The sequence below is a fragment of the Gorilla gorilla genome, chromosome 8, assembly GCF_029281585.2.
Source record: "Gorilla gorilla gorilla isolate KB3781 chromosome 8, NHGRI_mGorGor1-v2.1_pri, whole genome shotgun sequence".
NCBI classification, from domain to species: domain Eukaryota; kingdom Metazoa; phylum Chordata; class Mammalia; order Primates; family Hominidae; genus Gorilla; species Gorilla gorilla.
This window is the reverse complement of record NC_073232.2, coordinates 75,421,741-75,493,829: the sequence shown is the minus strand read 5'-3', so window position 1 is coordinate 75,493,829 and position 72,089 is coordinate 75,421,741.

Below are 72,089 nucleotides of genomic sequence, written 5' to 3'. Positions count from 1 at the left end.
GCGGGATTTCTTCATCTAATGCTAGAAGGAAGAATTCTCAGAAACTTCTTTGATTTGTGTGTGTTCAACTCACAGAGTTGAACCTTCCTTTAGACAGAGCAGATTGGAAACCCTCTTTTTGAGGAATTTGCATGTGGAGATTTCAAGCGTTTTTGGGCCATCGGTAGAAAAGGAAATATCCTTGTATAAAAACTAGAGAGAATCATTCTCAGAAACCAGTTTGTGATGTGTGCGATCCACTCACAGAGTTTAACCTTTCTTTTCATAGAGCAGTTTGGAAACACTCTGTTTGTGAAGTCTGCAAGTGGATATTTGGACCTCTTGGAGGATTTCGTTGGAAGCGGGATTCCTTCATCTAATGCTAGAAGGAAGAATTCTCAGAAAGTTCTTTGATTTGTGTGTGTTCAACTCACAGAGTTGAACCTTCCTTTAGACAGAGCAGATTGGAAACCCTCTTTTTGAGGAATATGCATGTGGAGATTTCAAGCATTTTGTGGCCAACGGTAGAAAAGGAAATCTCCTCGTATAAAAACAAGAGAGAATCATTCTCAGAAACCACTTTGTGATGTGTGCGATCCACTCACAGAGTTTAACCTTTCTTTTCATAGAGCAGTTTGGAAACACTCTGTTTGTGAAGTCTGCAAGTGGATATTTGGACCTCTTGGAGGATTTCGTTGGAAGCGGGATTTCTTCATCTAATGCTACAAGGAAGAATTCTCAGAAACTTCTTTGATTTGTGTGTGTTCAACTCACAGAGTTGAACCTTCCTTTAGACAGAGCAGATTGGAAACCCTCTTTTTGAGGAATTTGCATGTGGAGATTTCAAGCGTTTTTGGGCCATCGGTAGAAAAGGAAATATCCTTGTATAAAAACTAGAGAGAATCATTCTCAGAAACCAGTTTGTGATGTGTGCGATCCACTCACAGAGTTTAACCTTTCTTTTCATAGAGCAGTTTGGAAACACTCTGTTTGTGAAGTCTGCAAGTGGATATTTGGACCTCTTGGAGGATTTCGTTGGAAGCGGGATTCCTTCATCTAATGCTAGAAGGAAGAATTCTCAGAAACTTCTTTGATTTGTGTGTGTTCAACTCACAGAGTTGAACCTTCCTTTAGACAGAGCAGATTGGAAACCCTCTTTTTGAGGAATATGCATGTGGAGATTTCAAGCATTTTGTGGCCAACGGTAGAAAAGGAAATATCCTCGTATAAAAACTAGAGAGAATCATTTTCAGAAACTACTTTGTGATGTGTGTGTTCCACTCACAGAGTTTAACCTTTCTTTTCATAGAGCAGTTTGGAAACACTCTGGTTTTGAAGTCTGCAAGGGGATATTTGGACCTCCTTGAAGATTTCATAGGAAGCGGGATTTCTTCATCTAATGCTAGAAGGAAGAATTCTCAGAAACTTCTTTGATTTGTGTGTGTTGAACTCACAGAGTTGAACCTTCCTTTAGACAGAGCAGATTGGAAACCCTCTTTTGGAGGAATTTGCACGTGGAGATTTCAAGCGTTTTGGGGCCATCGGTAGAAAAGGAAATATCCTCGTATAAAAACTAGAGAGAATCATTCTCAGCAACCACTTTGTGATGTGTGCGTTCCACTCACAGAGTTTAACCTTTCTTTTCATAGAGCAGTTTGTAAACACTCTGTTTGTAAAGTCTGCAGGTGGATATATGGACCTCTTTGTGGATTTCGTTGGAAGCGGTATTTCTTCATCTAATGCTACACAGAAGATTTCTCAGTAACTACGTTGATTTGTGTGTGTTCAACTAACAGAGTTGAACCTTCCTTTAGACAGAGCAGATTGGAAACCCTCTTTTTGAGGAATATGCATGTGGAGATTTCAAGCACTATGGGGCCAACGGTAGAAAAGGAAATCTCCTCGTATAAAAACAAGAGAGAATCATTCTCAGAAACTACTTTGTGATGTGTGCGTTCCACTCACAGAGTTTAACCTTTCTTTTCATAGGGCTGTTTGTAAACACTCTGTTTGTAAAGTCTGCAAGTGGATATGTGGACCTCTTTGTGGATTTCGTTGGAAGCGGGATTTCTTCATCTAATGCTACACAGAAGATTTCTCAGTAACTTCGTTGATTTGTGTGTGTTCAACTAACAGAGTTGAACCTTCCTTTAGACAGAGCAGATTGGAAACCCTCTTTTTGAGGAATATGCATGTGGAGATTTCAAGCACTTTGGGGCCAACGGTAGAAAAGGAAATCTCCTCGTATAAAAACAAGAGAGAATCATTCTCAGAAACTACTTTGTGATGTGTGCGTTCCACTCACAGAGTTTAACCTTTCTTTTGAAAGAGCAGTTTGTAAACACTCTGTTTGTAAAGTCTGCAATTGGATATTTGGACCTCTTTGAGGATTTCGTTGGAAGCGGGATTTCTTCATCTAATGCTAGAAGGAAGAATTCTCAGAAACTTCTTTGATTTTTGTGTGTTCAACTCACAGAGTTGAACCTTCCTTTAGACAGAGCCGATTGGAAACACTCTTTTTTAGGAATTTGCATGTGGAGATTTCAGGCGTTTTGGGGTCATCGGTAGAAAAGGAAATATCCTCGTATAAAAACTAGAGAGAATCATTCTCAGAAACCACTTTGTGATGTGTGCGTTCCACTCACAGAGTTTAACCTTTCTTTTCATAGAGCAATTTGTAAACACTCTGTTTGTAAAGTCTGCAAGTGGATATTTGGACCTCTTTGAGGATTTCGTTGGAAGCGGGATTTCTTCATCTAATGCTAGAAGGAAGAATTCTCAGAAACTTCTTTGATTTTTGTGTGTTCAACTCACAGAGTTGAACCTTCCTTTAGACAGAGCAGATTGGAAACACTCTTTTTGAGGAATTTGCATGTGGAGATTTCAAGGGTTTTGGGGCCATCGGTAGAAAAGGAAATATCCTCGTATAAAAACTAGAGAGAATCATTCTCAGAAACCACTTTGAGACGTGTGCGTTCCACTCACAGAGTTTAACCTTTCTTTTCATAGAGCAGTTTGTAAACACTCTGTTTGTAAAGTCTGCAAGTGGATATTTGGACCTCTTTGTGGATTTCGTTGGAAGCGGGATTTCTTCATCTAATGCTACACAGAAGATTTCTCAATAACTTCTTTGATTTGTGTGTGTTCAACTAACAGAGTTCAACCTTCCTTTAGACAGAGCAGATTGGAAACCCTCTTTTTGAGGAATATGCATGTGGAGATCTCAAGCACTTTGGGGCCAACGGTAGAAAAGGAAATCTCCTCGTATAAAAACTAGAGAGAATCATTCTCAGTAACCACTTTGTGATGTGTGCGTTCCACTCACAGAGTTTAACCTTTCTTTTCATAGAGCAGTTTGTAAACACTCTGTTTGTAAAGTCTGCAGGTGGATATATGGACCTCTTTGTGGATTTCGTTGGAAGCGGTATTTCTTCATCTAATGCTACACAGAAGATTTCTCAGTAACTTCGTTGATTTGTGTGTGTTCAACTAACATAGTTGAACCTTCCTTTAGACAGAGCAGATTGGAAACCCTCTTTTTGAGGAATATGCATGTGGAGATTTCAAGCACTTTGGGGCCAACGGTAGAAAAGGAAATCTCCTCGTATAAAAACAAGAGAGAATCATTCTCAGAAACTACTTTGTGATGTGTGCGTTCCACTCACAGAGTTTAACCTTTCTTTTGAAAGAGCAGTTTGTAAACACTCTGTTTGTAAAGTCTGCAAGTGGATATTTGGACCTCTTTGAGGATTTCGTTGGAAGCGGGATTTCTTCATCTAATGCTAGAAGGAAGAATTCTCAGAAACTTCTTTGATTTGTGTGTGTTTAACTCACAGAATTGAACCTTCCTTTAGACAGAGCAGATTGGAAACACTCTTTTTTAGGAATTTGCATGTGGAGATTTCAAGCGTTTTGGGGCCATCGGTAGAAAAGGAAATATCCTCGTATAAAAACTAGAGAGAATCATTCTCAGAAACCACTTTGTGATGTGTGCGTTCCACTCACAGAGTTTAACCTTTCTTTTCATAGAGCAGTCTGTAAACACTCTGATTGTAAAGTCTGCAAGTGGATATTTGGACCTCTTTGTGGATTTCGTTGGAAGCGGGATTTCTTCATCTAATGCTACACAGAAGATTTCTCAATAACTTCGTTGATTTGTGTGTGTTCAACTAACAGAGTTGAACCTTCCTTTAGACAGAGCAGATTGGAAACCCTCTTTTTGAGGAATTTGCATGTGGAGATTTCAAGCGTTTTTGGGCCATCGGTGGAAAAGGAAATATCCTCGTATAAAAACTAGAGAGAATCATTCTCAGAAACCACTTTGTGATGTGTGCGATCCACTCACAGAGTTTAACCTTTCTTTTCATAGAGCAGTTTGGAAACACTCTGTTTGTGAAGTCTGCAAGTGGATATTTGGACCTCTTGGAGGATTTCGTTGGAAGCGGGATTTCTTCATCTAATGCTAGAAGGAAGAATTCTCAGAAACTTCTTTGATTTGTGTGTGTTCAACTCACAGAGTTGAACCTTCCTTTAGACAGAGCAGATTGGAAACCCTCTTTTTGAGGAATTTGCATGTGGAGATTTCAAGCGTTTTGGGGCCATCGGTAGAAAAGGAAATATCGTCGTATAAAACGTAGAGAGAATCATTCTCAGAAACTACTTTGTGATGTGTGCGTTCCACTCACAGAGTTTAACCTTTCTTTTCATAGGGCTGTTTGTAAACACTCTGTTTGTAAAGTCTGCAAGTGGATATGTGGACCTCTTTGTGGATTTCGTTGGAAGCGGGATTTCTTCATCTAATGCTACACAGAAGATTTCTCAGTAACTTCGTTGATTTGTGTGTGTTCAACTAACAGAGTTGAACCTTCCTTTAGACAGAGCAGATTGGAAACCCTCTTTTTGAGGAATATGCATGTGGAGATTACAAGCACTTTGGGGCCAACGGTAGAAAAGGAAATCTCCTCGTATAAAAACAAGAGAGAATCATTCTCAGAAACCACTTTGTGATGTGTGCGATCCACTCACAGAGTTTAACCTTTCTTTTCATAGAGCAGTTTGGAAACACTCTGTTTGTGAAGTCTGCAAGTGGATATTTGGACCTCTTGGAGGATTTCGTTGGAAGCGGGATTTCTTCATCTAATGCTAGAAGGAAGAATTCTCAGAAACTTCTTTGATTTGTGTGTGTTCAACTCACAGAGTTGAACCTTCCTTTAGACAGAGCAGATTGGAAACCCTCTTTTTGAGGAATTTGCATGTGGAGATTTCAAGCGTTTTTGGGCCATCGGTAGAAAAGGAAATATCCTTGTATAAAAACTAGAGAGAATCATTCTCAGAAACCAGTTTGTGATGTGTGCGATCCACTCACAGAGTTTAACCTTTCTTTTCATAGAGCAGTTTGGAAACACTCTGTTTGTGAAGTCTGCAAGTGGATATTTGGACCTCTTGGAGGATTTCGTTGGAAGCGGGATTCCTTCATCTAATGCTAGAAGGAAGAATTCTCAGAAACTTCTTTGATTTGTGTGTGTTCAACTCACAGAGTTGAAACTTCCTTTAGACAGAGCAGATTGGAAACCCTCTTTTTGAGGAATTTGCATGTGGAGATTTCAAGCGTTTTTGGGCCATCGGTAGAAAAGGAAATATCCTTGTATAAAAACTAGAGAGAATCATTCTCAGAAACCAGTTTGTGATGTGTGCGATCCACTCACAGAGTTTAACCTTTCTTTTCATAGAGCAGTTTGGAAACACTCTGTTTGTGAAGTCTGCAAGTGGATATTTGGACCTCTTGGAGGATTTCGTTGGAAGCGGGATTCCTTCATCTAATGCTAGAAGGAAGAATTCTCAGAAACTTCTTTGATTTGTGTGTGTTCAACTCACAGAGTTGAACCTTCCTTTAGACAGAGCAGATTGGAAACCCTCTTTTTGAGGAATATGCATGTGGAGATTTCAAGCATTTTGTGGCCAACTGTAGAAAAGGAAATATCCTCGTATAAAAACTAGAGAGAATCATTTTCAGAAACTACTTTGTGATGTGTGTGTTCCACTCACAGAGTTTAACCTTTCTTTTCATAGAGCAGTTTGGAAACAGTCTGGTTTTGAAGTCTGCAAGGGGATATTTGGACCTCTTTGAGGATTTCATTGGAAGCGGGATTTCTTCATCTAATGCTAGAAGGAAGAATTCTCAGAAACTTCTTTGATTTGTGTGTGTTGAACTCACAGAGTTGAACCTTCCTTTAGACAGAGCAGATTGGAAACCCTCTTTTGGAGGAATTTGCACGTGGAGATTTCAAGCGTTTTGGGGCCATCGGTAGAAAAGGAAATATCCTCGTATAAAAACTAGAGAGAATCATTCTCAGAAACCACTTTGTGATGTGTGCGATCCACTCACAGAGTTTAACCTTTCTTTTCATAGGGCAGTTTGTAAACACTCTGTAAAGTCTGCAAGTGGATATATGGACCTCTTTGTGGATTTCGTTGGAAGCAGGATTTCTTCATCTAATGCTACACAGAAGATTTCTCAGTAAATTCGTTGATTTGTGTGTGTTCAACTAACAGAGTTGAACCTTCCTTTAGACAGAGCAGATTGGAAACCCTCTTTTTGAGGAATATGCATGTGGAGATTTCAAGCACTTAGGGGCCAACGGTAGAAAAGGAAATCTCCTCGTACAAAAACAAGAGCGAATCATTCTCAGAATCTACTTTGTGATGTGTGCGTTCCACTCACAGAGTTTAACTTTTCTTTTCATAGAGCAGTTTGGAAACACTCTGTTTGTAAAGTCTGCAAGTGGATATTTGGACCTCTTTGAGGATTTCGTTGGAAGCGGGATTTCTTCATCTAATGCTAGAAGGAAGAATTCTCAGAAACTTCTTTGATTTGTGAGTGTTCAACTCACAGAGTTGAACCTTCCTTTAGACAGAGCAGATTGGAAACCCTCTTTTTGAGGAATATGCATGTGGAGATTTCAAGCATTTTGTGGCCAACGGTAGAAAAGGAAATATCCTCGTATAAAAACTAGAGAGAATCATTTTCAGAAACTACTTTGTGATGTGTGTGTTCCACTCACAGAGTTTAACCTTTCTTTTCATAGAGCAGTTTGGAGACACTCTGGTTTTGAAGTCTGCAAGGGGATATTTGGACCTCTTTGAGGATTTCATTGGAAGCGGGATTTCTTCATCTAATGCTAGAAGGAAGAATTCTCAGAAACTTCTTTGATTTGTGTGTGTTGAACTCACAGAGTTGAACCTTCCTTTAGACAGAGCAGATTGGAAACCCTCTTTTTGTGGAATTTGTAAGTGGAGATTTCAAGCGTTTTGGGGCCATCGGTAGAAAAGGAAATATCCTCGTATAAAAACTAGAGAGAATCATTCTCAGAAACCACTTTGTGATGTGTGCGTTCCACTCACAGAGTTTAACCTTTCTTTTCATAGAGCAGTTTGTAAACACTCTGTTTGTAAAGTCTGCAGGTGGATATATGGACCTCTTTGTGGATTTCGTTGGAAGCGGTATTTCTTCATCTAATGCTACACAGAAGATTTCTCAGTAACTTCGTTGATTTGTGTGTGTTCAACTAACAGAGTTGAACCTTCCTTTAGACAGAGCAGATTGGAAACCCTCTTTTTGAGGAATATGCATGTGGAGATTTCAAGCACTATGGGGCCAACGGTAGAAAAGGAAATCTCCTCGTATAAAAACAAGAGAGAATCATTCTCAGAAACTACTTTGTGATGTGTGCGTTGCACTCACAGAGTTTAACCTTTCTTTTCATAGAGCAGTTTGGAAACACTCTGTTTGTAAAGTCTGCAAGTGGATATTTGGACCTCTTTGAGGATTTCGTTGGAAGCGGGATTTCTTCATCTAATGCTAGAAGGAAGAATTCTCAGAAACGTCTTTGATTTGTGTGTGTTCAACTCACAGAGTTGAACCTTCCTTTAGACAGAGCAGATTGGAAACACTCTTTTTTAGGAATTTGCATGTGGAGATTTCAAGCGTTTTGGGGTCTTCGGTAGAAAAGGAAATATCCTCGTATAAAAACTAGAGAGAATCATTCTCAGAAACCACTTTGTGATGTGTGTGTTCCACTCACAGAGTTTAACCTTTCTTTTCATAGAGCAGTTTGTAAACACTCTGTTTGTAAAGTCTGCAAGTGGATATTTGGACCTCTATGTGGATCTCGTTGGAAGCGGGATTTCTTCATCTAATGCTACACAGAAGATTTCTCAATAACTTCGTTGATTTGTGTGTGTTCAACTAACAGAGTTGAACCTTCCTTTAGACACAGCAGATTCGAAACCCTCCTTTTGAGGAATTTGCATGTGGAGATTTCAAGCGTTTTTGGGCCATCGGTAGAAAAGGAAATATCCTCGTATAAAAACTAGAGAGAATCATTCTCAGAAACCACTTTGTGATGTGTGCGATCCACTCACAGAGTTTAACCTTTCTTTTCATAGGGCAGTTTGTAAACACTCTGTTTGTAAAGTCTGCAAGTGGATATATGGACCTCTTTGTGGATTTCGTTGGAAGCGGGATTTCTTCATCTAATGCTACACAGAAGATTTCTCAGTAAATTCGTTGATTTGTGTGTCTTCAACTAACAGAGTTGAACCTTCCTTTAGACAGAGCAGATTGGAAACCCTCTTTTTGAGGAATATGCATGTGGAGATTTCAAGCACTTTGGGGCCAACGGTAGAAAAGGAAATCTCCTCGTATAAACACAAGAGCGAATCATTCTCAGAAACTACTTTGTGATGTGTGCGTTCCACTCACAGAGTTTAACCTTTCTTTTCATAGAGCAGTTTGGAAACACTCTGGTTGTAAAGTCTGCAAGTGGATATTTGGACCTCTTTGAGGATTTCGTTGGAAGCGGGAATTCTTCATCTAATGCTAGAAGGAAGAATTCTCAGTAACTTCTTTGATTTGTGTGTGTTGAACTCACAGAGTTGAACCTTCCTTTAGACAGAGCAGATTGGACACCCTCTTTTTGAGGAATATGCATGTGGAGATTTCAAGCATTTTGTGGCCAACGGTAGAAAAGGAAATATCCTCGTATAAAAACTAGAGAGAATCATTTTCAGAAACTACTTTGTGATGTGTGTGTTCCACTCACAGAGTTTAACCTTTCTTTTCATAGAGCAGTTTGGAAACACTCTGGTTTTGAAGTCTGCAAGGGGATATTTGGACCTCTTTGAGGATTTCATTGGAAGCGGGATTTCTTCATCTAATACTAGAAGGAAGAATTCTCAGAAACTTCTTTGATTTGTGTGTGTTGAACTCACAGAGTTGAACCTTCCTTTAGACAGAGCAGATTGGAAACCCTCTTTTTGAGGAATTTGCACGTGGAGATTTCAAGCGTTTTGGGGCCATCGGTAGAAAAGGAAATATCCTCGTATAAAAACTAGACAGAATCATTCTCAGAAACCACTTTGTGATGTGTGCGTTCCACTCACAGAGTTTAACCTTTCTTTTCATAGAGCAGTTTGTAAACACTCTGTTTGTAAAGTCTGCAGGTGGATATATGGACCTCTTTGTGGATTTCGTTGGAAGCGGTATTTCTTCATCTAATGCTACACAGAAGATTTCTCAGTAACTTCGTTGATTTGTGTGTGTTCAACTAACAGAGTTGAACCTTCCTTTAGACAGAGCAGATTGGAAACCCTCTTTTTGAGGAATATGCATGTGGAGATTTCAAGCACTATGGGGCCAACGGTAGAAAAGGAAATCTCCTCGTATAAAAACAAGAGAGAATCATTCTCAGAAACTACTTTGTGATGTGTGCGTTCCACTCACAGAGTTTAACCTTTCTTTTCATAGAGCAGTTTGGAAACACTCTGTTTGTAAAGTCTGCAAGTGGATATTTGGACCTCTTTGAGGATTTCGTTGGAAGCGGGATTTCTTCATCTAATGCTAGAAGGAAGAATTCTCAGAAACTTCTTTGATTTGTGTGTGTTCAACTCACAGAGTTGAACCTTCCTTTAGACAGAGCAGATTGGAAACACTCTTTTTTAGGAATTTGCATGTGGAGATTTCAAGCGTTTTGGGGTCTTCGGTAGAAAAGGAAATATCCTCGTATAAAAACTAGAGAGAATCATTCTCAGAAACCACTTTGTGATGTGTGCGTTCCACTCACAGAGTTTAACCTTTCTTTTCATAGAGCAGTTTGTAAACACTCTGTTTGTAAAGTCTGCAAGTGGATATTTGGACCTCTTTGAGGATTTCTTTGGAAGCGGGATTTCTTCATCTAATGCTAGAAGGAAGAATTCTCAGAAACTTCTTTGATTTGTGTGTGTTCAACTCACAGAGTTGAACCTTCCTTTAGACAGAGCAGATTGGAAACCCTCTTTTTGAGGAATATGCATGTGGAGATTTCAAGCATTTTGTGGCCAACGGTAGAAAAGGAAATATCCTCGTATAAAAACTAGAGAGAATCATTTTCAGAAACTACTTTGTGATGTGTGTGTTCCACTCACAGAGTTTAACCTTTCTTTTCATAGAGCAGTTTGGAAACACTCTGGTTTTGAAGTCTGCAAGGGGATATTTGGACCTCTTTGAGGATTTCATTGGAAGCGGGATTTCTTCATCTAATGCTAGAAGGAAGAATTCTCAGAAACTTCTTTGATTTGTGTGTGTTGAACTCACAGAGTTGAACCTTCCTTTAGACAGAGCAGATTGGAAACCCTCTTTTTGAGGAATTTGCACGTGGAGATTTCAAGCGTTTTGGGGCCATCGGTAGAAAAGGAAATATCCTCGTATAAAAACTAGACAGAATCATTCTCAGAAACCACTTTGTGATGTGTGCGTTCCACTCACAGAGTTTAACCTTTCTTTTCATAGAGCAGTTTGTAAACACTCTGTTTGTAAAGTCTGCAGGTGGATATATGGACCTCTTTGTGGATTTCGTTGGAAGCGGTATTTCTTCATCTAATGCTACACAGAAGATTTCTCAGTAACTTCGTTGATTTGTGTGTGTTCAACTAACAGAGTTGAACCTTCCTTTAGACAGAGCAGATTGGAAACCCTCTTTTTGAGGAATATGCATGTGGAGATTTCAAGCACTATGGGGCCAACGGTAGAAAAGGAAATCTCCTCGTATAAAAACAAGAGAGAATCATTCTCAGAAACTACTTTGTGATGTGTGCGTTCCACTCACAGAGTTTAACCTTTCTTTTCATAGAGCAGTTTGGAAACACTCTGTTTGTAAAGTCTGCAAGTGGATATTTGGACCTCTTTGAGGATTTCGTTGGAAGCGGGATTTCTTCATCTAATGCTAGAAGGAAGAATTCTCAGAAACTTCTTTGATTTGTGTGTGTTCAACTCACAGAGTTGAACCTTCCTTTAGACAGAGCAGATTGGAAACACTCTTTTTTAGGAATTTGCATGTGGAGATTTCAAGCGTTTTGGGGTCTTCGGTAGAAAAGGAAATATCCTCGTATAAAAACTAGAGAGAATCATTCTCAGAAACCACTTTGTGATTTGTCCGTTCCACTCACAGAGTTTAACCTTTCTTTTCATAGAGCAGTTTGGAAACACTCTGTTTGTAAAGTCTGCAAGTGGATATTTGGACCTCTTTGTGGATTTCGTTGGAAGCGGGATTTCTTCATCTAATGCTAGAAGGAAGAATTCTCAGAAACTTCTTTGATTTGTGTGTGTTCAACTCACGGAGTTGAACCTTCCTTTAGACAGAGCAGATTGGAAACCCTCTTTTTGAGGAATTTGCATGTGGAGATTTCAAGCGTTTTTGGGCCATCGGTAGAAAAGGAAATATCCTCGTATAAAAACTAGAGAGAATCATTCTCAGAAACCACTTTGTGATGTGTGCGATCCACTCACAGAGTTTAACCTTTCTTTTCATAGAGCAGTTTGGAAACACTCTGTTTGTTAAGTCTGCAAGTGGATATTTGGACCTATTGGAGGATTTCATTGGAAGCGGGATTTCTTCATCTAATGCTAGAAGGAAGAATTTTCAGAAACTTCTTTGATTTGTGTGTGTTCAACTCACAGAGTTGAACCTTCCTTTAGACAGAGCAGAATGGATACACTCTTTTTGAGGAATTTGCATGTGGAGATTTCAAGCGTTTTTGGGCCATCGGTAGAAAAGGAAATATCCTCGTATAAAAACTAGAGAGAATCATTCTCAGAAACCACTTTGTGATGTTTGTTTTCCACTCACAGAGTTTAACCTTTCTTTTCATAGAGCAGTTTGGAAACACTCTGTTTGTAAAGTCTGCAAGTGGATATTTGTACCTCTTTGAGGATTTCGTTGGAAGTGGGGTTTCTTCATCTAATGCTACACAGAAGATTTCTCAGTAACTTCGTTGATTTCTGTGTGTTCAACTAACAGAGTTGAACCTTCCTTTAGACAGAGCAGATTGGAAACCCTCTTTTTGAGGAATTTGCATGTGGAGATTTCAAGCGATGTGGGGCCAACGGTAGAAAAGGAAATATCCTCGTATAAAAACTAGAGAGAATCATTCTCAGAAACCACTTTGTGATGTGTGTGTTCCACTCACAGAGTTTAACCTTTCTTTTCATAGAGCAGTTTGGAAACACTCTGTTTGTAAAGTCTGCAAGTGGATATTTGGACCTCTTTGTGGATTTCGTTGGAAGCGGGATTTCTTCATCTAATGCTACACAGAAGATTTCTCAGTAACTTCTTTGATTTGTGTGTGTTCAACTAACAGAGTTGAACCTTCCTTTAGACAGAGCAGATTGGAAACCCTCTTTTTGAGGAATTTGCATGTGGAGATTTCAAGCGTTTTTGGGCCATCGGTAGAAAAGGAAATCTCCTCGTATAAAAACTAGAGAGAATCATTCTCAGAAACCACTTTGTGATGTGTGCGATCCACTCACAGAGTTTAACCTTTCTTTTCATAGAGCAGTTTGGAAACACTCTGTTTGTGAAGTCTGCAAGTGGATATTTGGACCTCTTGGAGGATTTCGTTGGAAGCGGGATTTCTTCATCTAATGCTAGAAGGAAGAATTCTCAGAAACTTCTTTGATTTGTGTGTGTTCAACTCACAGAGTTGAACCTTCCTTTAGACAGAGCAGATTGGAAACCCTCTTTTTGAGGAATATGCATGTGGAGATTTCAAGCATTTTGTGGCCAACGGTAGAAAAGGAAATATCCACGTATAAAAACTAGAGAGAATCATTTTCAGAAACTACTTTGTGATGTGTGTGTTCCACTCACAGAGTTTAACCTTTCTTTTCATAGAGCAGTTTGGAAACACTCTGGTTTTGAAGTCTGCAAGGGGATATTTGGACCTCTTTGAGGATTTCATTGGAAGCGGGATTTCTTCATCTAATGCTAGAAGGAAGAATTTTCAGAAACTTCTTTGATTTGTGTGTGTTCAACTCACAGAGTTGAACCTTCCTTTAGACAGAGCAGATTGGAAACCCTCTTTTTGAGGAATTTGCATGTGGAGATTTCAAGTGATTTGGGGCCTACGATAGAAAAGGAAATATCCTCATAGAAAAACTAGAGAGAATCATTATCAGAAACAACTTTGTTATGTGTGCGTTCCACTCACAGAGTTTAACCTTTCTTTTCATAGAGCAGTTTGGAAACACTCTGTTTGTAAAGTCTGCAAGTGGATATTTGTACCTCTTTGAGGATTTCGTTGGAAGTGGGGTTTCTTCATCTAATGCTACACAGAAGATTTCTCAGTAACTTCGTTGATTTCTGTGTGTTCAACTAACAGAGTTGAACCTTCCTTTACACAGAGCAGATTGGAAACCCTCTTTTTGAGGAATTTGCATGTGGAGATTTCAAGCGATTTGGGGCCAACGGTAGAAAAGGAAATATCCTCGTATAAAAACTAGAGAGAATCATTCTCAGAAACCACTTTGTGATGTGTGCGATCCACTCACAGAGTTTAACCTTTCTTTTCATAGAGCAGTTTGGAAACACTCTGTTTGTGAAGTCTGCAAGTGGATATTTGGACCTCTTGGAGGATTTCGTTGGAAGCGGGATTTCTTCATCTAATGCTAGAAGGAAGAATTCTCAGAAACTTCTTTGATTTGTGTGTGTTCAACTAACAGAGTTGAACCTTCCTTTAGACAGAGCAGATTGGAAACCCTCTTTTTGAGGAATTTGCATGTGGAGATTTCAAGCGTTTTGGGGCCATCGGTAGAAAAGGAAATAGCCTCGTATAAAAACTAGAGAGAATCATTCTCAGAAACCACTTTGTGATGTGTGCGTTCCACTCACAGAGTTTAACCTTTCTTTTCATAGAGCAGTTTGTAAACACTCTGTTTGAAAAGTCTGCAAGTGGATATATGGACTTCTTTGTGGATTTCGTTGGAAGCGGGATTTCTTCATCTAATGCTACACAGAAGATTTCTGAGTAACTTCGTTGATTTGTGTGTGTTCAACTAACAGAGTTGAACCTTCCTTTAGACAGAGCAGATTGGAAACCCTCTTTTTGAGGAATATGCATGTGGAGATTTCAAGCACTTTGGGGCCAACGGTAGAAAAGGAAATATCCTCGTATAAAAACTAGAGAGAATCATTCTCAGAAACCACTTTGTGATGTATGCGATCCACTCACAGAGTTTAACCTTTCTTTTCATAGATCAGTTTGGAAACACTCTGTTTGTGAAGTCTGCAAGTGGATATTTGGACCTCTTGGAGGATTTCGTTGGAAGCGGGATTTCTTCATCTAATGCTAGAAGGAAGAATTCTCAGAAACTTCTTTGATTTGTGTGTGTTCAACTCACAGAGTTGAACCTTCCTTTACACAGAGCAGATTGGAAACCCTCTTTTTGAGGAATTTGCATGTGGAGATTTCAAGCGATTTGGGGCCAACGGTAGAAAAGGAAATATCCTCGTATAAAAACTAGAGAGAATCATTCTCAGAAACCACTTTGTGATGTGTGCGATCCACTCACAGAGTTTAACCTTTCTTTTCATAGAGCAGTTTGGAAACACTCTGTTTGTGAAGTCTGCAAGTGGATATTTGGACCTCTTGGAGGATTTCGTTGGAAGCGGGATTTCTTCATCTAATGCTAGAAGGAAGAATTCTCAGAAACTTCTTTGATTTGTGTGTGTTGAACTCACAGAGTTGAACCTTCCTTTAGACAGAGCAGATTGGAAACCCTCTTTTTGAGGAATTTGCATGTGGAGATTTCAAGCGTTTTGGGGCCATCGGTAGAAAAGGAAATAGCCTCGTATAAAAACTAGAGAGAATCATTCTCAGAAACCACTTTGTGATGTGTGCGTTCCACTCACAGAGTTTAACCTTTCTTTTCATAGAGCAGTTTGTAAACACTCTGTTTGAAAAGTCTGCAAGTGGATATATGGACTTCTTTGTGGATTTCGTTGGAAGCGGGATTTCTTCATCTAATGCTACACAGAAGATTTCTGAGTAACTTCGTTGATTTGTGTGTGTTCAACTAACAGAGTTGAACCTTCCTTTAGACAGAGCAGATTGGAAACCCTCTTTTTGAGGAATATGCATGTGGAGATTTCAAGCACTTTGGGGCCAACGGTAGAAAAGGAAATATCCTCGTATAAAAACTAGAGAGAATCATTCTCAGAAACCACTTTGTGATGTATGCGATCCACTCACAGAGTTTAACCTTTCTTTTCATAGATCAGTTTGGAAACACTCTGTTTGTGAAGTCTGCAAGTGGATATTTGGACCTCTTGGAGGATTTTGTTGGAAGCGGGATTTCTTCATCTAATGCTAGAAGGAAGAATTCTCAGAAACTTCTTTGATTTGTGTGTGTTCAACTCACAGATTTGAACCTTCCTTTAGACAGAGCAGATTGGAAACCCTCTTTTTGAGGAATTTGCATGTGGAGATTTCAAGCGTTTCGGGGCCTTCGGTAGAAAAGGAAATATCCTCGTATAAAAACTAGAGAGAATTGGCCGGGCGCGGTGGCTCACGCCTGTAATCCCAGCACTTTGGGAGGCCGAGGCGGGCGGATCACGAGGTCAGGAGATCGAGACCATCCTGGCTAACATGGTGAAACCCCGTCTCTACTAAAAATACAAAAAATTAGCCGGGCGTGGTGGCGGGCGCCTGTAGTTCCAGCTACTCGGGAGGCTGAGGCAGGAGAATGGCGTGAACCCGGGAGGCGGAGCTTGCAGTGAGCTGAGATTGTGCCACTGCACTCCAGCCTGGGCGACAGAGCCAGACTCCGCATAAAAAAAAAAAAAAAAAAAAAAAAAAAAATTGAGAGAATCATTCTCAGAAACCACTTTGTGATGTGTGAGTTCCACTCACAGAGTTTAACCTTTCTTTTCACAGAGCAGTTTGTAAACCCTCTGTTTGTAAAGTCTGCAAGTGGATATTTGGACCTCTTTGAGGATTTCGTTGGAAGCGGGATTTCTTCATCTAATGCTAGAAGGAAGAATTCTCAGAAACTTCTTTGATTTGTGTGTGTTCAACTCACAGAGTTGAACCTTCCTTTAGACACAGCAGATTGGAAACACTCTTTTTTAGGAATTTGCATGTGGAGATTTCCAGCGTTTTGTGGACATCAGTAGAAAAGGAAATATCCTCGTATAAAAACTAGAGAGAATCATTCTCAGAAACCACTTTGTGATGTGTGCGTTCCACTCACAGAGTTTAACCTTTCTTTTCATAGAGCAGTTTGTAAACACTCTGTTTGTAAAGTCTGCAAGTGGATATTTGGACCCCTTTGTGGATTTCATTGGAAGCGGGATTTCTTCATCTAATGCTACCCAGAAGATTTCTCAATAACTTCGTTGATTTGTGTGTGTTCAACTAACAGAGTTGAACCTTCCTTTAGACAGAGCAGATTGGAAACCCTCTTTTTGAGGAATTTGCATGTGGAGATTTCAAGCGTTTTTGGGCCATCGGTAGAAAAGGAAATATCCTCGTATAAAAACTAGAGAGAATCATTCTCAGAAACTACTTTGTGATGTGTGCGATCCACTCACGGAGTTTAACCTTTCTTTTCATAGAGCAGTTTGGAAACACTCTGTTTGTGAAGTCTGCAAGTGGATATTTGGACCTCTTGGAGGATTTCGTTGGAAGTGGGATTTCTTCATCTAATGCTAGAAGGAAGAATTCTCAGAAACTTCTTTGATTTGTGTGTGTTGAACTCACAGAGTTGACCCTTCCTTTAGACATAGCAGATTGGAAACCCTCTGTTTGAGGAATTTGCATGTGGAGATTTCAACTGTTTTGGGGCTATCGGTAGAAAAGGAAATATCCTCGTATAAAAACTAGAGAGAATCATTCTCAGAAACCACTTTGTGATGTGTGCGTTCCACTCACAGAGTTTAACCTTTCTTTTCATAGAGCAGTTTGGAAACACTCTGTTTGTAAAGTCTGCAAGTGGATATATGGACCTCTTTGTGGATTTCGTTGGAAGCGGGATTTCTTCATCTAATGCTACACAGAAGATTTCTCAGTAACTTCGTTGATTTGTGTGTGTTCAACTAACAGAGTTGAACCTTCCTTTAGACAGAGCAGATTGGAAACCCTCTTTTTGAGGAATATGCTTGTGGAGATTTCAAGCACTTTGGGGCCAACGGTAGAAAAGGAAATCTCCTCGTATAAAAACAAGAGAGAATCATTCTCAGAAACTACTTTGTGATGTGTGCGTTCCACTCACAGAGTTTAACCTTTCTTTTCATAGAGCAGTTTGGAAACACTCTGTTTGTAAAGTCTGCAAGTGGATATTTGGACCTCTTTGAGGATTTCGTTGGAAGCGGGATTTCTTCATCTAATGCTAGAAGGAAGAATTCTCAGAAACTTCTTTGATTTGTGTGTGTTCAACTCACAGAGTTGAACCTTCCTTTAGACAGAGCAGATTGGAAACCCTCTTTTTAAGGAATTTGCATGTGGAGATTTCAAGCGTTTTTGGGCCATCGGTAGAAAAGGAAATATCCTCGTATAAAAACTAGAGAGAATCATTCTCAGAAGCCACTTTGTGATGTGTGCGATCCACTCACAGAGTTTAACCTTTCTTTTCATACAGCAGTTTGGAAACACTCTGTTTGTGAAGTCTGCAAGTGGATATTTGGACCTCTTGGAGGATTTCATTGGAAGCGGGATTTCTTCATCTAATGCTAGAAGGAAGAATTCTCAGAAACTTCTTTGATTTGTGTGTGTTCAACTCACAGAGTTGAACCTTCCTTTAGACAGAGCAGATAGGAAACCCTCTTTTTGAGGAATTTGCATGTGGAGATTTCAAGCGTTTTTGGGCCATCGGTAGAAAAGGAAATATCCTCGTATAAAAACTAGAGAGAATCGTTCTCAGAAACCACTTTGTGATGTGTGCGATCCACTCACAGAGTTTAACCTTTCTTTTCATAGAGCAGTTTGGAAACACTCTGTTTGTGAAGTCTGCAAGTGGATATATGGACCTCTTGGAGGATTTCATTGGAAGCGGGATTTCTTCATCTAATGCTAGAAGGAAGAATTCTCAGAAACTTCTTTGATTTGTGTGTGTTCAACTCACAGAGTTGAACCTTCCTTTAGACAGAGCAGATTGGATACACTGTTTTTGAGGAATTTGCATGTGGAGATTTCAAGCGATTTGGGGCCTACGTTAGAAAAGGAAATATCCTCATAGAAAAACTAGAGAGAATCATTCTCAGAAACCTCTTTGTTATGTGTGTGTTCCACTCACAGAGTTTAACCTTTCTTTTCATAGAGCAGTTTGGAAACACTCTGTTTGTAAAGTCTGCAAGTGGATATTTCTACCTCTTTGAGGATTTCGTTGGAAGTGGGCTTTCTTCATCTAATGCTACACAGAAGATTTCTCAGTAACTTCGTTGATTTCTGTGTGTTCAACTAACAGAGTTGAACCTTCCCTTAGACAGAGCAGATTGGAAACCCTCTTTTTGAGGAATTTGCATGTGGAGATTTCAAGCGATTTGGGGCCATCGGTAGAAAAGGAAATATCCTCGTATAAAAACTAGAGAGAATCATTCTCAGAAACCACTTTGTGATGTGTGCGATCCACTCACAGAGTTTAACCTTTCTTTTCATAGAGCAGTTTGGAAACACTCTGTTTGTGAAGTCTGCAAGTGGATATTTGGACCTCTTGGAGGATTTCGTTGGAAGCGGGATTTCTTCATCTAATGCTAGAAGGAAGAATTCTCAGAAACTTCTTTGATTTGTGTGTGTTGAACTCACAGAGTTGAACCTTCCTTTAGACAGAGCAGATTGGAAACCCTCTTTTTGAGGAATTTGCATGTGGAGATTTCAAGCGTTTTGGGGCCATCGGTAGAAAAGGAAATAGCCTCGTATAAAAACTAGAGAGAATCATTCTCAGAAACCACTTTGTGATGTGTGCGTTCCACTCACAGAGTTTAACCTTTCTTTTCATAGAGCAGTTTGTAAACACTCTGTTTGAAAAGTCTGCAAGTGGATATATGGACTTCTTTGTGGATTTCGTTGGAAGCGGGATTTCTTCATCTAATGCTACACAGAAGATTTCTGAGTAACTTCGTTGATTTGTGTGTGTTCAACTAACAGAGTTGAACCTTCCTTTAGACAGAGCAGATTGGAAACCCTCTTTTTGAGGAATATGCATGTGGAGATTTCAAGCACTTTGGGGCCAACGGTAGAAAAGGAAATATCCTCGTATAAAAACTAGAGAGAATCATTCTCAGAAACCACTTTGTGATGTATGCGATCCACTCACAGAGTTTAACCTTTCTTTTCATAGATCAGTTTGGAAACACTCTGTTTGTGAAGTCTGCAAGTGGATATTTGGACCTCTTGGAGGATTTCGTTGGAAGCGGGATTTCTTCATCTAATGCTAGAAGGAAGAATTCTCAGAAACTTCTTTGATTTGTGTGTGTTCAACTCACAGAGTTGAACCTTCCTTTAGACAGAGCAGATTGGAAACCCTCTTTTTGAGGAATTTGCATGTGGAGATTTCAAGCGTTTCGGGGCCTTCGGTAGAAAAGGAAATATCCTCGTATAAAAACTAGAGAGAATTGGCCGGGCGCGGTGGCTCACGCCTGTAATCCCAGCACTTTGGGAGGCCGAGGCGGGTGGATCACGAGGTCAGGAGATCGAGACCATCCTGGCTAACATGGTGAAACCCCGTCTCTACTAAAAATACAAAAAATTAGCCGGGCGTGGTGGCGGGCGCCTGTAGTTCCAGCTACTCGGGAGGCTGAGGCAGGAGAATGGCGGGAACCCGGGAGGCGGAGCTTGCAGTGAGCTGAGATTGTGCCACTGCACTCCAGCCTGGGCGACAGAGCCAGACTCCGCATCAAAAAAAAAAAAAAAAAAAAAAAAAAAAAACTAGAGAGAATCATTCTCAGAAACCACTTTGTGATGTGTGAGTTCCACTCACAGAGTTTAACCTTTCTTTTCACAGAGCAGTTTGTAAACCCTCTGTTTGTAAAGTCTGCAAGTGGATATTTGGACCTCTTTGAGGATTTCGTTGGAAGCGGGATTTCTTCATCTAATGCTAGAAGGAAGAATTCTCAGAAACTTCTTTGATTTGTGTGTGTTCAACTCACAGAGTTGAACCTTCCTTTAGACACAGCAGATTGGAAACACTCTTTTTTAGGAATTTGCATGTGGAGATTTCCAGCGTTTTGTGGCCATCAGTAGAAAAGGAAATATCCTCGTATAAAAACTAGAGAGAATCATTCTCAGAAACCACTTTGTGATGTGTGCGTTCCACTCACAGAGTTTAACCTTTCTTTTCATAGAGCAGTTTGTAAACACTCTGTTTGTAAAGTCTGCAAGTGGATATTTGGACCCCTTTGTGGATTTCATTGGAAGCGGGATTTCTTCATCTAATGCTACCCAGAAGATTTCTCAATAACTTCGTTGATTTGTGTGTGTTCAACTAACAGAGTTGAACCTTCCTTTAGACAGAGCAGATTGGAAACCCTCTTTTTGAGTAATTTGCATGTGGAGATTTCAAGCGTTTTTGGGCCATCGGTAGAAAAGGAAATATCCTCGTAAAAAACTAGAGAGAATCATTCTCAGAAACCACTTTGTGATGTGTGCGATCCACTCACGGAGTTTAACCTTTCTTTTCATAGAGCAGTTTGGAAACACTCTGTTTGTGAAGTCTGCAAGTGGATATTTGGACCTCTTGGAGGATTTCGTTGGAAGTGGGATTTCTTCATCTAATGCTAGAAGGAAGAATTCTCAGAAACTTCTTTGATTTGTGTGTGTTGAACTCACAGAGTTGACCCTTCCTTTAGACATAGCAGATTGGAAACCCTCTGTTTGAGGAATTTGCATGTGGAGATTTCAACTGTTTTGGGGCTATCGGTAGAAAAGGAAATATCCTCGTATAAAAACTAGAGAGAATCATTCTCAGAAACCACTTTGTGATGTGTGCGTTCCACTCACAGAGTTTAACCTTTCTTTTCATAGAGCAGTTTGGAAACACTCTGTTTGTAAAGTCTGCAAGTGGATATATGGACCTCTTTGTGGATTTCGTTGGAAGCGGGATTTCTTCATCTAATGCTACACAGAAGATTTCTCAGTAACTTCGTTGATTTGTGTGTGTTCAACTAACAGAGTTGAACCTTCCTTTAGACAGAGCAGATTGGAAACCCTCTTTTTGAGGAATATGCTTGTGGAGATTTCAAGCACTTTGGGGCCAACGGTAGAAAAGGAAATCTCCTCGTATAAAAACAAGAGAGAATCATTCTCAGAAACTACTTTGTGATGTGTGCGTTCCACTCGCAGAGTTTAACCTTTCTTTTCATAGAGCAGTTTGGAAACACTCTGTTTGTAAAGTCTGCAAGTGGATATTTGGACCTCTTTGAGGATTTCGTTGGAAGCGGGATTTCTTCATCTAATGCTAGAAGGAAGAATTCTCAGAAACTTCTTTGATTTGTGTGTGTTCAACTCACAGAGTTGAACCTTCCTTTAGTCAGAGCAGATTGGAAACCCTCTTTTTAAGGAATTTGCATGTGGAGATTTCAAGCGTTTTTGGGCCATCGGTAGAAAAGGAAATATCCTCGTATAAAAACTAGAGAGAATCATTCTCAGAAGCCACTTTGTGATGTGTGCGATCCACTCACAGAGTTTAACCTTTCTTTTCATACAGCAGTTTGGAAACACTCTGTTTGTGAAGTCTGCAAGTGGATATTTGGACCTCTTGGAGGATTTCATTGGAAGCGGGATTTCTTCATCTAATGCTAGAAGGAAGAATTCTCAGAAACTTCTTTGATTTGTGTGTGTTCAACTCACAGAGTTGAACCTTCCTTTAGACAGAGCAGATAGGAAACCCTCTTTTTGAGGAATTTGCATGTGGAGATTTCAAGCGTTTTTGGGCCATCGGTAGAAAAGGAAATATCCTCGTATAAAAAATAGAGAGAATCGTTCTCAGAAACCACTTTGTGATGTGTGCGATCCACTCACAGAGTTTAACCTTTCTTTTCATAGAGCAGTTTGGAAACACTCTGTTTGTGAAGTCTGCAAGTGGATATATGGACCTCTTGGAGGATTTCATTGGAAGCGGGATTTCTTCATCTAATGCTAGAAGGAAGAATTCTCAGAAACTTCTTTGATTTGTGTGTGTTCAACTCACAGAGTTGAACCTTCCTTTAGACAGAGCAGATTGGATACACTGTTTTTGAGGAATTTGCATGTGGAGATTTCAAGCGATTTGGGGCCTACGTTAGAAAAGGAAATATCCTCATAGAAAAACTAGAGAGAATCATTCTCAGAAACCTCTTTGTTATGTGTGTGTTCCACTCACAGAGTTTAACCTTTCTTTTCATAGAGCAGTTTGGAAACACTCTGTTTGTAAAGTCTGCAAGTGGATATTTCTACCTCTTTGAGGATTTCGTTGGAAGTGGGCTTTCTTCATCTAATGCTACACAGAAGATTTCTCAGTAACTTCGTTGATTTCTGTGTGTTCAACTAACAGAGTTGAACCTTCCCTTAGACAGAGCAGATTGGAAACCCTCTTTTTGAGGAATTTGCATGTGGAGATTTCAAGCGATTTGGGGCCATCGGTAGAAAAGGAAATATCCTCGTATAAAAACTAGAGAGAATCATTCTCAGAAACCACTTTGTGATGTGTGTGTTCCACTCACAGAGTTTAACCTTTCTTTTCATAGAGCAGTTTGTAAACACTCTGTTTGTAAAGTCTGCAAGTGGATATATGGACCTCTTTGTGGATTTCGTTGGAAGCGGGATTTCTTCATCTAATGCTACAGAGAAGATTTCTGAGTAACTTCGTTGATTTGTGTGTGTTCAACTCACAGAGTTGAACCTTCCTTTAGACAGAGCAGATTGGAAACCCTCTTTTTGAGGAATTTGCATGTGGAGATTTCAAGCGATTTGGGGCCTACGTTAGAAAAGGAAATATACTCATAGAAAAACTAGAGAGAATCATTCTCAGAAACCACTTTGTTATGTGTGCGTTCCACTCACAGAGTTTAACCTTTCTTTTCATAGAGCAGTTTGGAAACACTCTGTTTGTAAAGTCTGCAAGTGGATATTTGTACCTCTTTGAGGATTTCGTTGGAAGTGGGGTTTCTTCATCTAATGCTACACAGAAGATTTCTCAGTAACTTCGTTGATTTCTGTGTGTTCAACTGACAGAGTTGAACCTTCCTTTAGGCAGAGCAGATTGGAAACCCTCTTTTTTAGGAATTTGCATGAGGAGATTTCAAGGAATTTGGAGCCAACGGTAGAAAAGGAAATATCCTCGTATAAAAACTAGAGAGAATCATTCTCAGAAACCACTTTGTGATGTGTGCGATCCACTCACAGAGTTTAACCTTTCTTTTCATAGAGCAGTTTGGAAACACTCTGTTTGTGAAGTATGCAAGTGGATATTTGGACCTCTTGGAGGATTTCGTTGGAAGCAGGATTTCTTCATCTAATGTTAGAAGGAAGAATTCTCAGAAACTTCTTTGATTTGTGTGTGTTCAACTCACAGAGTTGAACCTTCCTTTAGACAGAGCAGATTGGAAACCCTCTTTTTGAGGAATATGCTTGTGGAGATTTCAAGCACTTTGGGGCCAACGGTAGAAAAGGAAATATCCTCGTATAAAAACTAGAGAGAATCATTTTCATAAACTACTTTGTGATGTGTGTGTTCCACTCACAGAGTTTAACCTTTCTTTTCATAGAGCAGATTGGAAAAACTCTGGTTTTGAAGTCTGCAAGGGGATATTTGGACCTCTTTGAGGATTTCATTGGAAGCGGGATTTCTTCATCTAATGCTAGAAGGAAGAATTTTCAGAAACTTCTTTGATTTGCGTGTGTTCAATTCACAGAGTGAACCTTCCTTTAGACAGAGCAGATTGGAAACCCTCTTTTTGAGGAATTTGCATGTGGAGATTTCAAGCGATTTGGGGCCTACGTTAGAAAAGGAAATATCCTCATAGAAAAACTAGAGAGAATCATTCTCAGAAACCACTTTGTTATGTGTGCGTTCCACTCACAGAGTTTAACCTTTCTTTTCATAGAGCAGTTTGGAAACACTCTGTTTGTAAAGTCTGCAAGTGGATATTTGTACATCTTTGAGGATTTCGTTGGAAGTGGGGTTTCTTCATCTAATGCTACACAGAAGATTTCTCAGTAACTTCGTTGATTTGTGTGTGTTCAACTAACAGAGTTGAACCTTCCTTTAGACAGAGCAGATTGGAAACCCTCTTTTTGAGGAATTTGCATGTGGAGATTTCAAGCGATTTGGGGCCAACGGTAGAAAAGGAAATATCCTCGTATAAAAACTAGAGAGAATCATTCTCAGAAACCACTTTGTGATGTGTGCGATCCACTCACAGAGTTTAACCTTTCTTTTCATAGAGCAGTTTGGAAACACTCTGTTTGTGAAGTCTGCAAGTGGATATTTGGACCTCTTGGAGGATTTCGTTGGAAGCGGGATTTCTTCATCTAATGCTTGAAGGAAGAATTCTCAGAAACTTCTTTGATTTGTGTGTGTTGAACTCACAGAGTTGAACCTTCCTTTAGACAGAGCAGATTGGAAACCCTCTTTTTGAGGAATTTGCATGTGGAGATTTCAAGCGTTTTTGGGCCATCGGTAGAAAAGGAAATATCCTCGTATAAAAACTAGAGAGAATCATTCTCAGAAACCACTTTGTGATGTGTGCGTTCCACTCACAGAGTTTAACCTTTCTTTTCATAGAGCAGTTTGTAAACACTCTGTTTGTAAAGTCTGCAAGTGGATATATGGACCTCTTTGTGGATTTCGTTGGAAGCGGGATTTCTTCATCTAATGCTACACAGAAGATTTCTCAGTAACTTCGTTGATTTGTGTGTGTTCAACTAACGGAGTTGAACCTTCCTTTAGACAGAGCAGATTGGAAACCCTCTTTTTGAGGAATATGCATGTGGAGATTTCAAGCACTTTGGGGCCAACGGTAGAAAAGGAAATCTCCTCGTATAAAAACAAGAGAGAATCATTCTCAGAAACTACTTTGTGATGTGTGCATTCCACTCACAGAGTTTAACCTTTCTTTTCATAGAGCAGTTTGGAAACACTCTGGTTGTGAAGTCTGCAAGTGGATATTTGGACCTCTTGGAGCATTTCGTTGGAAGCGGGATTTCTTCATCTAATGCTAGAAGGAAGAATTCTCAGAAACTCCTTTGATTTGTGTGTGTTCAACTCACAGAGTTGAACCTTCCTTTAGACAGAGCAGATTGGAAACCCTCTTTTTGAGGAATATGCATGTGGAGATTTCCAGCATTTTGTGGCCAACGGTAGAAAGGGAAATATCCTCGTATAAAAACTAGAGAGAATCATTTTCAGAAACTACTTTGTGATGTGTGTGTTCCACTCACAGAGTTTAACCTTTCTTTTCATAGAGCAGATTGGAAACACTCTGGTTTTGAAGTCTGCAAGGGGATATTTGGACCTCTTTGAGGATTTCATTGGAAGCGGGATTTCTTCATCTAATGCTAGAAGGAAGAATTTTCAGAAACTTCTTTGATTTGCATGTGTTCAACTCACAGAGTTGAACCTTCCTTTAGACAGAGCAGATTGGAAACCCTCTTTTTGAGGAATTTGCATGTGGAGATTTCAAGCGATTTGGGGCCAACGGTAGAAAAGGAAATATCCTCGTATAAAAACTAGAGAGAATCATTCTCAGAAACCACTTTGTGATGTGTGCAATCCACTCACAGAGTTTAACCTTTCTTTTCATACAGCAGTTTGGAAACACTCTGTTTGTGAAGTCTGCAAGTGGATATTTGGACCTTTTTGTGGATTTCGTTGGAAGCGGGATTTCTTCATCTAATGCTACACAGAAGATTTCTCAGTAACTTCGTTGATTTGTGTGTGTTCAACCAACGGAGTTGAACATTCCTTTAGACAGAGCAGATTGGAAACCCTCTTTTTGAGGAATATGCATGTGGAGATTTCAAGCACTTTGGGGCCAACGGTAGAAAAGGAAATCTCCTCGTATAAAAACAAGAGAGAATCATTCTCAGAAACTACTTTGTGATGTGTGCGTTCCACTCACAGAGTTTAACCTTTCTTTTCATAGAGCAGTTTGGAAACACTCTGGTTGTGAAGTCTGCAAGTGGATATTTGGACCTCTTGGAGGATTTCGTTGGAAGCGGGATTTCTTCATCTAATGCTAGAAGGAAGAATTCTCAGAAACTTCTTTGATTTGTGTGTGTTGAACTCACAGAGTTGAACCTTCCTTTAGACAGAGCAGATTGGAAACCCTTTTTTTGAGGAATTTGCATGTGGAGATTTCAAGCGTTTTTGGGCCATCGGTAGAAAAGGAAATCTCCTCGTATAAAAACTAGAGAGAATCATTCTCAGAAACCACTTTGTGATGTGCGCGATCCACTCACAGAGTTTAACCTTTCTTTTCATAGAGCAGTTTGTAAACACTCTGTTTGTGAAGTCTGCAAGTGGATATTTGGACCTCTTGGAGTATTTCATTGGAAGCGGGATTTCTTCATCTAATGCTAGAAGTAAGAATTCTCAGAAACTTCTTTGATTTGTGTGTGTTCAACTCACAGAGTTGAACCTTCCTTTAGACAGAGCAGATTGGAAACCCTCTTTTTGAGGAATTTGCATGTGGAGATTTCAAGCGTTTTTGGGCCATCGGTAGAAAAGGAAATCTCCTCGTATAAAAACTAGAGAGAATCATTCTCAGAAACCACTTTGTGATGTGTGCGATCCCCTCACAGAGTTTAACCTTTCTTTTCATAGAGCAGTTTGGAAACACTCTGTTTGTGCAGTCTGCAAGTGGATATTTGGACCTCTTGGAGGATTTCGTTGGAAGCGGGATTTCTTCATCTAATGCTAGAAGGAAGAATTCTCAGAAACCTCTTTGATTTGTGTGTGTTGAACTCACAGAGTTGAACCTTCCTTTAGACAGAGCAGATTGGAAACCCTCTTTTTGAGGAATTTGCATGTGGAGATTTCAAGCGTTTTGGGGCCATCGGTAGAAAAGGAAATATCCTCGTATAAAAACTAGAGAGAATCATTCTCAGAAACCACTTTGTGATGTGTGCGTTCCACTCACAGAGTTTAACCTTTCTTTTCATAGAGCAGTTTGTAAACACTCTGTTTGTAAAGTCTGCAAGTGGATATATGGACCTCTTTGTGGATTTTGTTGGAAGCGGGATTACTTCATCTAATGCTACCCAGAAGATTTCTCAGTAACTTCGTTGATTTGTGTGTGTTCAACTAACGGAGTTGAACCTTCCTTTAGACAGAGCAGATTGGAAACCCTCTTTTTGAGGAATATGCATGTGGAGATTTCAAGCACTTTGGGGCCAACGGTAGAAAAGGAAATCTCCTCGTATAAAAACAAGAGAGAATCATTCTCAGAAACTACTTTGTGATGTGTGCGTTCCACTCACAGAGTTTAACCTTTCTTTTCATAGAGCAGTTTGGAAACACTCTGGTTGTGAAGTCTGCAAGTGGATATTTGGACCTCTTGGAGGATTTCGTTGGAAGCGGGATTTCTTCATCTAATGCTAGAAGGAAGAATTCTCAGAAACTTCTTTGATTTGTGTGTGTTCAACTCACAGAGTTGAACCTTCCTTTAGACAGAGGAGATTGGAAACCCTCTTTTTGAGGAATATGCATGTGGAGATTTCAAGCATTTTGTGGCCAACGGTAGAAAGGGAAATATCCTCGTATAAAAACTAGAGAGAATCATTTTCAGAAACTACTTTGTGATGTGTGTGTTCCACTCACAGAGTTTAACCTTTCTTTTCATAGAGCAGATTGGAAACACTCTGGTTTTGAAGTCTGCAAGGGGATATTTGGACCTCTTTGAGGATATCATTGGAAGCGGGATTTCTTCATCTAATGCTAGAAGGAAGAATTTTCAGAAACTTCTTTGATTTGTGTGTGTTCAACTCACAGAGTTGAACCTTCCTTTAGACAGAGCAGATTGGAAACCCTCTTTTTGAGGAATTTGCATGTGGAGATTTCAAGCGTTTTTGGGCCATCGGTAGTAAAGGAAATATCCTCGTATAAAAACTAGAGAGAATCATTCTCAGAAACCACTTTGTGATGTGTGCGTTCCACTCACAGAGTTTAACCTTTCTTTTCATAGAGCAGTTTGTAAACACTCTGTTTGTAAAGTCTGCAAGTGGATATATGGACCTTTTAGTGGATTTCGTTGGAAGCGTGATTTCTTCATCTAATGCTACACAGAAGATTTCTCAGTAACTTCGTTGATTTGTGTGTGTTCAACTAACGGAGTTGAAGCTTCCTTTAGACAGAGCAGATTGGAAACCCTCTTTTTGAGGAATATGCATGTGGAGATTTCAAGCACTTTGGGGCCAACGGTAGAAAAGGAAATCTCCTCGTATAAAAACAAGAGAGAATCATTCTCAGAAACTACTTTGTGATGTGTGCGTTCCACTCACAGAGTTTAACCTTTCTTTTCATACAGCAGTTTGGAAACACTCTGGTTGTGAAGTCTGCAAGTGGATATTTGGACCTCTTGGAGGATTTCGTTGGAAGCGGGATTTCTTCATCTAATGCTAGAAGGAAGAATTCTCAGAAACTCCTTTGATTTGTGTGTGTTCAACTCACAGAGTTGAACCTTCCTTTAGACAGAGCAGATTGGAAACCCTCTTTTTGAGGAATATGCATGTGGAGATTTCCAGCATTTTGTGGCCAACGGTAGAAAGGGAAATATCCTCGTATAAAAACTAGAGAGAATCATTTTCAGAAACTACTTTGTGATGTGTGTGTTCCACTCACAGAGTTTAACCTTTCTTTTCATAGAGCAGATTGGAAACACTCAGGTTTTGAAGTCTGCAAGGGGATATTTGGACCTCTTTGAGGATTTCATTGGAAGCGGGATTTCTTCATCTAATGCTAGAAGGAAGAATTTTCAGAAACTTCTTTGATTTGAGTGTGTTCAACTCACAGAGTTGAACCTTCCTTTAGACAGAGCAGATTGGAAACCCTCTTTTTGAGGAATTTGCATGTGGAGATTTCAAGCGATTTGGGGCCTACGTTAGAAAAGGAAATATCCTCATAGAAAAACTAGAGAGAATCATTCTCAGAAACCTCTTTGTTATGTGTGCGTTCCACTCACAGAGTTTAACCTTTCTTTTCATAGAGCAGTTTGGAAACACTCTGTTTGTAAAGTCTGCAAGTGGATATTTCTACCTCTTTGAGGATTTCGTTGGAAGTGGGCTTTCTTCATCTAATGCTACACAGAAGATTTCTCAGTAACTTCGTTGATTTCTGTGTGTTCAACTAACAGAGTTGAACCTTCCTTTAGACAGAGCAGATTGGAAACCCTCTTTTTGAGGAATTTGCATGTGGAGATTTCAAGCGATTTGGGGCCAACGGTAGAAAAGGAAATATCCTCGTATAAAAACTAGAGAGAATCATTCTCAGAAACCACTTTGTGATGTGTGCGATCCACTAACAGATTTTAACCTTTCTTTTCATAGAGCAGTTTGTAAACACTGTGTTTGTAAAGTCTGCAAGTGGATATATGGACCTCTTTGTGGATTTCGTTGGAAGCGGGATTTCTTCATCTCATGCTACAGAGAAGATTTCTGAGTAACTTCGTTGATTTGTGTGTGTTCAACTCACAGAGTTGAACCTTCCTTTAGACAGAGCAGATTGGAAACCCTCTTTTTGAGGAATTTGCATGTGGAGATTTCAAGCGATTTTGGGCCTACGTTAGAAAAGGAAATATCCTCATAGAAAAACTAGAGAGAATCATTCTCAGAAACCACTTTGTTAAGTGTGCGTTCCACTCACAGAGTTTAACCTTTATTTTCATAGAGCAGTTTGGAAACACTCTGTTTGTAAAGTCTGCAAGTGGATATTTGTACCTCTTTGAGGATTTCGTTGGAAGTGGGGTTTCTTCATCTAATGCTACACAGAAGATTTCTCAGTAACTTCGTTGATTTGTGTGTGTTCAACTCACAGAGTTGAACCTTCCTTTAGACAGAGCAGATTGGAAAACCCTCTTTTTGAGGAATATGAATGTGGAGATTTCAAGCATTTTGTGGCCAACGGTAGAAAAGGAAATATCCTCGTATAAAAACTAGAGAGAATCATTTTCAGAAACTACTTTGTGATGTGTGTGTTCCACTCACAGAGTTTAACCTTCTTTTCATAGAGCAGATTGGAAACACTCTGGTTTTGAAGTCTGCAAGGGGATATTTGGACCTCTTTGAGGATTTCATTGGAAGCGGGATTTCTTCATCTAATGCTAGAAGGAAGAATTTTCAGAAACTTCTTTGATTTGCGTGTGTTCAACTCTCAGAGTGAACCTTCCTTTAGACAGAGCAGATTGGAAACCCTCTTTTTGAGGAATTTGCATGTGGAGATTTCAAGCGTTTTTGGGCCATCGGTAGAAAAGGAAATATCCTCGTATAAAAACTAGAGAGAATCATTCTCAGAAACCACTTTGTGATGTGTGTGTTCCACTCACAGAGTTTAACCTTTCTTTTCATAGAGCAGTTTGGAAACACTCTGTTTGTAAAGTCTGCAAGTGGATATTTGGACCTCTTTGTGGATTTCGTTGGAAGCGGGATTTCTTCATCTAATGCTACACAGAAGATTTCTCAATAACTTCGTTGATTTGTGTGTGTTCAACTAACAGAGTTGAACCTTCCTTTAGACAGAGCAGATTGGAAACCCTCTTTTTGAGGAATTTGCATGTGGAGATTTCAAGCATTTTTGGGCCATCGGTAGAAAAGGAAATATCCTCGTATAAAAACTAGAGAGAATCATTCTCAGAAACCACTTTGTGATGTGTGCGATCCACTCACAGATTTTAACCTTTCTTTTCATAGAGCAGTTTGGAAACACTCTGTTTGTGAAGTCTGCAAGTGGATATTTGGACCTCTTGGAGGATTTCGTTGGAAGCGGGATTTCTTCATCTAATGCTAGAAGGAAGAATTCTCAGAAACTTCTTTGATTTGTGTGTGTTCAACTCACAGAGTTGAACCTTCCTTTAGACAGAGCAGATTGAAAACCCTCTTTTTGAGGAATTTGCATGTGGAGATTTCAAGCGTTTTTGGGCCATCGGTAGAAAAGGAAATATCCTCGTATAAAAACTAGAGAGAATCATTCTCAGAAACCACTTTGTGATGTGTGCGATCCACTCACAGAGTTTAACCTTTCTTTTCATAGAGCAGTTTGGAAACACTCTGTTTGTTAAGTCTGCAAGTGGATATTTGGACCTCTTGGAGGATTTCATTGGAAGCGGGATTTCTTCATCTAATGCTAGAAGGAAGAATTTTCAGAAACTTCTTTGATTTGTGTGTGTTCAACTCACAGAGCTGAACCTTCCTTTAGACAGAGCAGATTGGATACACTCTTTTTGAGGAATATGCATGTGGAGATTTCAAGCTTTTTTGGGCCATCGGTAGAAAAGGAAATATCCTCATATAAAAACTAGAGAGAATCATTCTCAGAAACCACTTTGTGATGTGTGTGTTCCACTCACAGAGTTTAACCTTTCTTTTCATAGAGCAGTTTGTAAACACTCTGTTTGTAAAGTCTGCAAGTGGATATTTGGACCTCTTTGTGGATTTCGTTGGAAGCGGGATTTCTTCACCTAATGCTACACAGAAGATTTCTCAATAACTTCGTTGATTTGTGTGTGTTCAACTAACAGAGTTGAACCTTCCTTTAGACAGAGCAGATTGGAAACCCTCTTTTTGAGGAATTTGCATGTGGAGATTTCAAGCATTTTTGGGCCATCGGTAGAAAAGGAAATATCCTCGTATAAAAACTAGAGAGAATCATTCTCAGAAACCACTTTGTGATGTGTGCGATCCACTCACAGATTTTAACCTTTCTTTTCATAGAGCAGTTTGGAAACACTCTGTTTGTGAAGTCTGCAAGTGGATATTTGGACCTCTTTGAGGATTTCGTTGGAAGCAGGATTTCTTCATCTAATGCTAGAAGGAAGAATTCTCAGAAACTTCTTTGATTTGGGTGTGTTCAACTCACAGAGTTGAACCTTCCTTTAGACAGAGCAGATTGGAAACCCTCTTTTTGAGGAATATGAATGTGGAGATTTCAAGCATTTTGTGGCCAACGGTAGAAAAGGAAATATCCTCGTATAAAAACTAGAGAGAATCATTTTCAGAAACTACTTCGTGATGTGTGTGTTCCACTCACAGAGTTTAACCTTTCTTTTCATAGAGCTGATTGGAAGCACTCTGGTTTTGAAGTCTGCAAGGGGATATTTGGACCTCTTTGAGGATTTCACTGGAAGCGGGATTTCTTCATCTAATGCTAGAAGGAAGAATTTTCAGAAACTTCTTTGATTTGCGTGTGTTCAACTCACAGAGTGAACCTTCCTTTAGACAGAGCAGATTGGAATCCCTCTTTTTGAGGAATTTGCATGTGGAGATTTCAAGCGATTTGGGGCCTACGTTAGAAAGGAAATATCCTCATAGAAAAACTAGAGAGAATCATTCTCAGAAACCTCTTTGTTATGTGTGCGTTCCACTCACAGAGTTTAACCTTTCTTTTCATAGAGCAGTTTGGAAACACTCTGTTTGTAAAGTCTGCAAGTGGATATATGGACCTCTTTGTGGATTTCGTTGGAAGCGGGATTTCTTCATCTAATGCTACACAGAAGATTTCTCAGTAACTTCGTTGATTTGTGTGTGTTCAACTAACAGAGTTGAACCTTCCTTTAGACAGAGCAGATTGGAAACCCTCTTTTTGAGGAATATGCTTGTGGAGATTTCAAGCACTTTGGGGCCAACGGTAGAAAAGGAAATCTCCTCGTATAAAAACAAGAGAGAATCATTCTCAGAAACTACTTTGTGATGTGTGCGTTCCAGTCACAGAGTTTAACCTTTCTTTTCATAGAGCAGTTTGGAAACACTCTGTTTGTAAAGTCTGCAAGCGGATACTTGGACCTCTTTGAGGATTTCGTTGGAAGCGGGATTTCTTCATCTAATGCTAGAAGGAAGAATTCTCAGAAACTTCTCTGATTTGTGTGTGTTCAACTCACAGAGTTGAACCTTCCTTTAGACAGAGCAGATTGGAAACCCTCTTTTTGAGGAATATGCATGTGGAGATTTCAAGCATTTTGTGGCCAACGGTAGAAAAGGAAATATCCACGTATAAAAACTAGAGAGAATCATTTTCAGAAACTACTTTGTGATGTGAGTGTTCCACTCACAGAGTTTAACCTTTCTTTTCATAGAGCAGTTTGGAAACACTCTGGTTTTGAAGTCTGCAAGGGGATATTTGGACCTCTTTGAGGATTTCGCTGGAAGCGGGATTTCTTCATCTAATGCTAGAAGGAAGAATTTTCAGAAACTTCTTTGATTTGCGTGTGTTCAACTCACAGAGTTGAACCTTCCTTTAGACAGAGCAGATTGGAAACCCTCTTTTTGAGGAATTTGCATGTGGAGATTTCAAGCGATTTGGGGCCTACGTTAGAAAAGGAAATATCCTCATAGAAAAACTAGAGAGAATCATTCTCAGAAACCTCTTTGTTATGTGTGCGTTCCACTCACAGAGTTTAACCTTTCTTTTCATAGAGCAGTTTGGAAACACTCTGTTTGTAAAGTCTGCAAGTGGATATTTCTACCTCTTTGAGGATTTCGTTGGAAGTGGGCTTTCTTCATCTAATGCTACACAGAAGATTTCTCAGTAACTTCGTTGATTTCTGTGTGTTCAACTAACAGAGTTGAACCTTCCTTTAGACAGAGCAGATTGGAAACCCTCTTTTTGAGGAATTTGCATGTGGAGATTTCAAGCGATTTGGGGCCAACGGTAGAAAAGGAAATATCCTCGTATAAAAACTAGAGAGAATCATTCTCAGAAACCACTTTGTGATGTGTGCGATCCACTCACAGATTTTAACCTTTCTTTTCATCGAGCAGTTTGTAAACACTGTGTTTGTAAAGTCTGCAAGTGGATATATGGACCTCTTTGTGGATTTCGTTGGAAGCGGGATTTCTTCATCTAATGCTACAGAGAAGATTTCTGAGTAACTTCGTTGATTTGTGTGTGTTCAACTCACAGAGTTGAACCTTCCTTTAGACAGAGCAGATTGGAAACCCTCTTTTTGAGGAATTTGCATGTGGAGATTTCAAGCGATTTGGGGCCTACGTTAGAAAAGGAAATATCCTCGTATAAAAACTAGAGAGAATCATTCTCAGAAACCACTTTGTGATGTGTGCGATCCACTCACAGAGTTTAACCTTTCTTTTCATAGAGCAGTTTGGAAACACTCTGTTTGTGAAGTATGCAAGTGGATATTTGGACCTCCTGGAGGATTTCGTTGGAAGCAGGATTTCTTCATCTAATGCTAGAAGGAAGAATTCTCAGAAACTTCTTTGATTTGTGTGTGTTCAACTCACAGAGTTGAACCTTCCTTTAGACAGAGCAGATTGGAAAACCCTCTTTTTGAGGAATATGAATGTGGAGATTTCAAGCATTTTGTGGCCAACGGTAGAAAAGGAAATATCCTCGTATAAAAACTAGAGAGAATCATTTTCAGAAACTACTTTGTGATGTGTGTGTTCCACTCACAGAGTTTAACCTTTCTTTTCATAGAGCAGATTGGAAACACTCTGGTTTTGAAGTCTGCAAGGGGATATATGGACCTCTTTGAGGATTTCATTGGAAGCGGGATTTCTTCATCTAATGCTAGAAGGAAGAATTTTCAGAAACTTCTTTGATTTGCGTGTGTTCAACTCACAGAGTGAACCTTCCTTTAGACAGAGCAGATTGGAAACCCTCTTTTTGAGGAATTTGCATGTGGAGATTTCAAGCGATTTGGGGCCTACGTTAGAAAAGGAAATATCGTCATAGAAAAACTAGAGAGAATCATTCTCAGAAACTACTTTGTGATGTGTGCGTTCCACTCACAGAGTTTCACCTTTCTTTTCATAGAGCAGTTTGGAAACACTCTGTTTGTAAAGTCTGCAAGTGGATATTTGGACCTCTTTGAGGATTTCGTTGGAAGCGGGATTTCTTCATCTAATGCTAGAAGGAAGAATTCTCAGAAACTTCTTTGATTTGTGTGTGTTCAACTCACAGAGTTGAACCTTCCTTTATACAGAGCAGATTGGAAACACTCTTTTTTAGGAATTTGCATGTGGAGATTTCAAGCGTTTTGGGGCCATCGGTAGAAAAGGAAATATCCTCGTATAAAAACTAGAGAGAATCATTCTCAGAAACCACTTTGTGATGTGTGCGTTCCACTCACAGAGTTTAACCTTTCTTTTCATAGAGCAGTTTGGAAACACTCTGTTTGTAAAGTCTGCAAGTGGATAATTGGAGCTCTTTGAGGATTTCGTTGGAAGCGGGATTTCTTCATCTAATGCTACACAGAAGATTTCTCAATAACTTCGTTGATTTGTGTGTGTTCAACTAACAGAGTTGAACCTTCCTTTAGACAGAGCAGATTGGAAACCCTCTTTTTGAGGAATTTGCATGTGGAGATTTCAAGCGTTTTTGGGCCATCGGTAGCAAAGGAAATATCCTCGTATAAAAACTAGAGAGAATCATTCTCAGAAACCACTTTGTGATGTGTGCGATCCACTCACAGAGTTTAACCTTTCTTTTCATAGAGCAGTTTGGAAACACTCTGTTTGTGAAGTCTGCAAGTGGATATTTGGACCTCTTGGAGGATTTCGTTGGAAGCGGGATTTCTTCATCTAATGCTAGAAGGAAGAATTCTCAGAAACTTCTTTGATTTGTGTGTGTTCAACTCACAGAGTTGAACCTTCCTTTAGACAGAGCAGATTGGAAACCCTCTTTTTGAGGAATATGCATGTGGAGATTTCAAGCATTTTGTGGCCAACGGTAGAAAAGGAAATATCCACGTATAAAAACTAGAGAGAATCATTTTCAGAAACTACTTTGTGATGTGTGTGTTCCACTCACAGAGTTTAACCTTTCTTTTCATAGAGCAGTTTGGAAACACTCTGGTTTTGAAGTCTGCAAGGGGATATTTGGACCTCTTTGAGGATTTCATTGGAAGCGGGATTTCTTCATCTAATGCTAGAAGGAAGAATTTTCAGAAACTTCTTTGATTTGCGTGTGTTCAACTCACAGAGTTGAACCTTCCTTTAGACAGAGCAGATTGGAAACCCTCTTTTTGAAGAATTTGCATGTGGAGATTTCAAGTGATTTGGGGCCTACGATAGAAAAGGAAATATCCTCATAGAAAAACTAGAGAGAATCATTCTCAGAAACCACTTTGTTATGTGTGCGTTCCACTCACAGAGTTTAACCTTTCTTTTCATAGAGCAGTTTGGAAGCACTCTGTTTGTAAAGTCTGCAAGTGGATATTTCTACCTCTTTGAGGATTTCGTTGGAAGTGGGCTTTCTTCATCTAATGCTACACAGAAGATTTCTCAGTAACTTCGTTGATTTCTGTGTGTTCAACTAACAGAGTTGATCCTTCCTTTAGACAGAGCAGATTGGAAACCCTCTTTTTGAGGAATTTGCATGTGGAGATTTCAAGCGATTTGGAGCCAACGGTAGAAAAGGAAATATCCTCGTATAAAAACTAGAGAGAATCATTCTCAGAAAACACTTTGTGATGTGTGCGATCCACTCACAGAGTTTAACATTTCTTTTCATAGAGCAGTTTGGAAACACTCTGTTTGTGAAGTATGCAAGTGGATATTTGGACCTCCTGGAGGATTTCGTTGGAAGCGGGATTTCTTCATCTAATGCTAGAAGGAAGAATTCTCAGAAACTTCTTTGATTTGTGTGTGTTCAACTCACAGAGTTGAACCTTCCTTTAGACAGAGCAGATTGGAAACCCTCTTTTTGAGGAATTTGCATGTGGAGATTTCAAGCGTTTTGGGGCCATCGGTAGAAAAGGAAATATCCTCGTATAAAAACTAGAGAGAATCATTCTCAGAAACCACTTTGTGATGTGTGCGTTCCACTCACAGAGTTTAACCTTTCTTTTCATATAGCAGTTTGTAAACACTCTGTTTGTAAAGTCTGCAAGTGGATATATGGACCTCTTTGTGGATTTCGTTGGAAGCGGGATTTCTTCATCTAATGCTACACAGAAGATTTCTCAGTAACTTCTTTGATTTGTGTGTGTTCAACTAACAGAGTTGAACCTTCCTTTAGACAGAGCAGATTGGAAACCCTCTTTTTGAGGAATTTGCATGTGGAGATTTCAAGCGTTTTTGGGCCAACGGTAGAAAAGGAAATATCCTCATATAAAAACTAGAGAGAATCATTCTCAGAAACCACTTTGTGATGTGTGCGATCCACTCACAGAGTTTAACCTTTCTTTTCATAGAGCAGTTTGGAAACACTCTGTTTGTGAAGTCTGCAAGTGGATATTTGGACCTCTTGGAGGATTTCGTTGGAAACGGGATTTCTTCATCTAATGCTAGAAGGAAGAATTCTCAGAAACTTCTTTGATTTGTGTGTGTTCAACTCACAGAGTTGAACCTTCCTTTAGACAGAGCAGATTGGAAACCCTCTTTTTGAGGAATATGCATGTGGAGATTTCAAGCATTTTGTGGCCAACGGTAGAAAAGGAAATATCCACGTATAAAAACTAGAGAGAATCATTTTCAGAAACTACTTTGTGATGTGTGTGTTCCACTCACAGAGTTTAACCTTTCTTTTCATAGAGCAGTTTGGAAACACTCTGGTTTTGAAGTCTGCAAGGGGATATTTGGACCTCTTTGAGGATTTCATTGGAAGCGGGATTTCTTCATCTAATGCTAGAAGGAAGAATTTTCAGAAACTTCTTTGATTTGCGTGTGTTCAACTCACAGAGTTGAACCTTCCTTTAGACAGAGCAGATTGGAAACCCTCTTTTTGAAGAATTTGCATGTGGAGATTTCAAGTGATTTGGGGCCTACGATAGAAAAGGAAATATCCTCATTGAAAAACTAGAGAGAATCATTCTCAGAAACCACTTTGTTATGTGTGCGTTCCACTCACAGAGTTTAACCTTTCTTTTCATAGAGCAGTTTGGAAGCACTCTGTTTGTAAAGTCTGCAAGTGGATATTTGTACCTCTTTGAGGATTTCGTTGGAAGTGGGGTTTCTTCATCTAATGCTACACAGAAGATTTCTCAGTAACTTCGTTGATTTCTGTGTGTTCAACTAACAGAGTTGAACCTTCCTTTAGACAGAGCAGATTGGAAACCCTCTTTTTGAGGAATTTGCATGTGGAGATTTCAAGCGTTTTGGGGCCATCGGTAGAAAAGGAAATAGCCTCGTATAAAAACTATAGAGAATCATTCTCAGAAACCACTTTGTGATGTGTGCGTTCCACTCACAGAGTTTAACCTTTCTTTTCATAGAGCAGTTTGTAAACACTCTGTTTGAAAAGTCTGCAAGTGGATATATGGACTTCTTTGTGGATTTCGTTGGAAGCGGGATTTCTTCATCTAATGCTACACAGAAGATTTCTGAGTAACTTCGTTGATTTGTGTGTGTTCAACTAACAGAGTTGAACCTTCCTTTAGACAGAGCAGATTGGAAACCCTCTTTTTGAGGAATATGCATGTGGAGATTTCAAGCACTTTGGGGCCAACGGTAGAAAAGGAAATATCCTCGTATAAAAACAAGAGAGAATCATTCTCAGAAACTACTTTGTGATGTGTGCATTCCACTCACAGAGTTTAACCTTTCTTTTCATAGAGCAGTTTGGAAACACTCTGTTTGTAAAGTCTGCAAGTGGATATTTGGACCTCTTTGAGGATTTCGTTGGAAGCGGGATTTCTTCATCTAATGCTAGAAGGAAGAATTCTCAGAAACTTCTTTGATTTGTGTGTGTTCAACTCACAGAGTTGAACCTTCCTTTATACAGAGCAGATTGGAAACACTCTTTTTTAGGAATTTGCATGTGGAGATTTCAAGCGTTTTGGGTCCATCGGTAGAAAAGGAAATATCCTCGTATAAAAACTAGAGAGAATCATTCTCAGAAACCACTTTGTGATGTGTGCGTTCCACTCACAGAGTTTAACCTTTCTTTTCATAGAGCAGTTTGGAAAAACTCTGTTTGTAAAGTCTGCAAGTGGATATTTGGACCTCTTTGTGGATTTCGTTGGAAGCCTGATTTCTTCATCTAATGCTACACAGAAGATTTCTCAATAACTTCGTTGATTTGTGTGTGTTCAACTAACAGAGTTGAACCTTCCTTTAGACAGAGCAGATTGGAAACCCTCTTTTTGAGGAATTTGCATGTGGAGATTTCAAGCGTTTTTGGGCCATCGGTAGCAAAGGAAATATCCTCGTATAAAAACTAGAGAGAATCATTCTCAGAAACCACTTTGTGATGTGTGCGATCCACTCACAGAGTTTAACCTTTCTTTTCATAGAGCAGTTTGGAAACACTCTGTTTGTGAAGTCTGCAAGTGGATATTTGGACCTCTTGGAGGATTTCGTTGGAAGCGGGATTTCTTCATCTAATGCTAGAAGGAAGAATTCTCAGAAACTTCTTTGATTTGTGTGTGTTCAACTAACAGAGTTGAACCTTCCTTTAGACAGAGCAGATTGGAAACCCTCTTTTTGAGGAATTTGCATGTGGAGATTTCAAGCGTTTTTGGGCCATCGGTAGAAAAGGAAATATCCTTGTATAAAAACTAGAGAGAATCATTTTCAGAAACTACTTTGCGATGTGTGTGTTCCACTCACAGAGTTTAACCTTTCTTTTCATAGAGCAGTTTGGAAACACTCTGGTTTTGAAGTCTGCAAGGGGATATTTGGACCTCTTTGAGGATTTCATTGGAAGCGGGATTTCTTCATCTAATGCTAGAAGGAAGAATTTTCAGAAACTTCTTTGATTTGCATGTGTTCAACTCACAGAGTTGAACCTTCCTTTAGACAGAGCAGATTGGAAACCCTCTTTTTGAGGAATTTGCATGTGGAGATTTCAAGCGATTTGGGGCCTACGTTAGAAAAGGAAATATCCTCATAGAAAAACTAGACAGAATCATTCTCAGAAACCACTTTGTTATGTGTGCGTTCCACTCACAGAGTTTAACCTTTCTTTTCATAGAGCAGTTTGGAAACACTCTGTTTGTGCAGTCTGCAAGTGGATATTTGTACCTCTTTGAGGATTTCGTTGGAAGTGGGGTTTCTTCATCTAATGCTACACAGAAGATTTCTCAGTAACTTCGTTGATTTCTGTGTGTTCAACTAACAGAGTTGAACCTTCCTTTAGACAGAGCAGATTGGAAACCCTCTTTTTGAGGAATTTGCATGTGGAGATTTCAAGCGATTTTGGGCCATCGGTTAGAAAAGGAAATATCCTCGTAAAAAACTAGAGAGAATCATTCTCAGAAACCACTTTGTGATGTGTGCGATCAACTCACAGAGTTTAACCTTTCTTTTCATAGAGCAGTTTGGAAACACTCTGTTTGTGAAGTCTGCAAGTGGATATTTGGACCTCTTGGAGGATTTCGTTGGAAGTGGGATTTCTTCATCTAATGCTAGAAGGAAGAATTCTCAGAAACTTCTTTGATTTGTGTGTGTTCAACTCACAGAGTTGAACCTTCCTTTAGACATAGCAGATTGGAAACCCTCTGTTTGAGGAATTTGCATGTGGAGATTTCAAGCGTTTTGGGGCCATCGGTAGAAAAGGAAATAGCCTCGTATAAAAACTAGAGAGAATCATTCTCAGAAACCACTTTGTGATGTGTGCGTTCCACTCACAGAGTTTAACCTTTCTTTTCATAGAGCAGTTTGTAAACACTCTGTTTGAAAAGTCTGCAAGTGGATATATGGACTTCTTTGTGGATTTCGTTGGAAGCGGGATTTCTTCATCTAATGCTACACAGAAGATTTCTGAGTAACTTCGTTGATTTGTGTGTGTTCAACTAACAGAGTTGAACCTTCCTTTAGACAGAGCAGATTGGAAACCCTCTTTTTGAGGAATATGCATGTGGAGATTTCAAGCACTTTGGGGCCAACGGTAGAAAAGGAAATATCCTCGTATAAAAACAAGAGAGAATCATTCTCAGAAACTACTTTGTGATGTGTGCATTCCACTCACAGAGTTTAACCTTTCTTTTCATAGAGCAGTTTGGAAACACTCTGTTTGTAAAGTCTGCAAGTGGATATTTGGACCTCTTTGAGGATTTCGTTGGAAGCGGGATTTCTTCATCTAATGCTAGAAGGAAGAATTCTCAGAAACTTCTTTGATTTGTGTGTGTTCAACTCACAGAGTTGAACGTTCCTTTATACAGAGCAGATTGGAAACACTCTTTTTTAGGAATTTGCATGTGGAGATTTCAAGCGTTTTGGGGCCATCGGTAGAAAAGGAAATATCCTCGTATAAAAACTAGAGAGAATCATTCTCAGAAACCACTTTGTGATGTGTGCGTTCCACTCACAGAGTTTAACCTTTCTTTTCATAGAGCAGTTTGGAAAAACTCTGTTTGTAAAGTCTGCAAGTGGATATTTGGACCTCTTTGTGGATTTCGTTGGAAGCGGGATTTCTTCATCTAATGCTACACAGAAGATTTCTCAATAACTTCGTTGATTTGTGTGTGTTCAACTAACAGAGTTGAACCTTCCTTTAGACAGAGCAGATTGGAAACCCTCTTTTTGAGGAATTTGCATGTGGAGATTTCAAGCGTTTTTGGGCCATCGGTAGCAAAGGAAATATCCTCGTATAAAAACTAGAGAGAATCATTCTCAGAAACCACTTTGTGATGTGTGCGATCCACTCACAGAGTTTAACCTTTCTTTTCATAGAGCAGTTTGGAAACACTCTGTTTGTGAAGTCTGCAAGTGGATATTTGGACCTCTTGGAGGATTTCGTTGGAAGCGGGATTTCTTCATCTAATGCTAGAAGGAAGAATTCTCAGAAACTTCTTTGATTTGTGTGTGTTCAACTAACAGAGTTGAACCTTCCTTTAGACAGAGCAGATTGGAAACCCTCTTTTTGAGGAATTTGCATGTGGAGATTTCAAGCGTTTTTGGGCCATCGGTAGAAAAGGAAATATCCTCGTATAAAAACTAGAGAGAATCATTCTCAGAAACCACTTTGTGATGTGTGCGATCCACTCACAGAGTTTAACCTTTCTTTTCATAGAGCAGTTGGGAAACACTCTGTTTGTGAAGTCTGCAAGTGGATATTTGGAGCTCTTGGAGGATTTCGTTGGAAGCGGGATTTCTTCATCTAATGCTAGAAGGAAGAATTCTCAGAAACTTCTTTGATTTGTGTGTGTTCAACTCACAGAGTTGAACCTTCCTTTAGACAGAGCAGATTGGAAACCCTCTTTTTGAGGAATATGCATGTGGAGATTTCAAGCATTTTGTGGCCAACGGTAGAAAAGGAAATATCCACGTATAAAAACTAGAGAGAATCATTTTCAGAAACTACTTTGTGATGTGTGTGTTCCACTCACAGAGTTTAACCTTTCTTTTCATAGAGCAGTTTGGAAACACTCTGGTTTTGAAGTCTGCAAGGGGATATTTGGACCTCTTTGAGGATTTCATTGGAAGCGGGATTTCTTCATCTAATGCTAGAAGGAAGAATTTTCAGAAACTTCTTTGATTTGCATGTGTTCAACTCACAGAGTTGAACCTTCCTTTAGACAGAGCAGATTGGAAACCCTCTTTTTGAGGAATTTGCATGTGGAGATTTCAAGCGATTTGGGGCCTACGTTAGAAAAGGAAATATCCTCATAGAAAAACTAGACAGAATCATTCTCAGAAACCACTTTGTTATGTGTGCGTTCCACTCACAGAGTTTAACCTTTCTTTTCATAGAGCAGTTTGGAAACACTCTGTTTGTGCAGTCTGCAAGTGGATATTTGTACCTCTTTGAGGATTTCGTTGGAAGTGGGGTTTCTTCATCTAATGCTACACAGAAGACTTCTCAGTAACTTCGTTGATTTCTGTGTGTTCAACTAACAGAGTTGAACCTTCCTTTAGACAGAGCAGATTGGAAACCCTCTTTTTGAGGAATTTGCATGTGGAGATTTCAAGCGTTTTTGGGCCATCGGTTAGAAAAGGAAATATCCTCGTAAAAAACTAGAGAGAATCATTCTCAGAAACCACTTTGTGATGTGTGCGATCAACTCACAGAGTTTAACCTTTCTTTTCATAGAGCAGTTTGGAAACACTCTGTTTGTGAAGTCTGCAAGTGGATATTTGGACCTCTTGGAGGATTTCGTTGGAAGTGGGATTTCTTCATCTAATGCTAGAAGGAAGAATTCTCAGAAACTTCTTTGATTTGTGTCTGTTCAACTCACAGAGTTGAACCTTCCTTTAGACATAGCAGATTGGAAACCCTCTGTTTGAGGAATTTGCATGTGGAGATTTCAACTGTTTTGGGGCTATCGGTAGAAAAGGAAATATCCTCGTATAAAAACTAGAGAGAATCATTCTCAGAAACCACTTTGTGATGTGTGGGTTCCACTCACAGAGTTTAACCTTTCTTTTCATAGAGCAGTTTGGAAACACTCTGTTTGTAAAGTCTGCAAGTGGATATATGGACCTCTTTGTGGATTTCGTTGGAAGCGGGATTTCTTCATCTAATGCTACACAGAAGATTTCTCAGTAACTTCGTTGATTTGTGTGTGTTCAACTAACAGAGTTGAACCTTCCTTTAGACAGAGCAGATTGGAAACCCTCTTTTTGAGGAATATGCTTGTGGAGATTTCAAGCACTTTGGGGACAACGGTAGAAAAGGAAATCTCCTCGTATAAAAACAAGAGAGAATCATTCTCAGAAACTACTTTGTGTTGTGTGCGTTCCACTCACAGAGTTTAACCTTTCTTTTCACAGAGCAGTTTGGAAACACTCTGTTTGTGAAGTCTGCAAGTGGATATTTGGACCTCTTGGAGGATTTCGTTGGAAACGGGATTTCTTCATCTAATGCTAGAAGGAAGAATTCTCAGAAACTTCTTTGATTTGTGTGTGTTCAACTCACAGAGTTGAACCTTCCTTTAGACAGAGCAGATTGGAAACCCTCTTTTTGAGGAATATGCATGTGGAGATTTCAAGCATTTTGTGGCCAACGGTAGAAAAGGAAATATCCACGTATAAAAACTAGAGAGAATCATTTTCAGAAACTACTTTGTGATGTGTGTGTTCCACTCACAGAGTTTAACCTTTCTTTTCATAGAGCAGTTTGGAAACACTCTGGTTTTGAAGTCTGCAAGGGGATATTTGGACCTCTTTGAGGATTTCATTGGAAGCGGGATTTCTTCATCTAATGCTAGAAGGAAGAATTTTCAGAAACTTCTTTGATTTGCGTGTGTTCAACTCACAGAGTTGAACCTTCCTTTAGACAGAGCAGATTGGAAACCCTCTTTTTGAAGAATTTGCATGTGGAGATTTCAAGTGATTTGGGGCCTACGATAGAAAAGGAAATATCCTCATTGAAAAACTAGAGAGAATCATTCACAGAAACCACTTTGTTATGTGTGCGTTCCACTCACAGAGTTTAACCTTTCTTTTCATAGAGCAGTTTGGAAGCACTCTGTTTGTAAAGTCTGCAAGTGGATATTTGTACCTCTTTGAGGATTTCGTTGGAAGTGGGGTTTCTTCATCTAATGCTACACAGAAGATTTCTCAGTAACTTCGTTGATTTCTGTGTGTTCAACTAACAGAGTTGAACCTTCCTTTAGACAGAGCAGATTGGAAACCCTCTTTTTGAGGAATTTGCATGTGGAGATTTCAAGCGTTTTGGGGCCATCGGTAGAAAAGGAAATAGCCTCGTATAAAAACTAGAGAGAATCATTCTCAGAAACCACTTTGTGATGTGTGCGTTCCACTCACAGAGTTTAACCTTTCTTTTCATAGAGCAGTTTGTAAACACTCTGTTTGAAAAGTCTGCAAGTGGATATATGGACTTCTTTGTGGATTTCGTTGGAAGCGGGATTTCTTCATCTAATGCTACACAGAAGATTTCTGAGTAACTTCGTTGATTTGTGTGTGTTCAACTAACAGAGTTGAACCTTCCTTTAGACAGAGCAGATTGGAAACCCTCTTTTTGAGGAATATGCATGTGGAGATTTCAAGCACTTTGGGGCCAACGGTAGAAAAGGAAATATCCTCGTATAAAAACAAGAGAGAATCATTCTCAGAAACTACTTTGTGATGTGTGCATTCCACTCACAGAGTTTAACCTTTCTTTTCATAGAGCAGTTTGGAAACACTCTGTTTGTAAAGTCTGCAAGTGGATATTTGGACCTCTTTGAGGATTTCGTTGGAAGCGGGATTTCTTCATCTAATGCTAGAAGGAAGAATTCTCAGAAACTTCTTTGATTTGTGTGTGTTCAACTCACAGAGTTGAACCTTCCTTTATACAGAGCAGATTGGAAACACTCTTTTTTAGGAATTTGCATGTGGAGATTTCAAGCGTTTTGGGGCCATCGGTAGAAAAGGAAATATCCTCGTATAAAAACTAGAGAGAATCATTCTCAGAAACCACTTTGTGATGTGTGCGTTCCACTCACAGAGTTTAACCTTTCTTTTCATAGAGCAGTTTGGAAAAACTCTGTTTGTAAAGTCTGCAAGTGGATATTTGGACCTCTTTGTGGATTTCGTTGGAAGCGGGATTTCTTCATCTAATGCTACACAGAAGATTTCTCAATAACTTCGTTGATTTGTGTGTGTTCAACTAACAGAGTTGAACCTTCCTTTAGACAGAGCAGATTGGAAACCCTCTTTTTGAGGAATTTGCATGTGGAGATTTCAAGCGTTTTTGGGCCATCGGTAGCAAAGGAAATATCCTCGTATAAAAACTAGAGAGAATCATTCTCAGAAACCACTTTGTGATGTGTGCGATCCACTCACAGAGTTTAACCTTTCTTTTCATAGAGCAGTTTGGAAACACTCTGTTTGTGAAGTCTGCAAGTGGATATTTGGACCTCTTGGAGGATTTCGTTGGAAGCGGGATTTCTTCATCTAATGCTAGAAGGAAGAATTCTCAGAAACTTCTTTGATTTGTGTGTGTTCAACTAACAGAGTTGAACCTTCCTTTAGACAGAGCAGATTGGAAACCCTCTTTTTGAGGAATTTGCATGTGGAGATTTCAAGCGTTTTTGGGCCATCGGTAGAAAAGGAAATATCCTCGTATAAAAACTAGAGAGAATCATTCTCAGAAACCACTTTGTGATGTGTGCGATCCACTCACAGAGTTTAACCTTTCTTTTCATAGAGCAGTTTGGAAACACTCTGTTTGTGAAGTCTGCAAGTGGATATTTGGAGCTCTTGGAGGATTTCGTTGGAAGCGGGATTTCTTCATCTAATGCTAGAAGGAAGAATTCTCAGAAACTTCTTTGATTTGTGTGTGTTCAACTCACAGAGTTGAACCTTCCTTTAGACAGAGCAGATTGGAAACCCTCTTTTTGAGGAATATGCATGTGGAGATTTCAAGCATTTTGTGGCCAACGGTAGAAAAGGAAATATCCACGTATAAAAACTAGAGAGAATCATTTTCAGAAACTACTTTGTGATGTGTGTGTTCCACTCACAGAGTTTAACCTTTCTTTTCATAGAGCAGTTTGGAAACACTCTGGTTTTGAAGTCTGCAAGGGGATATTTGGACCTCTTTGAGGATTTCATTGGAAGCGGGATTTCTTCATCTAATGCTAGAAGGAAGAATTTTCAGAAACTTCTTTGATTTGCATGTGTTCAACTCACAGAGTTGAACCTTCCTTTAGACAGAGCAGATTGGAAACCCTCTTTTTGAGGAATTTGCATGTGGAGATTTCAAGCGATTTGGGGCCTACGTTAGAAAAGGAAATATCCTCATAGAAAAACTAGACAGAATCATTCTCAGAAACCACTTTGTTATGTGTGCGTTCCACTCACAGAGTTTAACCTTTCTTTTCATAGAGCAGTTTGGAAACACTCTGTTTGTGCAGTCTGCAAGTGGATATTTGTACCTCTTTGAGGATTTCGTTGGAAGTGGGGTTTCTTCATCTAATGCTACACAGAAGATTTCTCAGTAACTTCGTTGATTTCTGTGTGTTCAACTAACAGAGTTGAACCTTCCTTTAGACAGAGCAGATTGGAAACCCTCTTTTTGAGGAATTTGCATGTGGAGATTTCAAGCGTTTTTGGGCCATCGGTTAGAAAAGGAAATATCCTCGTAAAAAACTAGAGAGAATCATTCTCAGAAACCACTTTGTGATGTGTGCGATCAACTCACAGAGTTTAACCTTTCTTTTCATAGAGCAGTTTGGAAACACTCTGTTTGTGAAGTCTGCAAGTGGATATTTGGACCTCTTGGAGGATTTCGTTGGAAGTGGGATTTCTTCATCTAATGCTAGAAGGAAGAATTCTCAGAAACTTCTTTGATTTGTGTGTGTTCAACTCACAGAGTTGAACCTTCCTTTAGACATAGCAGATTGGAAACCCTCTGTTTGAGGAATTTGCATGTGGAGATTTCAAGCGTTTTGGGGCCATCGGTAGAAAAGGAAATAGCCTCGTATAAAAACTAGAGAGAATCATTCTCAGAAACCACTTTGTGATGTGTGCGTTCCACTCACAGAGTTTAACCTTTCTTTTCATAGAGCAGTTTGGAAAAACTCTGTTTGTAAAGTCTGCAAGTGGATATTTGGACCTCTTTGTGGATTTCGTTGGAAGCGGGATTTCTTCATCTAATGCTACACAGAAGATTTCTCAATAACTTCGTTGATTTGTGTGTGTTCAACTAACAGAGTTGAACCTTCCTTTAGACAGAGCAGATTGGAAACCCTCTTTTTGAGGAATTTGCATGTGGAGATTTCAAGCGTTTTTGGGCCATCGGTAGCAAAGGAAATATCCTCGTATAAAAACTAGAGAGAATCATTCTCAGAAACCACTTTGTGATGTGTGCGATCCACTCACAGAGTTTAACCTTTCTTTTCATAGAGCAGTTTGGAAACACTCTGTTTGTGAAGTCTGCAAGTGGATATTTGGACCTCTTGGAGGATTTCGTTGGAAGCGGGATTTCTTCATCTAATGCTAGAAGGAAGAATTCTCAGAAACTTCTTTGATTTGTGTGTGTTCAACTAACAGAGTTGAACCTTCCTTTAGACAGAGCAGATTGGAAACCCTCTTTTTGAGGAATTTGCATGTGGAGATTTCAAGCGTTTTTGGGCCATCGGTAGAAAAGGAAATATCCTCGTATAAAAACTAGAGAGAATCATTCTCAGAAACCACTTTGTGATGTGTGCGATCCACTCACAGAGTTTAACCTTTCTTTTCATAGAGCAGTTGGGAAACACTCTGTTTGTGAAGTCTGCAAGTGGATATTTGGAGCTCTTGGAGGATTTCGTTGGAAGCGGGATTTCTTCATCTAATGCTAGAAGGAAGAATTCTCAGAAACTTCTTTGATTTGTGTGTGTTCAACTCACAGAGTTGAACCTTCCTTTAGACAGAGCAGATTGGAAACCCTCTTTTTGAGGAATATGCATGTGGAGATTTCAAGCATTTTGTGGCCAACGGTAGAAAAGGAAATATCCACGTATAAAAACTAGAGAGAATCATTTTCTGAAACTACTTTGTGATGTGTGTGTTCCACTCACAGAGTTTAACCTTTCTTTTCATAGAGCAGTTTGGAAACACTCTGGTTTTGAAGTCTGCAAGGGGATATTTGGACCTCTTTGAGGATTTCATTGGAAGCGGGATTTCTTCATCTAATGCTAGAAGGAAGAATTTTCAGAAACTTCTTTGATTTGCATGTGTTCAACTCACAGAGTTGAACCTTCCTTTAGACAGAGCAGATTGGAAACCCTCTTTTTGAGGAATTTGCATGTGGAGATTTCAAGCGATTTGGGGCCTACGTTAGAAAAGGAAATATCCTCATAGAAAAACTAGACAGAATCATTCTCAGAAACCACTTTGTTATGTGTGCGTTCCACTCACAGAGTTTAACCTTTCTTTTCATAGAGCAGTTTGGAAACACTCTGTTTGTGCAGTCTGCAAGTGGATATTTGTACCTCTTTGAGGATTTCGTTGGAAGTGGGGTTTCTTCATCTAATGCTACACAGAAGATTTCTCAGTAACTTCGTTGATTTCTGTGTGTTCAACTAACAGAGTTGAACCTTCCTTTAGACAGAGCAGATTGGAAACCCTCTTTTTGAGGAATTTGCATGTGGAGATTTCAAGCGTTTTTGGGCCATCGGTTAGAAAAGGAAATATCCTCGTAAAAAACTAGAGAGAATCATTCTCAGAAACCACTTTGTGATGTGTGCGATCAACTCACAGAGTTTAACCTTTCTTTTCATAGAGCAGTTTGGAAACACTCTGTTTGTGAAGTCTGCAAGTGGATATTTGGACCTCTTGGAGGATTTCGTTGGAAGCGGGATTTCTTCATCTAATGCTAGAAGGAAGAATTCTCAGAAACTTCTTTGATTTGTGTGTGTTCAACTAACAGAGTTGAACCTTCCTTTAGACAGAGCAGATTGGAAACCCTCTTTTTGAGGAATTTGCATGTGGAGATTTCAAGCGTTTTTGGGCCATCGGTAGAAAAGGAAATATCCTCGTATAAAAACTAGAGAGAATCATTCTCAGAAACCACTTTGTGATGTGTGCGATCCACTCACAGAGTTTAACCTTTCTTTTCATAGAGCAGTTGGGAAACACTCTGTTTGTGAAGTCTGCAAGTGGATATTTGGAGCTCTTGGAGGATTTCGTTGGAAGCGGGATTTCTTCATCTAATGCTAGAAGGAAGAATTCTCAGAAACTTCTTTGATTTGTGTGTGTTCAACTCACAGAGTTGAACCTTCCTTTAGACAGAGCAGATTGGAAACCCTCTTTTTGAGGAATATGCATGTGGAGATTTCAAGCATTTTGTGGCCAACGGTAGAAAAGGAAATATCCACGTATAAAAACTAGAGAGAATCATTTTCAGAAACTACTTTGTGATGTGTGTGTTCCACTCACAGAGTTTAACCTTTCTTTTCATAGAGCAGTTTGGAAACACTCTGGTTTTGAAGTCTGCAAGGGGATATTTGGACCTCTTTGAGGATTTCATTGGAAGCGGGATTTCTTCATCTAATGCTAGAAGGAAGAATTTTCAGAAACTTCTTTGATTTGCATGTGTTCAACTCACAGAGTTGAACCTTCCTTTAGACAGAGCAGATTGGAAACCCTCTTTTTGAGGAATTTGCATGTGGAGATTTCAAGCGATTTGGGGCCTACGTTAGAAAAGGAAATATCCTCATAGAAAAACTAGACAGAATCATTCTCAGAAACCACTTTGTTATGTGTGCGTTCCACTCACAGAGTTTAACCTTTCTTTTCATAGAGCAGTTTGGAAACACTCTGTTTGTGCAGTCTGCAAGTGGATATTTGTACCTCTTTGAGGATTTCGTTGGAAGTGGGGTTTCTTCATCTAATGCTACACAGAAGATTTCTCAGTAACTTCGTTGATTTCTGTGTGTTCAACTAACAGAGTTGAACCTTCCTTTAGACAGAGCAGATTGGAAACCCTCTTTTTGAGGAATTTGCATGTGGAGATTTCAAGCGTTTTTGGGCCATCGGTTAGAAAAGGAAATATCCTCGTAAAAAACTAGAGAGAATCATTCTCAGAAACCACTTTGTGATGTGTGCGATCAACTCACAGAGTTTAACCTTTCTTTTCATAGAGCAGTTTGGAAACACTCTGTTTGTGAAGTCTGCAAGTGGATATTTGGACCTCTTGGAGGATTTCGTTGGAAGTGGGATTTCTTCATCTAATGCTAGAAGGAAGAATTCTCAGAAACTTCTTTGATTTGTGTGTGTTCAACTCACAGAGTTGAACCTTCCTTTAGACATAGCAGATTGGAAACCCTCTGTTTGAGGAATTTGCATGTGGAGATTTCAACTGTTTTGGGGCTATCGGTAGAAAAGGAAATATCCTCGTATAAAAACTAGAGAGAATCATTCTCAGAAACCACTTTGTGATGTGTGGGTTCCACTCACAGAGTTTAACCTTTCTTTTCATAGAGCAGTTTGGAAACACTCTGTTTGTAAAGTCTGCAAGTGGATATATGGACCTCTTTGTGGATTTCGTTGGAAGCGGGATTTCTTCATCTAATGCTACACAGAAGATTTCCCAGTAACTTCGTTGATTTGTGTGTGTTCAACTAACAGAGTTGAACCTTCCTTTAGACAGAGCAGATTGGAAACCCTCTTTTTGAGGAATATGCTTGTGGAGATTTCAAGCACTTTGGGGACAACGGTAGAAAAGGAAATCTCCTCGTATAAAAACAAGAGAGAATCATTCTCAGAAACTACTTTGTGTTGTGTGCGTTCCACTCACAGAGTTTAACCTTTCTTTTCACAGAGCAGTTTGGAAACACTCTGTTTGTAAAGTCTGCAAGTGGATATTTGGACCTCTTTGAGGATTTCGTTGGAAGCGGGATTTCTTCATCTAATGCTAGAAGGAAGAATTCTCAGAAACTTCTTTGATTTGTGTGTGTTCAACTCACAGAGTTGAACCTTCCTTTAGACAGAGCAGATTGGAAACCCTCTTTTTGAGGAATTTGCATGTGGAGATTTCAAGCGTTTTTGGGCCATCGGTAGAAAAGGAAATATCCTCGTATAAAAACTAGAGAGAATCATTCTCAGAAACCACTTTGTGATGTGTGCGATCCACTCACAGATTTTAACCTTTCTTTTCATAGAGCAGTTTGGAAACACTCTGTTTGTGAAGTCTGCAAGTGGATATTTGAACCTCTTGGAGGATTTCGTTGGAAGCGGGATTTCTTCATCTAATGCTAGAAGGAAGAATTCTCAGAAACTTCTTTGATTTGTGTGTGTTCAACTCACAGAGTTGAACCTTCCTGTAGACAGAGCAGATTGGAAACCCTCTATTTGAGGAATTTGCATGTGGAGATTTCAAGCGTTTTGGGGCCAGCGGTAGAAAAGGAAATATCCTCGTACAAAAACTAGAGAGAATCATTCTCAGAAACCACTTTGTGATGAGTGCGATCCACTCACAGAGTTTAACCTTTCTTTTCATAGAGCAGTTTGTAAACACTCTGTTTGTAAAGTCTGCAAGTGGATATATGGACCTCTTTGTGGATTTCTTTGGAAGCGGGATTTCTTCATCTAATGCTACACAGAAGATTTCTCAGTAGCTTCTTTGATTTGTGTGTGTTCAACTAACAGAGTTGAACCTTCCTTTAGACAGAGCAGATTGGAAACCCTCTTTTTGAGGAATTTGCATGTGGAGATTTCAAGCGTTTTTGGGCCATCGGTAGAAAAGGAAATATCCTCGTATAAAAACTAGAGAGAATCATTCTCAGAAACCACTTTGTGATGTGTGCGATCCACTCACAGAGTTTAACCTTTCTTTTCATAGAGCAGTTTGGAAACACTCTGTTTGTGAAGTCTGCAAGTGGATATTTGGACCTCTTGGAGGATTTCGTTGGAAGCGGGATTTCTTCATCTAATGCTAGAAGGAAGAATTCTCAGAAACTTCTTTGATTTGTGTGTGTTCAGCTCACAGAGTTGAACCTTCCTTTAGACAGAGCAGATTGGAAACCCTCTTTTTGAGGAATATGCATGTGGAGATTTCAAGCATTTTGTGGCCAACGGTAGAAAAGGAAATATCCTCGTATAAAAACTAGAGAGAATCATTTTCAGAAACTACTTTGTGATGTGTGTGTTCCACTCACAGAGTTTTACCTTTCTTTTCATAGAGCAGTTTGGAAACACTCTGGTTTTGAAGTCTGCAAGGGGATATTTGGACCTCTTTGAGGATATCATTGGAAGCGGGATTTCTTCATCTAATGCTAGAAGGAAGAATTTTCAGAAACTTCTTTGATTTGCGTGTGTTCAACTCACAGGGTTGAACCTTCCTTTAGACAGAGCAGATTGGAAACCCTCTTTTTGAGGAATTTGCATGTGGAGATTTCAAGTGATTTGGGGCCTATGATAGAAAAGGAAATATCCTCATAGAAAAACTAGAGAGAATCATTGTCAGAAACCACTTTGTTATGTGCGCGTTCCACTCACAGAGTTTAACCTTTCTTTTCATAGAGCAGTTTGGAAACACTCTGTTTGTAAAGTCTGCAAGTGGATATTTGTACCTCTTTGAGGATTTCGTTGGAAGTGGGGTTTCTTCATCTAATGCTACACAGAAGATTTCTCAGTAACTTCGTTGATTGCTGTGTGTTCAACTAACAGAGTTGAACCTTCCTTTAGACAGAGCAGATTGGAAACCCTCTTTTTGAGGAATTTGCATGTGGAGATTTCAAGCGATTTGGGGCCAACGGTAGAAAAGGAAATATCCTCATATAAATACTAGAGAGAATCATTCTCAGAAACCACTTTGTGATGTGTGCAATCCACTCACAGAGTTTAACCTTTCTTTTCATAGAGCAGTTTGGAAACACTCTGTTTGTGAAGTCTGCAAGGGGATATTTGGACCTCTTTGAGGATTTCGTTGGAAGCGGGATTTCTTCATCTAATGCTAGAAGGAAGAATTCTCAGAAACTTCTTTGATTTGTGTGTGTTCAACTCACAGAGTTGAACCTTCCTTTAGACAGAGCAGATTGGAAACACTGTTTTTTAGGAATTTGCATGTGGAGATTTCAAGCGTTTTGGGGCCATCGGTAGAAAAGGAAATATCCTCGTATAAAAACTAGAGAGAATCATTCTCAGAAACCACTTTGTGATGTGTGCGTTCCACTCACAGAGTTTAACCTTTCTTTTCATAGAGCAGTTTGTAAACACTCTGTTTGTAAAGTCTGCAAGTGGATATTTGGACCTCTTTGTGGATTTCATTGGAAGTGGGATTTCTTTATCTAATGCTACCCAGAAGATTTCTCAATAATTTCGTTGATTTGTGTGTGTTCAACTAACAGAGTTGAACCTTCCTTTAGACAGAGCAGATTGGAAACCCTCTTTTTGAGGAATATGCTTGTGGAGATTTCAAGCACTTTGGGGCCAACGGTAGAAAAGGAAATCTCCTGGTATAAAAACAAGAGAGAATCATTCTCAGAAACAACTTTGTGATGTGTGCGTTCCACTCACAGAGTTTAACCTTTCTTTTCATAGAGCAGTTTCGAAACACTCTGTTTGTAAAGTCTGCAAGTGGATATTTGGACCTCTTTGAGGATTTCGTTGGAAGCGGGATTTCTTCATCTAATGCTAGAAGGAAGAATTCTCAGAAACTTCTTTGATTTGTGTGTGTTCAACTCACAGAGTTGAACCTTCCTTTAGACAGAGCAGATTGGAAACCCTCTTTTTGAGGAATTTGCATGTGGAGATTTCAAGAGTTTTTGGGCCATCGATAGAAAAGGAAATATCCTCGTATAAAAACTAGAGAGAATCATTCTCAGAAACCACTTTGTGATGTGTGCGATCCACTCACAGAGTTTAACCTTTCTTTTCATAGAGCAGTTTGGAAACACTCTGTTTGTGAAGTCTGCAAGTGGATATTTGGACCTCTTGGAGGATTTCATTGGAAGCGGGATTTCTTCATCTAATGCTAGAAGGAAGAATTCTCAGAAACTTCTTTGATTTGTGTGTGTTCAACTAACAGAGTTGAACCTTCCTTTAGACAGAGCAGATTGGAAACCCTCTTTTTGAGGAATTTGCATGTGGAGATTTCAAGCGTTTTTGGGCCATCGGTAGAAAAGGAAATATCCTCGTATAAAAACTAGAGAGAATCATTCTCAGAAACCACTTTGTGATGTGTGCGATCCACTCACAGAGTTTAACCTTTCTTTTCATAGAGCAGTTTGGAAACACTCTGTTTGTGAAGTCTGCAAGTGGATATTTGGACCTCTTGGAGGATTTCGTTGGAAGCGGGATTTCTTCATCTAATGCTAGAAGGAAGAATTCTCAGAAACTTCTTTGATTTGTGTGTGTTCAGCTCACAGAGTTGAACCTTCCTTTAGACAGAGCAGATTGGAAACCCTCTTTTTGAGGAATATGCATGTGGAGATTTCAAGCATTTTGTGGCCAACGGTAGAAAAGGAAATATCCTCGTATAAAAACTAGAGAGAATCATTTTCAGAAACTACTTTGTGATGTGTGTGTTCCACTCACAGAGTTTAACCTTTCTTTTCATAGAGCAGTTTGGAAACACTCTGGTTTTGAAGTCTGCAAGGGGATATTTGGACCTCTTTGAGGATTTCATTGGAAGCGGGATTTCTTCATCTAATGCTAGAAGGAAGAATTTTCAGAAACTTCTTTGATTTGCGTGTGTTCAACTCACAGAGTTGAACCTTCCTTTAGACAGAGCAGATTGGAAACCCTCTTTTTGAGGAATTTGCATGTGGAGATTTCAAGTGATTTGGGGCCTACGATAGAAAAGGAAATATCCTCATAGAAAAACTAGAGAGAATCATTCTCAGAAACCACTTTGTTATGTGTGCGTTCCACTCACAGAGTTTAACCTTTCTTTTCATAGAGCAGTTTGGAAACACTCTGTTTGTAAAGTCTGCAAGTGGATATTTCTACCTCTTTGAGGATTTCGTTGGAAGTGGGCTTTCTTCATCTAATGCTACACAGAAGATTTCTCAGTAACTTCGTTGATTTCTGTGTGTTCAACTAACAGAGTTGAACCTTCCTTTAGACAGAGCAGATTGGAAACCCTCTTTTTGAGGAATTTGCATGTGGAGATTTCAAGCGATTTGGGGCCAACGGTAGAAAAGGAAATATCCTCGTATAAAAACTAGAGAGAATCATTCTCAGAAACCACTTTGTGATGTGTGCGATCCACTCACAGATTTTAACCTTTCTTTTCATCGAGCAGTTTGTAAACACTGTGTTTGTAAAGTCTGCAAGTGGATATATGGACCTCTTTGTGGATTTCGTTGGAAGCGGGATTTCTTCATCTAATGCTACAGAGAAGATTTCTGAGTAACTTCGTTGATTTGTGTGTGTTCAACTCACAGAGTTGAACCTTCCTTTAGACAGAGCAGATTGGAAACCCTCTTTTTGAGGAATTTGCATGTGGAGATTTCAAGCGATTTGGGGCCTACGTTAGAAAAGGAAATATCCTCGTATAAAAACTAGAGAGAATCATTCTCAGAAACCACTTTGTGATGTGTGCGATCCACTCACAGAGTTTAACCTTTCTTTTCATAGAGCAGTTTGGAAACACTCTGTTTGTGAAGTATGCAAGTGGATATTTGGACCTCCTGGAGGATTTCGTTGGAAGCAGGATTTCTTCATCTAATGCTAGAAGGAAGAATTCTCAGAAACTTCTTTGATTTGTGTGTGTTCAACTCACAGAGTTGAACCTTCCTTTAGACAGAGCAGATTGGAAAACCCTCTTTTTGAGGAATATGAATGTGGAGATTTCAAGCATTTTGTGGCCAACGGTAGAAAAGGAAATATCCTCGTATAAAAACTAGAGAGAATCATTTTCAGAAACTACTTTGTGATGTGTGTGTTCCACTCACAGAGTTTAACCTTTCTTTTCATAGAGCAGATTGGAAACACTCTGGTTTTGAAGTCTGCAAGGGGATATATGGACCTCTTTGAGGATTTCATTGGAAGCGGGATTTCTTCATCTAATGCTAGAAGGAAGAATTTTCAGAAACTTCTTTGATTTGCGTGTGTTCAACTCACAGAGTGAACCTTCCTTTAGACAGAGCAGATTGGAAACCCTCTTTTTGAGGAATTTGCATGTGGAGATTTCAAGCGATTTGGGGCCTACGTTAGAAAAGGAAATATCCTCATAGAAAAACTAGAGAGAATCATTCTCAGAAACTACTTTGTGATGTGTGCGTTCCACTCACAGAGTTTAACCTTTCTTTTCATAGAGCAGTTTGGAAACACTCTGTTTGTAAAGTCTGCAAGTGGATATTTGGACCTCTTTGAGGATTTCGTTGGAAGCGGGATTTCTTCATCTAATGCTAGAAGGAAGAATTCTCAGAAACTTCTTTGATTTGTGTGTGTTCAACTCACAGAGTTGAACCTTCCTTTATACAGAGCAGATTGGAAACACTCTTTTTTAGGAATTTGCATGTGGAGATTTCAAGCGTTTTGGGGCCATCGGTAGAAAAGGAAATATCCTCGTATAAAAACTAGAGAGAATCATTCTCAGAAACCACTTTGTGATGTGTGCGTTCCACTCACAGAGTTTAACCTTTCTTTTCATAGAGCAGTTTGGAAACACTCTGTTTGTAAAGTCTGCAAGTGGATAATTGGAGCTCTTTGAGGATTTCGTTGGAAGCGGGATTTCTTCATCTAATGCTACACAGAAGATTTCTCAATAACTTCGTTGATTTGTGTGTGTTCAACTAACAGAGTTGAACCTTCCTTTAGACAGAGCAGATTGGAAACCCTCTTTTTGAGGAATTTGCATGTGGAGATTTCAAGCGTTTTTGGGCCATCGGTAGAAAAGGAAATATCCTCGTATAAAAACTAGAGAGAATCATTCTCAGAAACCACTTTGTGATGTGTGCGATCCACTCACAGAGTTTAACCTTTCTTTTCATAGAGCAGTTTGGAAACACTCTGTTTGTGAAGTCTGCAAGTGGATATTTGGACCTCTTGGAGGATTTCGTTGGAAGCGGGATTTCTTCATCAAATGCTAGAAGGAAGAATTCTCAGAAACTTCTTTGATTTGTGTGTGTTCAACTCACAGAGTTGAACCTTCCTTTAGACAGAGCAGATTGGAAACCCTCTTTTTGAGGAATATGCATGTGGAGATTTCAAGCATTTTGTGGCCAACGGTAGAAAAGGAAATATCCACGTATAAAAACTAGAGAGAATCATTTTCAGAAACTACTTTGTGATGTGTGTGTTCCACTCACAGAGTTTAACCTTTCTTTTCATAGAGCAGTTTGGAAACACTCTGGTTTTGAAGTCTGCAAGGGGATATTTGGACCTCTTTGAGGATTTCATTGGAAGCGGGATTTCTTCATCTAATGCTAGAAGGAAGAATTTTCAGAAACTTCTTTGATTTGCGTGTGTTCAACTCACAGAGTTGAACCTTCCTTTAGACAGAGCAGATTGGAAACCCTCTTTTTGAAGAATTTGCATGTGGAGATTTCAAGTGATTTGGGGCCTACGATAGAAAAGGAAATATCCTCATAGAAAAACTAGAGAGAATCATTCTCAGAAACCACTTTGTTATGTGTGCGTTCCACTCACAGAGTTTAACCTTTCTTTTCATAGAGCAGTTTGGAAGCACTCTGTTTGTAAAGTCTGCAAGTGGATATTTCTACCTCTTTGAGGATTTCGTTGGAAGTGGGCTTTCTTCATCTAATGCTACACAGAAGATTTCTCAGTAACTTCGTTGATTTCTGTGTGTTCAACTAACAGAGTTGAACCTTCCTTTAGACAGAGCAGATTGGAAACCCTCTTTTTGAGGAATTTGCATGTGGAGATTTCAAGCGATTTGGAGCCAACGGTAGAAAAGGAAATATCCTCGTATAAAAACTAGAGAGAATCATTCTCAGAAAACACTTTGTGATGTGTGCGATCCACTCACAGAGTTTAACATTTCTTTTCATAGAGCAGTTTGGAAACACTCTGTTTGTGAAGTATGCAAGTGGATATTTGGACCTCCTGGAGGATTTCGTTGGAAGCGGGATTTCTTCATCTAATGCTAGAAGGAAGAATTCTCAGAAACTTCTTTGATTTGTGTGTGTTCAACTCACAGAGTTGAACCTTCCTTTAGACAGAGCAGATTGGAAACCCTCTTTTTGAGGAATTTGCATGTGGAGATTTCAAGCGTTTTGGGGCCATCGGTAGAAAAGGAAATATCCTCGTATAAAAACTAGAGAGAATCATTCTCAGAAACCACTTTGTGATGTGTGCGTTCCACTCACAGAGTTTAACCTTTCTTTTCATATAGCAGTTTGTAAACACTCTGTTTGTAAAGTCTGCAAGTGGATATATGGACCTCTTTGTGGATTTCGTTGGAAGCGGGATTTCTTCATCTAATGCTACACAGAAGATTTCTCAGTAACTTCTTTGATTTGTGTGTGTTCAACTAACAGAGTTGAACCTTCCTTTAGACAGAGCAGATTGGAAACCCTCTTTTTGAGGAATTTGCATGTGGAGATTTCAAGCGTTTTTGGGCCATCCGTAGAAAAGGAAATATCCTCATATAAAAACTAGAGAGAATCATTCTCAGAAACCACTTTGTGATGTGTGCGATCCACTCACAGAGTTTAACCTTTCTTTTCATAGAGCAGTTTGGAAACACTCTGTTTGTGAAGTCTGCAAGTGGATATTTGGACCTCTTGGAGGATTTCGTTGGAAACGGGATTTCTTCATCTAATGCTAGAAGGAAGAATTCTCAGAAACTTCTTTGATTTGTGTGTGTTCAACTCACAGAGTTGAACCTTCCTTTAGACAGAGCAGATTGGAAACCCTCTTTTTGAGGAATATGCATGTGGAGATTTCAAGCATTTTGTGGCCAACGGTAGAAAAGGAAATATCCACGTATAAAAACTAGAGAGAATCATTTTCAGAAACTACTTTGTGATGTGTGTGTTCCACTCACAGAGTTTAACCTTTCTTTTCATAGAGCAGTTTGGAAACACTCTGGTTTTGAAGTCTGCAAGGGGATATTTGGACCTCTTTGAGGATTTCATTGGAAGCGGGATTTCTTCATCTAATGCTAGAAGGAAGAATTTTCAGAAACTTCTTTGATTTGCGTGTGTTCAACTCACAGAGTTGAACCTTCCTTTAGACAGAGCAGATTGGAAACCCTCTTTTTGAAGAATTTGCATGTGGAGATTTCAAGTGATTTGGGGCCTACGATAGAAAAGGAAATATCCTCATTGAAAAACTAGAGAGAATCATTCTCAGAAACCACTTTGTTATGTGTGCGTTCCACTCACAGAGTTTAACCTTTCTTTTCATAGAGCAGTTTGGAAGCACTCTGTTTGTAAAGTCTGCAAGTGGATATTTGTACCTCTTTGAGGATTTCGTTGGAAGTGGGGTTTCTTCATCTAATGCTACACAGAAGATTTCTCAGTAACTTCGTTGATTTCTGTGTGTTCAACTAACAGAGTTGAACCTTCCTTTAGACAGAGCAGATTGGAAACCCTCTTTTTGAGGAATTTGCATGTGGAGATTTCAAGCGTTTTGGGGCCATCGGTAGAAAAGGAAATAGCCTCGTATAAAAACTAGAGAGAATCATTCTCAGAAACCACTTTGTGATGTGTGCGTTCCACTCACAGAGTTTAACCTTTCTTTTCATAGAGCAGTTTGTAAACACTCTGTTTGAAAAGTCTGCAAGTGGATATATGGACTTCTTTGTGGATTTCGTTGGAAGCGGGATTTCTTCATCTAATGCTACACAGAAGATTTCTGAGTAACTTCGTTGATTTGTGTGTGTTCAACTAACAGAGTTGAACCTTCCTTTAGACAGAGCAGATTGGAAACCCTCTTTTTGAGGAATATGCATGTGGAGATTTCAAGCACTTTGGGGCCAACGGTAGAAAAGGAAATATCCTCGTATAAAAACAAGAGAGAATCATTCTCAGAAACTACTTTGTGATGTGTGCATTCCACTCACAGAGTTTAACCTTTCTTTTCATAGAGCAGTTTGGAAACACTCTGTTTGTAAAGTCTGCAAGTGGATATTTGGACCTCTTTGAGGATTTCGTTGGAAGCGGGATTTCTTCATCTAATGCTAGAAGGAAGAATTCTCAGAAACTTCTTTGATTTGTGTGTGTTCAACTCACAGAGTTGAACCTTCCTTTATACAGAGCAGATTGGAAACACTCTTTTTTAGGAATTTGCATGTGGAGATTTCAAGCGTTTTGGGGCCATCGGTAGAAAAGGAAATATCCTCGTATAAAAACTAGAGAGAATCATTCTCAGAAACCACTTTGTGATGTGTGCGTTCCACTCACAGAGTTTAACCTTTCTTTTCATAGAGCAGTTTGGAAAAACTCTGTTTGTAAAGTCTGCAAGTGGATATTTGGACCTCTTTGTGGATTTCGTTGGAAGCGGGATTTCTTCATCTAATGCTACACAGAAGATTTCTCAATAACTTCGTTGATTTGTGTGTGTTCAACTAACAGAGTTGAACCTTCCTTTAGACAGAGCAGATTGGAAACCCTCTTTTTGAGGAATTTGCATGTGGAGATTTCAAGCGTTTTTGGGCCATCGGTAGCAAAGGAAATATCCTCGTATAAAAACTAGAGAGAATCATTCTCAGAAACCACTTTGTGATGTGTGCGATCCACTCACAGAGTTTAACCTTTCTTTTCATAGAGCAGTTTGGAAACACTCTGTTTGTGAAGTCTGCAAGTGGATATTTGGACCTCTTGGAGGATTTCGTTGGAAGCGGGATTTCTTCATCTAATGCTAGAAGGAAGAATTCTCAGAAACTTCTTTGATTTGTGTGTGTTCAACTAACAGAGTTGAACCTTCCTTTAGACAGAGCAGATTGGAAACCCTCTTTTTGAGGAATTTGCATGTGGAGATTTCAAGCGTTTTTGGGCCATCGGTAGAAAAGGAAATATCCTCGTATAAAAACTAGAGAGAATCATTCTCAGAAACCACTTTGTGATGTGTGCGATCCACTCACAGAGTTTAACCTTTCTTTTCATAGAGCAGTTTGGAAACACTCTGTTTGTGAAGTCTGCAAGTGGATATTTGGAGCTCTTGGAGGATTTCGTTGGAAGCGGGATTTCTTCATCTAATGCTAGAAGGAAGAATTCTCAGAAACTTCTTTGATTTGTGTGTGTTCAACTCACAGAGTTTAACCTTCCTTTAGACAGAGCAGATTGGAAACCCTCTTTTTGAGGAATATGCATGTGGAGATTTCAAGCATTTTGTGGCCAACGGTAGAAAAGGAAATATCCACGTATAAAAACTAGAGAGAATCATTTTCAGAAACTACTTTGTGATGTGTGTGTTCCACTCACAGAGTTTAACCTTTCTTTTCATAGAGCAGTTTGGAAACACTCTGGTTTTGAAGTCTGCAAGGGGATATTTGGACCTCTTTGAGGATTTCATTGGAAGCGGGATTTCTTCATCTAATGCTAGAAGGAAGAATTTTCAGAAACTTCTTTGATTTGCATGTGTTCAACTCACAGAGTTGAACCTTCCTTTAGACAGAGCAGATTGGAAACCCTCTTTTTGAGGAATTTGCATGTGGAGATTTCAAGCGATTTGGGGCCTACGTTAGAAAAGGAAATATCCTCATAGAAAAACTAGACAGAATCATTCTCAGAAACCACTTTGTTATGTGTGCGTTCCACTCACAGAGTTTAACCTTTCTTTTCATAGAGCAGTTTGGAAACACTCTGTTTGTGCAGTCTGCAAGTGGATATTTGTACCTCTTTGAGGATTTCGTTGGAAGTGGGGTTTCTTCATCTAATGCTACACAGAAGATTTCTCAGTAACTTCGTTGATTTCTGTGTGTTCAACTAACAGAGTTGAACCTTCCTTTAGACAGAGCAGATTGGAAACCCTCTTTTTGAGGAATTTGCATGTGGAGATTTCAAGCGTTTTTGGGCCATCGGTTAGAAAAGGAAATATCCTCGTAAAAAACTAGAGAGAATCATTCTCAGAAACCACTTTGTGATGTGTGCGATCAACTCACAGAGTTTAACCTTTCTTTTCATAGAGCAGTTTGGAAACACTCTGTTTGTGAAGTCTGCAAGTGGATATTTGGACCTCTTGGAGGATTTCGTTGGAAGTGGGATTTCTTCATCTAATGCTAGAAGGAAGAATTCTCAGAAACTTCTTTGATTTGTGTGTGTTCAACTCACAGAGTTGAACCTTCCTTTAGACATAGCAGATTGGAAACCCTCTGTTTGAGGAATTTGCATGTGGAGATTTCAAGCGTTTTGGGGCCATCGGTAGAAAAGGAAATAGCCTCGTATAAAAACTAGAGAGAATCATTCTCAGAAACCACTTTGTGATGTGTGCGTTCCACTCACAGAGTTTAACCTTTCTTTTCATAGAGCAGTTTGTAAACACTCTGTTTGAAAAGTCTGCAAGTGGATATATGGACTTCTTTGTGGATTTCATTGGAAGCGGGATTTCTTCATCTAATGCTACACAGAAGATTTCTGAGTAACTTCGTTGATTTGTGTGTGTTCAACTAACAGAGTTGAACCTTCCTTTAGACAGAGCAGATTGGAAACCCTCTTTTTGAGGAATATGCATGTGGAGATTTCAAGCACTTTGGGGCCAACGGTAGAAAAGGAAATATCCTCGTATAAAAACAAGAGAGAATCATTCTCAGAAACTACTTTGTGATGTGTGCATTCCACTCACAGAGTTTAACCTTTCTTTTCATAGAGCAGTTTGGAAACACTCTGTTTGTAAAGTCTGCAAGTGGATATTTGGACCTCTTTGAGGATTTCGTTGGAAGCGGGATTTCTTCATCTAATGCTAGAAGGAAGAATTCTCAGAAACTTCTTTGATTTGTGTGTGTTCAACTCACAGAGTTGAACCTTCCTTTATACAGAGCAGATTGGAAACACTCTTTTTTAGGAATTTGCATGTGGAGATTTCAAGCGTTTTGGGGTCATCGGTAGAAAAGGAAATATCCTCGTATAAAAACTAGAGAGAATCATTCTCAGAAACCACTTTGTGATGTGTGCGTTCCACTCACAGAGTTTAACCTTTCTTTTCATAGAGCAGTTTGGAAAAACTCTGTTTGTAAAGTCTGCAAGTGGATATTTGGACCTCTTTGTGGATTTCGTTGGAAGCGGGATTTCTTCATCTAATGCTACACAGAAGATTTCTCAATAACTTCGTTGATTTGTGTGTGTTCAACTAACAGAGTTGAACCTTCCTTTAGACAGAGCAGATTGGAAACCCTCTTTTTGAGGAATTTGCATGTGGAGATTTCAAGCGTTTTTGGGCCATCGGTAGCAAAGGAAATATCCTCGTATAAAAACTAGAGAGAATCATTCTCAGAAACCACTTTGTGATGTGTGCGATCCACTCACAGAGTTTAACCTTTCTTTTCATAGAGCAGTTTGGAAACACTCTGTTTGTGAAGTCTGCAAGTGGATATTTGGACCTCTTGGAGGATTTCGTTGGAAGCGGGATTTCTTCATCTAATGCTAGAAGGAAGAATTCTCAGAAACTTCTTTGATTTGTGTGTGTTCAACTAACAGAGTTGAACCTTCCTTTAGACAGAGCAGATTGGAAACCCTCTTTTTGAGGAATTTGCATGTGGAGATTTCAAGCGTTTTTGGGCCATCGGTAGAAAAGGAAATATCCTCGTATAAAAACTAGAGAGAATCATTCTCAGAAACCACTTTGTGATGTGTGCGATCCACTCACAGAGTTTAACCTTTCTTTTCATAGAGCAGTTGGGAAACACTCTGTTTGTGAAGTCTGCAAGTGGATATTTGGAGCTCTTGGAGGATTTCGTTGGAAGCGGGATTTCTTCATCTAATGCTAGAAGGAAGAATTCTCAGAAACTTCTTTGATTTGTGTGTGTTCAACTCACAGAGTTGAACCTTCCTTTAGACAGAGCAGATTGGAAACCCTCTTTTTGAGGAATATGCATGTGGAGATTTCAAGCATTTTGTGGCCAACGGTAGAAAAGGAAATATCCACGTATAAAAACTAGAGAGAATCATTTTCAGAAACTACTTTGTGATGTGTGTGTTCCACTCACAGAGTTTAACCTTTCTTTTCATAGAGCAGTTTGGAAACACTCTGGTTTTGAAGTCTGCAAGGGGATATTTGGACCTCTTTGAGGATTTCATTGGAAGCGGGATTTCTTCATCTAATGCTAGAAGGAAGAATTTTCAGAAACTTCTTTGATTTGCATGTGTTCAACTCACAGAGTTGAACCTTCCTTTAGACAGAGCAGATTGGAAACCCTCTTTTTGAGGAATTTGCATGTGGAGATTTCAAGCGATTTGGGGCCTACGTTAGAAAAGGAAATATCCTCATAGAAAAACTAGACAGAATCATTCTCAGAAACCACTTTGTTATGTGTGCGTTCCACTCACAGAGTTTAACCTTTCTTTTCATAGAGCAGTTTGGAAACACTCTGTTTGTGCAGTCTGCAAGTGGATATTTGTACCTCTTTGAGGATTTCGTTGGAAGTGGGGTTTCTTCATCTAATGCTACACAGAAGATTTCTCAGTAACTTCGTTGATTTCTGTGTGTTCAACTAACAGAGTTGAACCTTCCTTTAGACAGAGCAGATTGGAAACCCTCTTTTTGAGGAATTTGCATGTGGAGATTTCAAGCGTTTTTGGGCCATCGGTTAGAAAAGGAAATATCCTCGTAAAAAACTAGAGAGAATCATTCTCAGAAACCACTTTGTGATGTGTGCGATCAACTCACAGAGTTTAACCTTTCTTTTCATAGAGCAGTTTGGAAACACTCTGTTTGTGAAGTCTGCAAGTGGATATTTGGACCTCTTGGAGGATTTCGTTGGAAGTGGGATTTCTTCATCTAATGCTAGAAGGAAGAATTCTCAGAAACTTCTTTGATTTGTGTGTGTTCAACTCACAGAGTTGAACCTTCCTTTAGACATAGCAGATTGGAAACCCTCTGTTTGAGGAATTTGCATGTGGAGATTTCAACTGTTTTGGGGCTATCGGTAGAAAAGGAAATATCCTCGTATAAAAACTAGAGAGAATCATTCTCAGAAACCACTTTGTGATGTGTGGGTTCCACTCACAGAGTTTAACCTTTCTTTTCATAGAGCAGTTTGGAAACACTCTGTTTGTAAAGTCTGCAAGTGGATATATGGACCTCTTTGTGGATTTCGTTGGAAGCGGGATTTCTTCATCTAATGCTACACAGAAGATTTCTCAGTAACTTCGTTGATTTGTGTGTGTTCAACTAACAGAGTTGAACCTTCCTTTAGACAGAGCAGATTGGAAACCCTCTTTTTGAGTAATATGCTTGTGGAGATTTCAAGCACTTTGGGGACAACGGTAGAAAAGGAAATCTCCTCGTATAAAAACAAGAGAGAATCATTCTCAGAAACTACTTTGTGTTGTGTGCGTTCCACTCACAGAGTTTAACCTTTCTTTTCACAGAGCAGTTTGGAAACACTCTGTTTGTAAAGTCTGCAAGTGGATATTTGGACCTCTTTGAGGATTTCGTTGGAAGCGGGATTTCTTCATCTAATGCTAGAAGGAAGAATTCTCAGAAACTTCTTTGATTTGTGTGTGTTCAACTCACAGAGTTGAACCTTCCTTTAGACAGAGCAGATTGGAAACCCTCTTTTTGAGGAATTTGCATGTGGAGATTTCAAGCGTTTTTGGGCCATCGGTAGAAAAGGAAATATCCTCGTATAAAAACTAGAGAGAATCATTCTCAGAAACCACTTTGTGATGTGTGCGATCCACTCACAGATTTTAACCTTTCTTTTCATAGAGCAGTTTGGAAACACTCTGTTTGTGAAGTCTGCAAGTGGATATTTGAACCTCTTGGAGGATTTCGTTGGAAGCGGGATTTCTTCATCTAATGCTAGAAGGAAGAATTCTCAGAAACTTCTTTGATTTGTGTGTGTTCAACTCACAGAGTTGAACCTTCCTGTAGACAGAGCAGATTGGAAACCCTCTATTTGAGGAATTTGCATGTGGAGATTTCAAGCGTTTTGGGGCCAGCGGTAGAAAAGGAAATATCCTCGTACAAAAACTAGAGAGAATCATTCTCAGAAACCACTTTGTGATGAGTGCGATCCACTCACAGAGTTTAACCTTTCTTTTCATAGAGCAGTTTGTAAACACTCTGTTTGTAAAGTCTGCAAGTGGATATATGGACCTCTTAGTGGATTTCTTTGGAAGCGGGATTTCTTCATCTAATGCTACACAGAAGATTTCTCAGTAGCTTCTTTGATTTGTGTGTGTTCAACTAACAGAGTTGAACCTTCCTTTAGACAGAGCAGATTGGAAACCCTCTTTTTGAGGAATTTGCATGTGGAGATTTCAAGCGTTTTTGGGCCATCGGTAGAAAAGGAAATATCCTCGTATAAAAACTAGAGAGAATCATTCTCAGAAACCACTTTGTGATGTGTGCGATCCACTCACAGAGTTTAACCTTTCTTTTCATAGAGCAGTTTGGAAACACTCTGTTTGTGAAGTCTGCAAGTGGATATTTGGACCTCTTGGAGGATTTCGTTGGAAGCGGGATTTCTTCATCTAATGCTAGAAGGAAGAATTCTCAGAAACTTCTTTGATTTGTGTGTGTTCAGCTCACAGAGTTGAACCTTCCTTTAGACAGAGCAGATTGGAAACCCTCTTTTTGAGGAATATGCATGTGGAGATTTCAAGCATTTTGTGGCCAACGGTAGAAAAGGAAATATCCTCGTATAAAAACTAGAGAGAATCATTTTCAGAAACTACTTTGTGATGTGTGTGTTCCACTCACAGAGTTTTACCTTTCTTTTCATAGAGCAGTTTGGAAACACTCTGGTTTTGAAGTCTGCAAGGGGATATTTGGACCTCTTTGAGGATATCATTGGAAGCGGGATTTCTTCATCTAATGCTAGAAGGAAGAATTTTCAGAAACTTCTTTGATTTGCGTGTGTTCAACTCACAGGGTTGAACCTTCCTTTAGACAGAGCAGATTGGAAACCCTCTTTTTGAGGAATTTGCATGCGGAGATTTCAAGTGATTTGGGGCCTATGATAGAAAAGGAAATATCCTCATAGAAAAACTAGAGAGAATCATTGTCAGAAACCACTTTGTTATGTGCGCGTTCCACTCACAGAGTTTAACCTTTCTTTTCATAGAGCAGTTTGGAAACACTCTGTTTGTAAAGTCTGCAAGTGGATATTTGTACCTCTTTGAGGATTTCGTTGGAAGTGGGGTTTCTTCATCTAATGCTACACAGAAGATTTCTCAGTAACTTCGTTGATTGCTGTGTGTTCAACTAACAGAGTTGAACCTTCCTTTAGACAGAGCAGATTGGAAACCCTCTTTTTGAGGAATTTGCATGTGGAGATTTCAAGCGATTTGGGGCCAACGGTAGAAAAGGAAATATCCTCATATAAATACTAGAGAGAATCATTCTCAGAAACCACTTTGTGATGTGTGCGATCCACTCACAGAGTTTAACCTTTCTTTTCATAGAGCAGTTTGGAAACACTCTGTTTGTGAAGTCTGCAAGGGGATATTTGGACCTCTTTGAGGATTTCGTTGGAAGCGGGATTTCTTCATCTAATGCTAGAAGGAAGAATTCTCAGAAACTTCTTTGATTTGTGTGTGTTCAACTCACAGAGTTGAACCTTCCTTTAGACAGAGCAGATTGGAAACACTGTTTTTTAGGAATTTGCATGTGGAGATTTCAAGCGTTTTGGGGCCAACTGTAGAAAAGGAAATATCCTCGTATAAAAACTAGAGAGAATCATTCTCAGAAACCACTTTGTGATGTGTGCGTTCCACTCACAGAGTTTAACCTTTCTTTTCATAGAGCAGTTTGTAAACACTCTGTTTGTAAAGTCTGCAAGTGGATATTTGGACCTCTTTGTGGATTTCATTGGAAGCGGGATTTCTTCATCTAATGCTACCCAGAAGATTTCTCAATAATTTCGTTGATTTGTGTGTGTTCAACTAACAGAGTTGAACCTTCCTTTAGACAGAGCAGATTGGAAACCCTCTTTTTGAGGAATATGCTTGTGGAGATTTCAAGCACTTTGGGGCCAACGGTAGAAAAGGAAATCTCCTGGTATAAAAACAAGAGAGAATCATTCTCAGAAACAACTTTGTGATGTGTGCGTTCCACTCACAGAGTTTAACCTTTCTTTTCATAGAGCAGTTTCGAAACACTCTGTTTGTAAAGTCTGCAAGTGGATATTTGGACCTCTTTGAGGATTTCGTTGGAAGCGGGATTTCTTCATCTAATGCTAGAAGGAAGAATTCTCAGAAACTTCTTTGATTTGTGTGTGTTCAACTCACAGAGTTGAACCTTCCTTTAGACAGAGCAGATTGGAAACCCTCTTTTTGAGGAATTTGCATGTGGAGATTTCAAGAGTTTTTGGGCCATCGATAGAAAAGGAAATATCCTCGTATAAAAACTAGAGAGAATCATTCTCAGAAACCACTTTGTGATGTGTGCGATCCACTCACAGAGTTTAACCTTTCTTTTCATAGAGCAGTTTGGAAACACTCTGTTTGTGAAGTCTGCAAGTGGATATTTGGACCTCTTGGAGGATTTCATTGGAAGCGGGATTTCTTCATCTAATGCTAGAAGGAAGAATTCTCAGAAACTTCTTTGATTTGTGTGTGTTCAACTAACAGAGTTGAACCTTCCTTTAGACAGAGCAGATTGGAAACCCTCTTTTTGAGGAATTTGCATGTGGAGATTTCAAGCGTTTTTGGGCCATCGGTAGAAAAGGAAATATCCTCGTATAAAAACTAGAGAGAATCATTCTCAGAAACCACTTTGTGATGTGTGCGATCCACTCACAGAGTTTAACCTTTCTTTTCATAGAGCAGTTTGGAAACACTCTGTTTGTGAAGTCTGCAAGTGGATATTTGGACCTCTTGGAGGATTTCGTTGGAAGCGGGATTTCTTCATCTAATGCTAGAAGGAAGAATTCTCAGAAACTTCTTTGATTTGTGTGTGTTCAGCTCACAGAGTTGAACCTTCCTTTAGACAGAGCAGATTGGAAACCCTCTTTTTGAGGAATATGCATGTGGAGATTTCAAGCATTTTGTGGCCAACGGTAGAAAAGGAAATATCCTCGTATAAAAACTAGAGAGAATCATTTTCAGAAACTACTTTGTGATGTGTGTGTTCCACTCACAGAGTTTAACCTTTCTTTTCATAGAGCAGTTTGGAAACACTCTGGTTTTGAAGTCTGCAAGGGGATATTTGGACCTCTTTGAGGATTTCATTGGAAGCGGGATTTCTTCATCTAATGCTAGAAGGAAGAATTTTCAGAAACTTCTTTGATTTGCGTGTGTTCAACTCACAGAGTTGAACCTTCCTTTAGACAGAGCAGATTGGAAACCCTCTTTTTGAGGAATTTGCATGTGGAGATTTCAAGTGATTTGGGGCCTACGATAGAAAAGGAAATATCCTCATAGAAAAACTAGAGAGAATCATTCTCAGAAACCACTTTGTTATGTGTGCGTTCCACTCACAGAGTTTAACCTTTCTTTTCATAGAGCAGTTTGGAAACACTCTGTTTGTAAAGTCTGCAAGTGGATATTTGTACCTCTTTGAGGATTTCGTTGGAAGTGGGGTTTCTTCATCTAATGCTACACAGAAGATTTCTCAGTAACTTCGTTGATTTCTGTGTGTTCAACTAACAGAGTTGAACCTTCCTTTAGACAGAGCAGATTGGAAACCCTCTTTTTGAGGAATTTGCATGTGGAGATTTCAAGCATTTTTGGGCCATCGGTAGAAAAGGAAATATCCTCGTATAAAAACTAGAGAGAATCATTCTCAGAAACCACTTTGTGATGTGTGCGATCCACTCACAGATTTTAACCTTTCTTTTCATAGAGCAGTTTGGAAACACTCTGTTTGTGAAGTCTGCAAGTGGATATTTGGACCTCTTGGAGGATTTCGTTGGAAGCGGGATTTCTTCATCTAATGCTAGAAGGAAGAATTCTCAGAAACTTCTTTGATTTGTGTGTGTTCAACTCACAGAGTTGAACCTTCCTTTAGACAGAGCAGATTGGAAACCCTCTATTTGAGGAATTTGCATGTGGAGATTTCAAGCGTTTTTGGGCCATCGGTAGAAAAGGAAATATCCTCGTACAAAAACTAGAGAGAATCATTCTCAGAAACCACTTTGTGATGTGTGCGTTCCACTCACAGAGTTTAACCTTTCTTTTCATAGAGCAGTTTGTAAACACTCTGTTTGTAAAGTCTGCAAGTGGATATATTGACCTCTTTGTGGATTTCTTTGGAAGCGGGATTTCTTCATCTAATGCTACACAGAAGATTTCTCAGTAACTTCGTTGATTTCTGTGTGTTCAACTAACAGAGTTGAACCTTCCTTTAGACAGAGCAGATTGGAAACCCTCTTTTTGAGGAATTTGCATGTGGAGATTTCAAGCATTTTTGGGCCATCGGTAGAAAAGGAAATATCCTCGTATAAAAACTAGAGAGAATCATTCTCAGAGACCACTTTGTGATGTGTGCGATCCACTCACAGAGTTTAACCTTTCTTTTCATAGAGCAGTTTGGAAACACTCTGTTTGTGAAGTCTGCAAGTGGATATTTGGACCTCTTGGAGGATTTCGTTGGAAGCGGGATTTCTTCATCTAATGCTAGAAGGAAGAATTCTCAGAAACTTCTTTGATTTGTGTGTGTTCAACTCACAGAGTTGAACCTTCCTATAGACAGAGCAGATTGGAAACCCTCTTTTTGAGGAATTTGCATGTGGAGATTTCAAGCGTTTTGGGGCCATCGGTAGAAAAGGAAATATCCTCGTATAAAAACTAGAGAGAATCATTCTCAGAAACCACTTTGTGATGTGTGCATTCCACTCACAGAGTTTAACCTTTCTTTTCATAGAGCAGTTTGTAAACACTCTGTTTGTAAAGTCTGCAAGTGGATATATGGACCTCTTTGTGGATTTCGTTGGAAGCGGGATTTCTTCATCTAATGCTACACAGAAGATTTCTCAGTAACTTCGTTGATTTCTGTGTGTTCAACTAACAGAGTTGAACCTTCCTTTAGACAGAGCAGATTGGAAACCCTCTTTTTGAGGAATTTGCATGTGGAGATTTCAAGCGTTTTTGGGCCATCGGTAGAAAAGGAAATATCCTCGTATAAAAACTAGAGAGAATCATTCTCAGAAACCACTTTGTGATGTGTGCGATCCACTCACAGAGTTTAACCTTTCTTTTCATAGAGCAGTTTGGAAACACTCTGTTTGTGAAGTCTGCAAGTGGATATTTGGACCTCTTGGAGGATTTCGTTGGAAGCGGGATTTCTTCATCTAATGCTAGAAGGAAGAATTCTCAGAAACTTCTTTGATT